The sequence below is a fragment of the Helianthus annuus genome, chromosome 9 (genome assembly GCF_002127325.2).
Source record: "Helianthus annuus cultivar XRQ/B chromosome 9, HanXRQr2.0-SUNRISE, whole genome shotgun sequence".
Classification (NCBI taxonomy): domain Eukaryota; kingdom Viridiplantae; phylum Streptophyta; class Magnoliopsida; order Asterales; family Asteraceae; genus Helianthus; species Helianthus annuus.
Window position 1 is genome coordinate 86,729,319 of NC_035441.2, and position 72,089 is coordinate 86,801,407.

A 72,089-nucleotide genomic window follows, 5' to 3' on the forward strand; every position below is an offset into this window, starting at 1 on the left:
GCGTGATCTTGAACTGAAGGACAATGGATCATATTATTTCATGGACTGTTTGTGAGTCCTAAGTCAAGACAATCTCCGCACCTTGCTAATGGATGAAGTTCACAAGTCTCGCAGTTCTATTCATCCTGGTGCAGATAAAATATATAAGGATCTTCGAACCCAGTATTGGTGGTCGGGTATGAAGAAAGACATTGCCTTGTACGTACGTATCCAAATGCCTTACTTGTCTTAAGGTTAAGGCCGAACATCAACATCCATCTGGATTATTGGAGCAACTAGAGATACCAGTTTGGAAATGGGAAAACATTGCTATGGATCTTATTACCAAACTGCCACGCACTAAGAAAGGTCATGATGCCATTTGGGTAATTTTTGATCGTCTTACAAAGTCAGCACACTTCTTGCCGATCCGTGAGGATCTATCTACTGACAAACTTGCCAAAATCTATGTGGATGAGATCGTATCCTGACATGGTGTTCCTTTGAACATTATATCTGACAGAGATGCTCGATTTTCGTCTCACTTTTGGAGAACTATGCAATCTGCAATGGGAACCCAACTTAATCTGAGCACAGCTTATCATCCACAATCAGATGGTCAATCTGAAAGAACAATCTAGACACTGGAGGATATGCTTAGAGCTTGTGTGATCGATTTTGGTGGTAGTTGGGATTCGTATCTACCGTTGATTGAATTCTCCTACAACAATAGTTATCACTCCAGCATCAACATAGCTCCTTTCGAAGCTTTATACGGTCGAAAATGTCATTCACCAGTCTGCTGGAAAGAGATCGGTGAAGCTCAGCTTACTGGACCTGAGCTCATTCTAGAGACTACAGATAAAGTTAAGAAAGTTTGCGATAACCTTCAGACAGCTAGAAGCCGTCAAAAGAGTTACGCGGATAGACGACGAAAGCCCTTGGAATTTCAAGTCGGTGATCGTGTTCTACTCAAGGTTTCACCTTGGAAAGGTGTGGTTAGATTTGGAAAGAAAGGAAAACTTGCACCTAGATATGTTGGACCATTCAAGTCGTCGAAAGAATCGGAAAGGTAGCCTACAGACTTGAGTTACCTCCTGAACTTGGAAATGTTCATCCAACCTTCCACGTGTCCAATCTTAAAAATTGTTTAGCTGATGAGAAACTCCGTATACCACTTGATGAAATTCATGTTGATGACACGATGCACTTCGTCGAGAAGCCTGTGGAAATCATGGACCGTGAAGTCAAGAAACTCAAACGTGTCACACCCCGGCCGCGTATAACATGCAACCGCGGCGGAAACGCCGGGGAGTGTTGGGACAGAATTAATTGTTTCACAACTATGGCATACAAAGTTACGTTTTATTTATCAAACACGAGTGTTACATCGTTTCAAAACAGGAAATAAAGTGTTTATAACATATCAAGCTAAGTCTATCTTTGTTTTATGTCTCTAAGGCACAGGTCCGCCCTAGTGTCACAATCATCATCCTAAGCGATAGCTCCTGAAAACACATGTGAAAGTAGGTACGTCAGCATAAAAATGCCTGTGAGATACATAGGTTTTGTGAAAATGGGATTCACCACTTGAGTTTAAAGAAAATGTTTAATAACAGTCAGTCATGAACCTTGTAATTTGTTTTGTTTTGTAAATCGTACGAAAAACGATAAGATCAGATGATATGTATAAATGAAGTGTAAGGTTAAATGAATAATCTAGTAAAAATGAGTTTGTATAAGATAAGTTGTTTGTAAAAATAATGTCTTGTGAAGAATATGTTATTTGTGTAAAACGTAATATGTCTAAACTGAAATGATTTAGATAACGCTAAGATATGTAATATTATACAAGCATTTATATATAGGAAGTACCAGCGGCGTATCCACCATGTTTGTACCATATTACATACGCCACGTTACTCAGACCATTTACCCAAACCAACCACCATGTAAATTGTTCATGTATAAACCAACTGTCAAGTGTTATTGTGTAAACCATATCGAAATGTCCATGTTCAATGTAAACCACCAAGTATGTATATCAATGTCAAAATGTTTATGTTTAATGTAGATCATGTAATGTGTACCCAAAATATATCTTGTATGGTAAGTGCGATATATCAACTAAACCATATGTAAAATGCACAAAACAAGGTATTGAAGTAAAACATGGTTTAAATCAACGTTATGTTTTGTGGAACAAAGCATGCTATACTGATACAAACATTTATGCGGTATTGTGAAAATGCATACATCCAAGCCTTGAGACTGTGGCGATAAACCCTTAAACAAATTAAAGGTTTATCTAAGTTATGTATATCGAATTCGGTCATTCCTTTCAATCCAAACAAACCCAGGATTTCAGCAATGGGAGTTGTCAATTCCTATGGTACCACTACCTACTAACGAATGGCGTAGCTAATGTTAATGAATGTATTGTTCCATGTTAAACAAACCAAATGTCATACCAAAATGAAGGCATGTAATGTAAACAATTGTACTAAGTATGCACACAATGGGCATAAATAGCATGAAATGTAATGTGAAACAATGTACTAAGCACGCACACAATGGGCATACATAGCATGAAATGTAATGTAAAACAATGCACTAAGTACGCATACAATAGGCATACATAGCATGAAATGTAATGTAAAACAATGTACTAAGTACGCACACAATGGGCATACATAGCATGAAATGTAATGTAAAACAATGTACTAAGTACGCACACAATGGGCATACATAGCATGAAATGTAATGAAATCATGTACTATAATGTACTAACGAACATAGAAGGTATATGATGTGAAAACATGGAAAGCATGAAAGTAACAAGTAGGCACATGTGTCTCACCCCAAAACAGTTTAGAAAACAGTAAAAGATGGGGTTCAATGTACTCACCTGAGATTGCTTTGAAGTTCTTGTATAACACCTAAATAAAGCTAGAGATCACGGATATCAAACGGCACCTAATAGGTAGCTATGTTAATATACCGGACCTAAATCGGAGGATCGGATAGTATGCGGGTTCGTAAACCAAACGAGTATGGAGACTCGTGTAATATGGTTTAACAAAACCTACATACTAAAATGAAACCTAACCTAAGTGCTTACGACCCATTACGACCCGTTTAGGTAGCTTATGTTACCTTAACGCATCGTTCGCGTAGAACGCGTTTGGAACGCCTAACATCATGGCCATAAGGTATAACCTCGGAAGGTTATAGCTATGGTCACCTAGTGTGTTTGGTCGGATCCTAATGATCGACCAAATGGGTCGGGTTCGAAAGTATAAGCGATTGTTTAGATCGCTTACCTTACGACCTAATATAAGCACTAAACTAAAAGTGACGAGCTAAGCATGTTAGAACATGCTTAACTAAGTTTAGAAAACAGGTTTGGTATCAAAACAAACGGTTTTGATACTCACGAGTAGTTTGGTTACAAAATACGCAAGAATGCGCATTTTGGCCAAAACTACGACTCGTCACTGAACCTAGATAACGTGGTAATCAGTAGGTATAGTCACTACGGACTATAACCATCGTGATCACGCTCACGTTATGAAGTTCCAATGAACTTCGTGTTGACCATAGGCTGGTCAACGCAGAAAGTCAAACAAAACGTTGACTTTCGGACTCGAAAAGCTAATAAAAGAACGAAAGAACACTTACGAAGGGTCCCCGAAAGCTAAACTTGATCCAGGAGCTCAGGTATGAAGTAATAGCATCAACTTAGAGCTCTTTGATCAGTTTTGTGGGTTTTTAACCAAAAGGGGGGGAGTATTTATAGGAAAAGCAAAACCGTTAGGATCGTTTCTTAAATATCGTGCCACGATCTCATGCGTACACTTGTCAAAATGTTGTGGTGGCTCATAATGACCCTTATCTCCAGAGATTGTGAAAGGGCATTGCCCTTTGGAGTGTTTGAAAGGCCAACTTCAGCCAAAAAAACAAGTTTCTGCATCTGCAGGGGCCACGCGGCCCGCGTCAGCATACAGGCAAAACTCAGGCGGGCCGCCTGGCCTTGTCTGATCTGCACAACTTTCAGCAAATGACAGTTTTAGTCCCTGTTGCATATTTAAGCCATTTCCAACACTTCTAACGCCCGTAAAGCCAACTTTAAGGCCCTAAAATGATGCCTAAACATTGTGGACATGAAACATGCTCAAAAATATGTCGGATGTTGGTTCGTTTGGCCGTACGATCGCGATGTTCGGTTAATTACGACGGAATGCGCATAAGTGCGAAAAATGGTCCAAATTGCGCGATGAATGGATTTTTCTCATGCCAAACACTAAGGCATAATATTAGGATGCTTACATAAATTTTTGGATGTCCGGATGTATTCAGAACGTAAGTTATGCGCGAAAGTGCAAACTTGTGCACTTTTTGACACTTTTAGACCCTGAATGATCCAAAAGTTTGTTTTAGCATACCAAACCCCTCAAAGCCTATTTCTAAGCTATGTAAAGGATATTTATGGTATGTTTAACTTATGGACATGTTCCAGAATGTTTGTTACAGTTCAAATTGGCATACTTTCGCAGTTTGTCAAGTTTAGTCCCTGTAAGTGAATTAACTTGTTTTTGCCATACCAAAGCCTTCAAAACTTATTTCCAAGTTATGTAAAGGTTATTTAAGGTATGTTGAGTATATGTTGATGTTCCGGAGTATTTGTCGCATTAAACTGAGTACGTTTACGCACCAGTTTGCGTATAATTCTCAAGAAAGTGATGTAGAGTTTAAAATCGAACAAAAGTCAAAACATGAAAAATGTAAAACACAACGAAACAAACATTGGGATCAAATAACATTGTTTTATTGATAACTGAACTGTTCATAATGATTTCGAGCACAAATGTTACAGTCTCCCCTACTTGTGGAAATTTCGTCCCGAAATTTATTTAGAGGAAACTCGTGGAAAAAGATGCGGATATTTTGCCTTCATTTGATCTTCGATCACACAAGCTCTAAGCATATCCTCCAGTGTCTGGATTGTTCTTTCAGATTGGCCATCCGTTTGTGGATGATAAGCTGTGCTCAGATTAAGTTGGGACCCCATAGCAGATTGCATGGTTCTCTAAAAATGAGAAGTGAAACGAGCATCTCTGTCAGAAATGATGTTCAAAGGAACACCATGTCGAGCTACAATTTTATCCACGTAGATTTGAGCAAGTTTGTCAGCCGAAAAATCCTCATGGATTGGCAAGAAATGCGCTGACTTGGTAAGACGATCAACAACTACCCAGATGGCATCGTGACCTTTCTTTGTGCGCGGGAGTTTAGTAATGAGATCCATAGTAATGTTTTCCCATTTCCAAACTGGGATCTCTAGTTGTTCCAATAAACCGGAAGGACGCTGATGTTCAGCCTTAACCTTAAGACAAGTAAGGCATTTTGATACATATAAGGCGACGTCTTTCTTCATACCAGGCCACCAATACTGAATACGAAGATCCTTATACATCTTATCTAAGCCAGGATGAATAGAATAACGAGACTTATGAGCTTCATCCATAAGCAAGGTACGAAGGTTATCTTGGCTCGGGACCCACAAACGGTCCATGAAGTAATACGATCCATTGTCCTTCAGTTCAAGAGCAGGTGTTATGTGATAAGGAAATTCCTTATCCATCAAACCTTGCGAAACACAAGATTGTTGAGCCTGAGAAATACGTGCTTGGATATCGGTTGAGCTTGAATAACAGATTGGACACGAACACAATGAAGCTTAGTACGTTCCTTGTGACTCAATGCATCGGCTACGACATTCGCCTTACCAGGATGGTAGCGAATTTCGCAGTCATAGTAGTTTAGAAGCTCCACCCAGTGTCGTTGCCTCATGTTGAGTTCTTTCTGATTGAAGATATGTTGAAGACTTTTGTGGTCTGTGAAAACCACACATTTTGTACCGTACAAGTAGTGTCTCCAAATCTTAAGAGCGAAGACAACTGCAACCAACTCAAGATCATGAGTGGTGTAGTTCTTCTCATGTATCTTCAACTGCCTTGATGCGTATGCTATGACTTTGTTTCTTTGCATCAGGACGCAGCCAAGGCCTAGTTTGGATGCATCGCAATAAACGACGAAATCATCATTGCCCTCGGGCAAAGTTAGGACAGGCGCGTCACAAAGTTTTTGTTTCAAAGTCAGAAACGCTTCCTCTTGCTTGAATCCCAATCAAAGGGTTTGTTCTTCCGAGTTAGAGCAGTTAGAGGAACTGTAATCTTTGAGAAATTTTCTATGAAGCGGTGGTAATAACCCGCCAGACCAAGAAAAGAACGAACTTCAGTACGAGTAGTAGGCGTATCCCAATCCTTGATCGCACTGATCTTGGAGGGATCTACATGAATACCTCGTTCGTTGACAATATGTCCTAAGAATTGAACTTCTTTAAGCCAGAATTCACACTTGGAGAATTTGGTGAAAAGTTGCTCTTTCTTTAGGAGTTCCAATGTAAGACGAAGATGTTGCTCATGATCAGCTCGCGTCTTAGAATAAATCAAGATGTCATCAATGAAAACGATGATGAACTTATCCAAATAAGGCTTGCAGACCCTATTCATCAAGTCCATGAAAACAGCAGGAGCATTAGTCAAACCGAATGGCATGACTGTGAACTCGTAATGCCCATAACGAGTACGGAACGCTGTCTTGGGAATATCTTCTTCATGATGATATCCAGATCGCAGATCAATCTTTGAAAAATAAGAAGCGCCTTGCAATTGATCAAAGAGATCATCGATGCGAGGTAGGGGATATCGATTCTTGATGGTAAGCTTGTTAAGCTCACGATAATCGATACACATCCTAAAAGATCCATCCTTCTTTTTGACAAAAAGAACGGGAGCACCCCAAGGTGAAAAGCTAGGACGGATAAAACCTTTGTCAGAGAGTTCCTGTAGCTGCTTAGACAACTCTTGCATCTCAGACGGTGCAAGACGATATGGAGCTCTAGCAATGGGATTTGCACCAGGTACGAGGTCAATACGGAACTCGACTTGGCGTGCTGGAGGTAGACCAGGTAACTCTTCAGGGAAAACTTCAGAATAATCCCGAACGACAGGAATATCTGAAATAGACTTATCCTTGCCTTTATCTGCTGTAACATGTGCAAAGAAAGCCACATAGTTCTTCCGCAGATACTTCCGTGCCTTAAAACAAGACATGAGTTTGAGACCACCGGCAGGCTTCTCACCACGAACCTATAGGATCTCGCCTGTCGACAGCGGCACATGAACAATCTACTCAGAACAAACTATCTCTGCGCGATGCTTAGATAACCAATCCATACCCACAATAACGTCGAAGCTTCCAAGTTGCATAGGCGTGAGGTCAATAGGAAAAAGATGGTTGTTAAGGTTCAACTGGTAGTTGCGGAGAACAGAATCAAGAACAATTGGTTCACCACTAGCCACTTCTACTATCAATGGTTTACCTAGTTTCATTCTAGACACGCGAAGCATTGGCTCAAAAGACGATGACACAAAACTCTTGTCGGCACCCGAATCAAAAAGAACAGATGCAAGCTGATTATTAATAAAGAACGTATCGTTCACCACTTCATTGTCTGCTTGTGCCTCTTGAGCATTCATGTTGAAGACTCGCCCTCGAGCCTGAGCCTGATTCTGGTTTGCATTCTGATTCTGGTTGGCTAGTCTTGGGCACCGGTTTCTGTAATGGGTCAGATCCCCACAGTTATAACAAGCACCTGGTGGGTAGTGTGGTCGTGCAGCTTGACCCTGTTGCTGAGCAGGAGGCTGAGCAACTTGTTGAGCCGGGTTCTGAACTGCGTGATTTTGAGCAAACCGACAAACATCGGCAAGATGACCTGACTTCCCACAGTTAGTACAGAAACGGCACTGATGTTGCGGCTGATGGTGACTGTTGCATCTATTGCACAAAGGTGCACTTCCTGAATAGGGCTTCTTTGCTGGAGGCTGTGCGGGTTGGTTGGGAGCCGCCTGGTTAGCTTGGGCAGTGACAGCATAGTTTTGGGAAGCCTTACGCTTCTTTGCCCTTTTTGATGAACCAGAATCCTTTCCATTCTTGTTTTGACCTTTCTTGCTGTCTTCCTTGTCAAACGACTGTTTCTTGCCCTTATCACCCTTCCTGTGTAATTTATTCTTCCGAATCTGCGACTCAGTCAATGTCGCTGATAACTCGATTGCCTGACGGAGTGTGGTAGGGTTGCCACCAGTAATAATGTCTTGTACCGAGTCAGGCAGGCCGTTGATGTAGCTTTCGATAGCCTTGTCGAGTGGGGCAACCATGGTCGGGCAAAGCAGACTCAACTCCTCAAACCTATCAGTATATGCCCTATGCTCGCCACTATCTTGTTTCAAATCATCAAACTCTTTCTCCAACGCTCGTTGCTCATGACGAGGACAAAACTCCCTCATCATAAGAGCTCTGAGTTCAGCCCATGTCTGTGCTAGAGCAACTTCTGCACCACGGTCTCTCATTACCCCATTCCACCATGTAAGAGCCCTCTTCTGAAACACGCTCGAAGAAAACTCGACCTTGCGATTATCCGGACACTGAACGTGGCGAAAAGTATTCTCAATGCTCTCGAACCATTGACCAGTTGCTCCCTCAGAACCACTAAACTTGAGTGGTTTAGCCGAGTTAAAATTCTTGAAATTGCATGGAGCATTGTTGTTGTTGTTGGCTTGGTTCCATTGAGCAAAGAGATTTGGGAATTGAGCAGCCATCTGCTGTGCAATAATTTCTGCCAGCTCGGTAGTAGCTATCTGGTTTTCGCGTCGAGGAGGCATTCTAAAAGAGGAGAAACATGAAAGGAAACGAGTGAGATGATTGGATGAAGAGAATGAGATGAAGCAAAATCAACAAAAGCAAAGATGGTGGTTACGCATCGCAAAGCAAACAAGCGACACGCAATGTCTAGTCAAAGTAAATGGGTCAAAAATAATGTATCGCGAAGACATGTTCGCCTATAAGTGAATACTCACCCCAAGAGTTCCCAGGTAAGAGTGACTGGTCCGATTATGTGGATTTGTACGAACACTCTAGCCTTAGACAGAAAACTCAGGGTACAGGCATTCACTCTTCCAGTTTGCACGTGTTCACACTATTAAAACCCAAAAATCTTGACGAGACTTTTGGAAGTTCAAAGGGGTTCAAAACCTTATAATAGAGGGTTCAAAACCTAGTAATCAATCATCCTAGAACAGATGATAAATTTTCAAAGCGGATTCGGAATCGAAGTTCCCGTTGTGGTTATCACCTAAGGATAGGTGAAGTGCATGTTTTAAAATCTAAACACAAGACAACTTGTGTTAGGGTCCTAGAAAGTTATAGTCTAGGTCAAAGCATTACTAATAACCTAATTCCCTATAACCATTGGCTCTGATACCAACTCTTCTGTGACACCCCGGCCACGTATAACATGCAACCGCGGCGGAAACGCCGGGGAGTGTTGGGACAGAATTAATTGTTTCACAACTATGGCATACAAAGTTACGTTTTATTTATCAAACACGAGTGTTACATCGTTTCAAAACAGGAAATAAAGTGTTTATAACATATTCAAGCTAAGTCTATCTTCGTTTTATGTCTCTAAGGCACAGGTCCGCCCTAGTGTCACAATCATCATCCTAAGCGATAGCTCCTGAAAACACATGTGAAAGTAGGTACGTCAGCATAAAAATGCCTGTGAGATACATAGGTTTTGTGAAAATGGGATTCACCACTTGAGTTTAAAGAAAATGTTTAATAACAGTCAGTCATGAACCTTGTAATTTGTTTTGTTTTGTAAATCGTACGAAAAACGATAAGATCAGATGATATGTATAAATGAAGTGTAAGGTTAAATGAATAACCTAGTAAAAATGAGTTTGTATAAGATAAGTTGTTTGTAAAAATAATGTCTTGTGAAGAATATGTTATTTGTGTAAAACGTAATATGTCTAAACTGAAATGATTTAGATAACGCTAAGATATGTGATATTATACAAGCATTTATATATAGGAAGTACCAGCGGCGTATCCACCATGTTTATACCATATTACATACGCCACGTTACTCAGACCATTTACCCAAACCAACCACCATGTAAATTGTTCATGTATAAACCAACTGTCAAGTGTTATTGTGTAAACCATATCGAAATGTCCATGTTCAATGTAAACCACCAAGTATGTATATCAATGTTAAAATGTTTATGTTTAATGTAGATCATGTAATGTGTACCCAAAATATATCTTGTATGGTAAGTGAGATATATCAACTAAACCATATGTAAAATGCACAAAACAAGGTACTGAAGTAAAACATGGTTTAAATCAACGTTATGTTTTGTGGAACAATGCATGCTATACTGATACAAACATTTATGCGGTATTGTGAAAATGCATACATCCAAGCCTTGAGACTGTGGCGATAAACCCTTAAACAAATTAAAGGTTTATCTAAGTTATGTATATCGAATTCGGTCATTCCTTCCAATCCAAACAAACCCAGGATTTCAGGAACGGGAGTTGTCAATTCCTATGGTACCACTACCTACTAACGAATGGCGTAGCTAATGTTAATGAATGTATTGTTCCATGTTAAACAAACCAAATGTCATACCAAAATGAAGGCATGTGATGTAAACAATTGTACTAAGTATGCACACAATGGGCATAAATAGCATGAAATGTAATGTGAAACAATGTACTAAGCACGCACACAATGGGCATACATAGCATGAAATGTAATGTAAAACAATGTACTAAGTACGCACACAATGGGCATACATAGCATGAAATGTAATGTAAAACAATGTACTAAGTACGCACACAATGGGCATACATAGCATGAAATGTAATGTAAAACAATTGTTAGTGCACTACGTCTATTGACTTCGTCTTGTATCATGTAATAGATTAGGATAGGTTAGAATATTTTGTGCACGAGGTTCGAGAAATGAAATGTGATGAATTAGCATTGAGGTCCGAACCACTCTCATCATAACAGGTTCCCTTTTAGGACAGGTCATATAAGCGAACCAGAAATACTATAAATAGGTGCATGGTTAGTTCATTTGGCACGGACCTGATGGTGTAACGAAGTGCTGCCAAATTGCTTCCAGGTTGTAAACATTGTCAGAATTAATACAAGAAGCATTATATTTAGTTTGAGCGTCTGATTCATCGATTCCGCCTTTGAATTAGATAAACGACTCTTCTGATCGACTCATTCAGGGTCAACGACGATCCAACAAGTGGTATCAGAGCTCAGGAGGAAGAGTTCAGCTCAAATTTGATCCGTTTTCTGTCTTCTACACCTTCTTTTTCGAATTCGACAAGTTTCCACGGTTAAAATCGGACGAAATTTTCACAGGACATGTATTAGTGGACAATAACAAACCCTTGAAAGTTTCGAGTTAAAATTCGGATTAAATTTGGTCAAAATAACTTTCGAATACAGGTCCGCTCGATCGAAACATGTCAGGTCCGCTTTTGTGACTCTGGTCCGCTCCAAAACAGCCTAGGTCCGCTCGAAAACACGTTGATTCGGGCCAGTGGTCCGCTCGAATGTACTAGGTTTGCTCGTTCGGTTCGCGTTTGTGTCACTAGATCCGCTCGAAAAGTGACAGGTCCGCTTGAATGTACAATCCTGGTCCGCTCGTATGAACAATCCTGGTCCGCTCGTATAAACAATTTTGGTCCGCTCGAATGACACTTTTTGGTCCGCTCGAATGATACTTTTTGGTCCGCTCGAATGACACTTTATGGTTCGCTCGAATGACATTTTATGATCCATTCTTGGTTTGCTCGAACAACATCATCTAGTTTGTTTATTTGGTCCAATCGAGATTCGCTTATTCGGTCAGAGTTATTGGTCCGCTTATTTGACCAATCTGTTTTCGCTCATTCGATCAATCTGATTTTCGCCCAAGTGTCAAGATTATTTCACGACAATCGAGTGTTAGCACATTTTAAATTATTTGATATTGTTTGAACTGATTAAGTTTGTTTGTTTTGCTTCCAGGTTATTGACTTTCAGGTGATAAAAAATGTTGAACAACGGTGAAGAATTCTACAATACATTCTACAATGCGTTCACTTCCGAATCGTCAGATAGAAGATCTGAGTTGAAAGAATATTCAAAAGAGATTTCGGATAATCTGAAGTTCGAAAACATGTACGGAAGCCAACAGAAGCCACCAAAGTTGATGAAAGTCGAAGATTATAATTGGTGGAAAAACAGGTTTGAAGGGTGGGTGAAAGCTTTCGCTCCTGAGAGCTGGTTAAAGTTAGTAACTGAATATCAAGCACCAGAGAAAGCAGGAGGAGAGTTAATCGAGGAGAAAGATTTTTCAGAAAAAGATGTAAAGAATGTTGTTGCTGAATATAGAATGATAACGTTGATCAAACAGTCAGTGAGAGAGGATATTATTTCATTGCTTGAACAAGAAAAAACGTCAAAGAAATTGTGGGAAGCATTGGAGAGAAAGTGTGTTGGGAGTAACGAGATTGTCAAAAACAAGAAGAAATTGTTGCGTAAAGAGTTTGAAGTGTTCAATTGCATGAAAAATGAATCTGTTTGTAAGATGTTAGAGAGATTTGGACATCTGAAAATGGAGTTGGTTAGATATAACATTGACTATTCTGAAGAATTGATGGTGGATAAATTGTTTGATGCATTGCCCAATGATCAAGATTGGCAATATTTTGCTCTTATGCTGAAGAATACAATTAAGCCAGATGATCTAAAAGTTGACTTGCTGATTGAAAGGCTTGAAAGCCATGAATTGGAGTTAAAGAGATCTAAAGTCAACAGTCCAGCATATCAGCAGAATGTGGAGATTTATTACAGAGGAAATACACCAAATGCTGGTTCTCCAAAAACAGCATTTTCTGCAGAAAGTTCGAACTCAGTCAACAATGAAAGTCTTCACAGTGGTTTTGACAGTGGTTCTTCTTCAAACACTTCAGATCAATCTATTTCAAAGAATGTATTCCAGTGTAATATCGCGGTTGATTTGAAGAATGGGCAGAACTTCAGCGAAGAATCGGCAAAACAACAGATGGTTTTCTTAGCATCTGTACTGGAATCGTATGAAGGCCTCGTCGCAGGGAAGATTGGAAATACCAATTTGACAAAAGAAGAGTATGTTCAAATAGACCCCGAGGAGATGGAACTGATGGATATCAGATGGTGCATGGCCAGTGCAGTTCGTCGAGCACAGCGGTTCACGGAGATTACGGGGAGGAAGTCAATTGGAGGGCCATCTACCAAACTGGGTTTTGATAAATCCAAAGTGACATGTTTCAAATGCAAACAAAAAGGTCACTTCAAGCGCGAGTGCAGAAATTCGTATGTTGCTGATGATTCTGAAAACCCGTTCAATGAAGATTATTACAAGAAAGCTATTTACCATCAAAATAAGTCTGAACCACCAAGGTTGAAACAGCAGGAAGAAAAATCAAGGGCTCTTGCAGTCATTTATGATGATGAAGGTTATGACTGGAGCAAAGAAGTTCTTCCAGAACAAGATGCTGTTGGTTATGCATTCGTTGCAAAAGATGATCATGATACGTGGTGGAGAAGAGATAGTGCAAGATGGGAGATTGGCAAGCTGTATGAACCATTTCAAGAAGCACAGAGAGCCAAGAGATGGAATGAAGAGTTGGAGTGTTACTTGGACCCACAGGGTAATCCAGTGGTAGATCCGTCAAAAGTTGATTTTGATGTTGTAACCAATGTGTTTCCAAGTGAGCGAACTTTCAACACGAAAAGGCTTTCTGATAAAAGCTTTCTGCCAGAGTTGATGAACAAGTTGAGAGAAGTTTTTGAAGCAAGTCTACCGAAGGTAGTAGAGATGAAGAAGAGTAAAGAAGAAGAGTTGAAGAAGATGATTGAAGAGGTAAAGACTGTTGCAAAGCTTGCTGGTGAAGAGAATCAAAAAGCCGAGGAAGAACAGAAGCCGAAAGAGATGGAAGAAAAAGTTGAGAAGATACAGGAGACAAAGGCAGCTGAGCACGCTGAGGTGTCAATCACTGAGGTAATAAAATCCTCTGAATTATCAAATGTTGAATTGGTTGTAGAAAAGGAAAACAAGTGCAGGAATTGCCTTGAAAAGTGCAAAGCCTGTACTGAAAAAGAAGAAATAATAAAAACAAAAGATAATGAAATGAATAAACTTGAAAATGCTTTAAAATTGAAATGTAAAGAAAGGATTGACACAGAGCAAAGTTTAAAATTAAAAGTTGAGAAATTAACTCAGAAATGTCATGATTTTGAAAAAGAAAATAAGGTTTTGAAAGAAAAATGTGACACAAAATGTGTTGATTGCATTGAGAAAGAATCTAAGTTTCTAGAGTTACAAAAACAGTATGATTCTTTAAAATGGTCAAGTCAGAGAGTACAAGAAGCTTATGATACTTTGAAGAGCCAAGTCAAAAGTTTTGATCAAAGATTGTCTGAAACTTTAACAACCAAAGAAATGTATGAAAGACAGTTTAAAGAAAAGCAAATTGAATTAAACAAGCGTGTTGATGAAATTGCTAATCTTAAACAAGTCGTGGCTGAAAAAGAAAAGATTGTTACAAAACTTCAAAGTTATCATAACTCTTCGTACATTCTTGAACGCATTTTCAATATCACACCAGATGACAAAGATACTAATGATTGTAAAAAGGGTATTGGTTTAGAATATCATCAGGTACCACCACCATTGAGAGAAAATTATACTTTTTATGATGAGGAAAAGGTGGCAAAGGGTTTGAACATAGCTGACCAATTACCTGAAAGTATCGATGTGACTTACACCAAATCTGATGATGCTGATGATTCAGAGGTGGTATGTCACACCCCCAAATTCCGCACGCGGAGTACTATCGCTTGGAGGCGTGACATGACCAGGATCAAGCCATCAATCATATCAAACATAGCATTTAATAATAAAAGTAGATAATGTAATTCATCACGACATGATTGATGTTCAAAACCAAACTTTGTTTAAGTAGCGGAAGCATGTAAATAAACCCAACATAGTTCATAGTTTGAAATGTCATAAATGTTTAATAAGCATTCACGAATCCTTGTCCACAACGACCTGCTCCTTCCTTGTGCAAGCTCCGTAAGTACCTAAGGTCCTGCAAGGCATGCAGCAGAGAGTCAACAACTAGTTGAGCGAGTTCACAGTTAATAGTTCAGTAATAGTATAGTGTGAGTAGTAAGTTCATTCGTTATAGCATATATCGTATTGCCATCGCGGCCTCCCAGGCAGGTATGCGAAGATATTAGGGGATGTTCCTCCCAAGTATTCTAGACTAGGTTTATTTGTATCGCGGCCTACCAGGCAGGTGTGCGAAGATTAGTAAAATTCAGTTCGCGGCCTTCCTAAGGCAGGTGTGCGAAGACAGTCATAATATCGCGGCCAACCCTTGGCAGGTGTGCGAAGATCAGTTCAGTAAGTGTTACTAGTCTAGTCGTGTCATATCGTCCGGTTCTATCAGCTGAGTATGTACAATAATTCAACAAATCCCATTCCCACCCGGGAACCCCATGCCTTGGCTGTGTGAACTCACCTTGGGTTTGCTCGGTATGCTAAGTATGTTCTTGCAATTAATCAATCACGTCCTAAAGTACGCATGTATACATAATCAGTTTATGTCCAAGTTGTGCACGTATAGGTAATCATACAAGTACCAGCATGTATTCGTTATCACATAAGTTATGTACAACACTTAACAGCAGTTAAATAATCCAGTTATCATTTGATAGAGTTAAACCATGTTACTGTGCAAGGTATATAAATTGGCGAATCACACTTGTTGGCGAAACACATGTTTGACGAAACACATGTTTCGTCAACTACCCTTTGGCGAATCAAATATTCTATTTCGTCAAGACAGTCTTCGACGAGACACCCTTTCATTTCGTCAAACCCAGATTCGTCAAGCAGTGTATTTCGTCGACAACTATCAGTTACGTTGACCCGATTACGTTGTTCAGCAGTTACACAATCATTTGCAGAAACCCTAATCATCTACAGCCGTAACATCATCATCACACAGAATCATTATCATACAGAATCAGGCAAAATCTTTCGTTAACATCAATTGATCTTTACTATACATCAACTAGTCTACACACTCAATTTACGGTTTTTAACACATAAATCAATCTATCAGGATTCAATAATCCAATCAAGGCTACAACATCCTAAACCCTAAACATTTGCAGATTTAGCACCATGCCACCATATAATTCGAGTAGTGTTTACGGTTTTCAATATCATGCATTGTGATCATCATCAACAATCATCAAGGGATTCAACATAAGGTCTAGCATCAACAGATCATACTTTTTGATTAACAGTTTATAAGGATATCAAACTAACGATCATGTAAGAATTAAACACTAACCGCAATAGATGAGAGCAAGAACGGGATTGATCTAGGGCCTCAAGGTCGCCGTTACACAGAGGGTGTTCTAGGGTTTTCTGTTTGCTAAAGTGACGAATGAACAGAGAGTCCGGCATAATATTACGTAGCATAATGGGCCCTTACTGGGCTTTCGGCGAGATTGGGCTCGGCGAATCTAATCTGTTTCGTCGAGATTAGATTTGGCGAAACAGGCTTGTTTCGTTGAGTATGTTCATTGGCGAATCACACTCTGATTCGTCGAGATGTTTGTTGGTGAAACACTCTAAGTGTTTTACAATAATCCATGTTATATTCTTATAACAATAAGTCACATATGTGCACAATCATAACACGTTTCAATCAAACATAGCATGTATGATTACCAGTCAAACAACTACACAGTCAAAGTTAACGTGCATTAAATACAAAAATGAAAGGTCGAAAGGTCGAGTTGTCACATTATCCCCAACTTAAAAGAAATTTCGTCCCGAAATTTGGTACGTACTCACTGAGGAAGCTAGATAGGTTGCATCGTTCACTGGTTTTCCCGGGGTGTCACATCCTCCCCCCGTTGATCTGGAATTTCGTCCCGAAATTCCGTGGTAGTAGCTTCAGCCTCAGCAGTGGTTGTATTGGTTCCGAATAACTGGGGATACTTTTCTGTCATCTGGTCTTCGCGTTCCCAGGTGTACTCTGGGCCACGACGGGAGTTCCAACGAACTCGAACAAGAGGGATTCTCTTGTTTTTGAGGACCTTAACATCCCGGTCCGTGATTTCAACTGGCTCCTCGACGAACTGCAACCGCTCGTCGATAGTGAGTTCCTTAAAAGGAACTATGAGGGTCTCATCTGACAGGCACTTCTTCAGATTCGACACGTGAAAAACATTGTGAACTGCACCGAGTTCAGCTGGTAGGTTTAACTTGTAGGCCACTTTGCCTATTTTCTCAATGATCTCGAACGGTCCGACATACCGCGGATTTAGTTTGCCCCGTTTGCCAAAACGTACCACACCCTTCCAGGGTGAGACTTTAAGTAAAACCCGGTCCCCGACCTGAAATTCCAATGTCTTTCTACGCTTGTCCGCGTAGGCTTTCTGACGGTCGCGTGCTGCCGCCATGCGTTGTCGTATCTGTGCAATCTTTTATGTGGCGTCTACTACAATCTCTGGACCCGTGATCTGACTATCCCCTACCTCTGCCCAACAGAGAGGTGACCGGCATTTACGCCCGTACAATGCCTCGAATGGAGTGGCTTGAATGCTGGTGTGATAGCTGTTATTGTATGAAAACTCCACCAAAGGGAGATGCTTTTCCCAGCCGTTGCCGAAATCAATAACACATGCCCGAAGCATGTCTTCAAGAGTTTGAATCGTTCGCTCAGACTGCCCATCCGTCTGAGGGTGATACGCTGTGCTCATGTCTAACCGTGAGCCGAAAGATTTGTGCATCGCTTGCCATAGCCCTGACGTGAATTGTGCATCCCGATCCGAAATGATGGAGGTGGGCACCCCGTGCCTCGAAACAACTTCTTTAAGATAGATGTCTGCGAGAGTGGAGAACTTATCTGTTTCCTTAATAGCCAGGAAGTGTGCAGACTTGGTGAGTCGATCCACGATCACCCATATAGTATCATTCCCACGCTGGGATCTGGGTAAGCCTGTAACAAAATCCATGGAAATTTCTTCCCATTTCCATTGCGGTATCTTAGGTTGTTGAAGTAGACCCGCTGGTTTCTGGTATTCAACATTGACTCTCGCACAGGTCAAACACTTGCCGACGTAAGTAGCGATGTGGGCCTTCATACTAGGTCACCAGTATGTAGTTCTGATGTCGTGGTACATTTTATCCGACCCTGGATGTACCGAGTAGCGAGACTTGTGTGCTTCGTCCATTACCAGCTCGCGTAAACCACCAAAAAGTGGGACCCAAATATGCCCCGTTACATAGTAGGCGCCGTCTTCCTTTTGTTCCATTCGTTGCCTTGAGCCGCGTAAGGCTTCAGCCTTGATGTTTTCGGGTTTCAATGCTTCGATCTGAGCAGTTCGTATCTGTGCAGGAAGACTGGACTGAATAGTAAGCTGTAAAGCTCGTACGCGCCTAGGTAAAGTGTCTTTCCGACTGAGAGCGTCAGCCACCATATTGGCTTTGCCTGGATGATACTTGATGGCGCATTCGTAATCGTTCAGTAGTTCAACCCATCTTCGTTAACGCATGTTCAGATCCTTTTGCTTAAGGATATGCTCGAGACTCCTGTGATCGGTGTAAATCGTGCACCTGGTACCGTACAGGTAGTGTCGCCATATCTTAAGCGCGAAAACAACAGCTCCCAGCTCTAAATCGTGCGTCGTAGTTCCGTTCGTGAACCTTGAGTTGACGAGAAGCGTAGGCAATAACTTTATCCCGCTGCATCAATACACAACCAAGCCCCTGTATCGATGCGTCATAATAAACCACAAAATCATCCGTGCCCTCTGGCAGTGAGAGAATAGGCGCGCTGCAAAGCCTGTCCTTTAGGTACTGAAAAGCGGTTTCCTGGGGACCTCCCCATCGGTAGGTGACACCCTTCTGTGTCAGTAGTGTAAGTGGCTGTGCGATCTTGGAGAAGTCTTTGATAAATCGCCTGTAGTAACCCGCCAAACCCAAGAATTTGCGTATTTCTGTTGGTGTACGCGGTGCAGGCCAATTCCTGATCGAATCTACCTTGGATGGATCAACATGAATCCCATCCTTGTTCACCACATGGCCTAGAAAGTGGACTTCACGAAGCCAGAAGTCGCATTTTGAAAACTTGGCGTACAGTTGCTCCTTTCGCAGAAGTTCCAAAATCAATCGTAGGTGATGTTCGTGCTCCTCTTGACTCTTGGAGTAAATCAGAATGTCGTCGATGAAGACAATCACAAACTTGTCTAAGTAAGGCTTGCACACCCTGTTCATCAGATCCATAAATACGGCAGGCGCATTCGTTAACCCGAATGGCATAACAAGAAACTCGTAGTGACCGTAGCGAGTTCTGAATGCGGTTTTAGAGACGTCCTCATCCCGGACTCTCAGCTGATGATAGCCTGACCTCAAGTCTATCTTGGAGTAGTAACTCGACCCCTGCAACTGGTCGAATAAGTCGTCTATACGCGGAAGAGGATAACGGTTCTTCACCGTCACCTTGTTCAGTTCACGGTATTCGATGCACATCCTGAAAGTGCCATCCTTCTTTTTCACAAAAAGTACTGGAGCTCCCCAAGGCGAAGAGCTTGGACGAATAAAGCCCTTTTCCAAGAGCTCTTGTAACTGCTTTGACAATTCTTCCAGTTCGGTTGGAGCTAAACGATACGGTGCGCGGGCTATTGGTGCTGCTCCAGGAGCTAACTCAATCTGAAATTCGACTTGGCGGTGAGGCAGTAAACCGGGTAAATCTTCAGGAAACACCTGAGGAAAGTCACGTACAACTGGAATATCTTCCAACTTCTTTTCCTTTGCTGATGCATCAGTGACAAGTGCCAAAATTGCAGTGTGCCCCTTTCGTAAACATTTCTGCGCCTTTAAGAAAGAGATGATGCCAACCACAGCACCACTCTTGTCGCCTTGAACTTCGAGAGGTTCTTGACTAGAACGAGGAATACGAATGATCTTTTCCTTGCATAAAATTTCCGCGTGATGCTGGGATAACCAATCCATACTGATGACAACGTCGAAGCTACCCAAAACTATGGGTATAAGATCAATCGAGAAAGTCTGACCAGCTAGAACGATGCTACAACCCTTGATTACGTGTGCGGCTTCTACACTTTTACCGTTTGCTAACTCTACGACATGCTTGGTGTTTAGGGGTGTTGGCGTACGTTTTAACAATTTACTCATTTTCAAAGACATATAGCTTGTATCAGCACCCGAATCAAATAAGACAGTAACATAAATATCGTCGAGAAGAAACTTACCCATAACCACATTGGGATCATTCACTGCGTCACCCCGACCTAGCACAAAAGCACGACCCCGAGCTTCGTTGCCATTGTTGTTGTTGTTTCCCCCGTTATTGTTGTTGTTCCCGTTGCCCTTATTGTTGTTGTTGCGATTCTGGTTCTGGTTCAGTTGAGGGCAATCACGTTTGTAGTGACCTTCAGCCCCACACTGGAAACATCCCCGGTTCCCACGCTGTGGCTGCTGCTGCTGGTTCTGTGGAGCTGGCGGTGGGAGTTGCTGGTTCTGATTTGCTGGCCGTGAGCTTCTACAATCCTTAGCCTCATGACCCGGCTTGAGGCATCTTTGACAACGTTCCCTGCGACATCTTCCACTGTGGTGTTTGTTGCACCTACTACACCATGGGTGGGTTCCCCGATACCCACTCTGCCCCTGACTACCCGATGACTGCTGATTTGGACTCTGGTAATCATTTGTCTTGCGCTGCTGTGCTTGAGACTGAACAGATACTGATCCCTTACTGGAATCCCCCTCCCATTTTCTCTTGTTGTCACTGGGAGTAGCAGATGTAGTGACAGCAGTAGTAGTAGCACTGATGCGTTTTGGCAGCTTGTTCTGATCCACTGCCTGATCGGTGAGTCGGTGGGCAAGACGCTGAATGTCTTGGATATTGTTGAGGTTAGCCGACGTCACGTGGCTCTGAATCTCTGGCGCAAGCCCCTTGAGGTACAACTCAATGCGCTTGACTGGAGGGTCCACCATCGTTGGACATAAGATGGCCAGTTCATTTGATCGTTTCGTGTAAGCCTCAATCTCTGACCCCGTCATCTTCAAGTGGTATAGCTCATTCTCCAACTTGTGAATGTCGTCTCGTGTGCAGTACTCACGTTTAATCAATTCCTTGAAATCCTCCCAAGGTGTGGCGTTAGCAGCTGCCAACCCTAGGATCTGTACTTGCGCGTTCCACCAGGTGAGCGCAATCCCTTCCAACGTGCCAGTGGCATACTTGACCCTGCGAGCCTCAGGGCATTCGCACATTTCATACACTGACTCTAGCTTCTCAAACCAATGGAGGAGTCCCACTGCCCCCTCGGTGCCACTGAAAGTACTTGGACGACAGTCCATGAAGTTCTTGAAGGTGCAGACAGGTTGCTGTGCGTGTTGACCTATTGTGTACGAATAGGACAAAGTTAAATACGAGAGTTAATGTAGGATCTAAAGGTCCTAGTGTGAGTCTATACTGCAGGGTATACTACCTGCTTGAGCAGCTGCAAGTGCCGCAGCAACTTGAGCTTGAACGAGAGCCTCTAGTTGGGCTTGAGTCATGTTAATTCGTCCAGACATGATCTTCATAGCAAATGCAACATGAGTTAGAGAGGTTTGCGAATAGAGCGATGACAGAAGAGTGTAAGCACATAGGGGTTCTCATGTAACGACGTATGGTAAGCAATGTAATCTAGCATACTACTAGCAAGGTTCTAAGCAGTTCTAGCAAGCAGGTAATAAACATAGCATGTATGATTACCAGTCAATCAGTCAAACAACTACACAGTCAAAGTTAACGTGCATTAAATACAAAAATGAAAGGTCGAAAGGTCGAGTTGTCACATGGTATGTAAGGTGGGTGATAGTGTTTTGAAAGGTAAGTCTGAATCACAGGATGAAGATGAAGGAAATCTTTATGATGGTTATCTGAAAGACACAAAATCCGAGAAGAATTTGAATGATGATTCAAAAGGATTGGTTTATACCATGATTGGATCTGACAAACTATTCTTAGATGTTGTTTTCCCGATTCAGAATGTGATTTCAGAGAAAATTGACAAAGTTTTCAAGATGGTTGAAATTGAGAAGTCTGAAATGTTGAAGTTTGGTGGTAAAGGTTTCAAAGGGTCTTATAACAAACCTGGTTCTAAGAAGAAAAACATGAAGTCTGGTTTGGGGTATAAGAAGAAACATAATCGAAACAGAACTGAAAGGTCCAATTTTCAGACAAAAATGACTTTTGTTCAAGGAAAAAGCTTTACCGAAGAAGAAAAACTCAAAATTGGAAAACAATCTAATGTAGAGTTTGAGGTCATGAAAGAGAAACAACAACAGCCAAAAGATGTGTCAAAGAAAGTTTGTTTTAAATGCGATCAAATTGGACATGTTGCACGAAAGTGTCAAAATCCAAAGTCTGTTGATGTTGAAAAACAGAAATCTGGGAATGAGAAACCAAGTTCAACCAGATTTGATTCGAGACAAACTTGGAAGTTTAACACAAACAAGTTTGCTTCAAATCAAAATTGGAAATCAAACCCGAACAAGTTTGATTCTAGACAGACCTGGAACTCTCACACACCCAGATTGAGAATGACTCAGAGTCAGAGAACATCGGTTGGTGTGACAAAATCTCAAGAGATTTGGAAACCTAAAAATGTTGTTCAGACTCAAAAGGTTCAGAAAGATACAAATTTTTACAAAAGAGGTACTCTGGAAGGTCAAGTGTGGTCGGTTAAGAAACGTGTTGATTTGATAAAAGATGAGAAACATAAACAAATTTGGAAGCCAAAAACTGAAACAATAAGTTCAACTTTTGAGATGAAAACGTCTGAGGATTCAGTTTTGGTTGCCTATGATGCAAATTTTCCACTGCTCAAGGCTGAAAACTTTAAAATTCAGGTTGCTAGAATCAAGGTTACACCTAAGGCTGCTGAGGCCTGGGTGGACACCATGTTTGATTAAGCGGTTGGAATTGTCGGAGCTTCCTTTATCGCGAAGCATGAATCGGCATCTATCTTTATTGATTGAAATTTTTATGTCAAATTGTTTAAGTATTTGATAAAGTTTGAATGTGCAGGTACTAAATGATGATGAAGATTGTGAGAATGTTGCACAGGAAGAGGTTGAAGATCCCTGGTTTTGGTCAGACAGGGAGTTTGTTTGTTGTTTTGTATAAATTTGATTTGTGTTTGATGATATGATTGCTGTTTGTTTGTTGGTTGTTTGTTTGTTTGGCTGATGATTGTGATGTTTGATGTTAGTTTACTTTGAATAAGTGGTGATGGACTACGCCGAAACCCTCACGGCTGAACAAGCATGATTACTGTCACAGGTTGAAGAACGGTTTTCTAACTGTCAAAATCAATGGGTTGTAAATCATGGGGGTATGTTATATTTTCTGCAAAACAGAGCATGAGATGCAGAAAATGGATGGCGAGACAAAGCTATCAGTATCGGTTTGTCAAATTTCTTTCATGATTTTGCATTTTAGGGGGAGATATATTTGTCAGAAAATACAAAAACATTAGAAAATTTGAAAAAGCCACAAACATGATAAAATTCAAAAATTTGAGTTTTGCGTAAAAAGAGGAAATGATAGTACATCAGTAGACAGTTACAGTATGCTAAAGAATTGTAATGATTAAATAGCGTTAAACAGTCTCACTGATGATATGTCAATAGGTTTTTATACACTTAGTAAACTTTTTCGGGATATAAACCTAAAATTCAAACTTGCTTATTTCGTGGGGAACACTACTTGGATATATAGGTAACCCTTGAGATCTCGTTTGAAAGGTCCCATATTCTGAGATACTAGGTCTTTATACTCAGTGATATCTGGGGTATTATTCCGGGACTTCTGCTGTATGGAAGTACTGACCTAGTCCCCGAATAATACTTTCTGCAAAATGCTTGAAACACAGCATCGCCATCAGCAAGCTGATGAAACAATAAAATTGATAGTCGTTGCTGTTGTAATTAAAAGATCCTCTAAAGGGGACACACCAAAAGTCGAACCGTCATCTCTCTGCTGAACGGAAGTTCTGACCTGAGCTCTCACGGTTTCGCATTTTACCCCTTACAGATATCATCTGTGGTATACTCACCTGTAAGACTGAATATTTGAGATTTGGATACGGGAGTATATTCAAGAGGTGGGACACATGAATGAGTTTAAGTTCTTAAAACATCTAATTCGTATCCTGAATCAGTTGAAATTTGTATGAAAATTTAAGATGGATCAGTATATCAACAATCTAAGTGAATTGTTTAATTCTTAAAGTGAATTTAAGCTCAATGGTACTTGTGACTTGTCAAAAACTGATATGATCCTCTGACGCATACTCAAACAAAAATATTATTTGTAAATATGTTTGTACATATTTCTTTACAGCTTTATATTTTCAGAAAATACAAAAAGATTTTGATTTCTGCTTTATTTTCGACAACCGATGTCTGAGTTGCTGAGTTTCAAAATCTAAGTAAGCTGATTGTGTTTCTGAAAATAAAACAAGTTCATTAATTTGAAACTTGAAATTTCTAGAAAACTTCAAAAACAAATTTGTGATATCTTCAAGGTCATTAAGTTGAACTTGAATGATAATTTGTGGGGGAGTTGGATTCTTTATATTGTCAAAATCTGTTAAGATTGTTGATAGGGGAAGTGATATAGAGAATTGGATAGAGCCAGATTACGGTTTCTGGTTAATGGTTTTTAAAATGTTAAATACTTATCATTTGTATGAGCAATTGCAGGAAAAATCCAGACTACGATCCCGAGAGCAGAGACTAAGGGGGAGTCTAAAGACAAGCTGAAAGTGAGGAAAAGCTTGTAGTTGGAAAGCTAGGTGTTGATCCCTAAAAGTACGAAAGTTTGACGAGAGGGGGAGCCAGCTGACGATGAAGATGATCAAAGAGAAAAATTGAAGGATACTTACATTGTTACAATCTGAACAAGATGGCAAGATGATCAAGACTGAAGAGGTGGTATAACAGAAAATGGTCACTGAAGACTTCGTCAATATCCGAGGGGGAGTCTGTTAGTGCACTACGTCTATTGACTTCGTCTTGTATCATGTAATAGATTAGGATAGGTTAGAATATTTTGTGCACGAGGTTCGAGAAATGAAATGTGATGAATTAGCATTGAGGTCCGCTTTTATGGACATTGTCCATAAAAGCGAACCACTCTCATCATAACAGGTTCGCTTTTAGGACATGTCATATAAGCGAACCAGAAATACTATAAATAGGTGCATGGTTAGTTCATTTGGCACGGACCTGATGGTGTAACGTAGTGCTGCCAAATTGCTTCCAGGTTGTAAACATTGTCAGAATTAATACAAGAAGCATTATATTTAGTTTGAGCGTCTGATTCATCGATTCCGCCTTTGAATTAGATAAACGACTCTTCTGATCGACTCATTCAGGGTCAACGACGATCCAACAACAATGTACTAAGTACGTACACAATGGGCATACATAGCATGAAATGTAATGAAATCATGTACTATAATGTACTAACGAACATAGCAGGTATATGATGTGAAAACATGGAAAGCATGAAAGTAACAAGTAGGCACATGTGTCTCACCCCAAAACAGTTTAGAAAACAGTAAAAGATGGGGTTCAATGTACTCACCTGAGATTGCTTTGAAGTTCTTGTATAACACCCAAATAAAGCTAGAGATCACGGATATCAAACGGCACCTAATAGGTAGCTATGTTAATATACCGGACCTAAATCGGAGGATCGGATAGTATGCGGGTTCGTAAACCAAACAAGTATGGAGACTCGTGTAATATGGTTTAACAAAACCTACATACTAAAATGAAACCTAACCTAAGTGCTTACGACCCATTACGACCCGTTTAGGTAGCTTATGTTACCTTAACGCGTCGTTCGCGTAGAACGCGTTTGGAACGCCTAACATCGTGGCCATAAGGTATAACCTCGGAAGGTTATAGCTATGGTCACCTAATGTGTTTGGTCGGATCCTAATGATTGACCAAATGGGTCGGGTTCGAAAGTATAAGCGATTGTTTAGATCGCTTACCTTACGACCCAATATAAGCACTAAACTAAAAGTGACGAGCTAAGCATGTTAGAACATGCTTAACTAAGTTTAGAAAACAGGTTTGGTATCAAAACAAACGGTTTTCATACTCACGAGTAGTTTGGTTACAAAATACGCAAGAATGCGCATTTTGGCCGAAACTACGACTCGTCACTGAGCCTAGATAACGTGGTAATCAGTAGGTATAGTCACTACGGACTATAACCATCGTGATCACGCTCACGTTATGAAGTTCCAATGAACTTCGTGTTGACCATAGGCTGGTCAACGCAGAAAGTCAAACAAAACGTTGACTTTCGGACTCGAAAAGCGAATAAAAGAACGAAAGAACACTTACGAAGGGTCCCCGAAAGCTAAACTTGATCCAGGAGCTCAGGTATGAAGCAATAGCATCAACTTAGAGCTCTTTGATCAGTTTTGTAGGTTTTTAACCAAAAGGGGGGGTATTTATAGGAAAAGCAAAACCGTTAGGATCGTTTCTTGAATATCGTGCCACGATCTCATGCGTACACTTGTCAAAATGTTGTGGTGGCTCATAATGACCCTTATCTCCAGAGATTGTGAAAGGGCATTGCCCTTTGGAGTGTTTGAAAGGCCAACTTCAGCCAAAAAAACAAGTTTCTGCATCTGTAGGGGCCACGCGGCCCGCATCAGCATACAGGCAAAACTCAGGCGGGCCGCCTGGCCTTGTCTGATCTGCACAACTTTCAGCAAATGACAGTTTTAGTCCCTGTTGCATATTTAAGCCATTTCCAACACTTCTAAGGCCCGTAAAGCCAACTTTAAGGCCCTATAATGATGCCTAAACATTGTGGACATGAAACTTGCTCAAAAATATGTCGGATGTCGGTTCGTTTGGCCGTACGATCGCGATGTTCGGTTAATTACGACGGAATGCGCATAAGTGCGAAAAATGGTCCAAATTACGCGACGAATGGATTTTTCTCATGCCAAACACTAAGGCATAATATTAGGATGCTTACATAAATTTTTGGATGTCCGGATGTATTCAGAACGTAAGTTATGCGCGAAAGTGGAAACTTGTGCACTTTTTGACACTTTTAGCCCCTGAATGATCCAAAAGTTTGTTTTAGCATACCAAACCCCTCAAAGCCTATTTCTAAGCTATGTAAAGGATATTTGTGGTATGTTTAACTTATGGACATGTTCCGAAATGTTTGTTACAGTTCAAATTGGCATACTTTCGCAGTTTGTCAAGTTTAGTCCCTGTAAGTGAATTAACTTGTTTTTGCCATACCAAAGCCTTCAAAACTTATTTCCAAGTTATGTAAAGGTTATTTAAGGTATGTTGAGTATATGTTGATGTTCCGGAGTATTTGTCGCATTAAACTGAGTATGTTTACGCACCAGTTTGCGTATAATTCTCCAGAAAGCGATGTAGAGTTTAAAATTGAAAAAAAGTCAAAACATGAAAATGTAAAACACAACGAAACAAACATTGGGATCAAATAACATTGTTTTATTGATAACTTAACTGTTCATAATGATTTCGAGCACAAATGTTACAAAACGCAAGCGCATACCAATTGTCAAAGTTCTTTGGGAATCTAAACGTGGACCAGAATTTACTTGGGAACGTAAAGATCAGATGAAGGCGAAATATCCATATCTATTCTCACAAGTTTCCTCTAAATAAATTTTGGGACGAAATTTCCTAAAGTAGGGGAGACTGTGACATTTGTGCTTGTAATCATTGTGTAAACTTTGAATAGTTCATTTATCAATAAAACAATGTGATCTGACCCCAATATTTGTTTATTTATGTTTGACATTTTGCACGTTTTGATTTTGTTCAATTTCAAACTCTATATCGCTTTCTGGGGAATTAAACACAAACTGATGCGTAAACTTAATCAGTTTAATGCAACAAACACTCCAGAACATCACTATATGCTTAACATACCTTAAATAACCTTTACATAACTTAGAAATAAGTTTTAAAGGGTTTGGTATGGCAAAAACAAGTTTATTCGATCGCAGGGACTATTTGTGACAAACTACAAAAGTATGCTGATTCGTATAGTAACATACACTCCGGAACATGATCATAAGTTAAACATACCATAAATATCCTTTACATAGCTTAGAAATAGGCTTTGAGGGGTTTGGTGTGCAAAATAAACTTATTGGGTCAATCAGAGACTAAAAGCATCAAAAAGTGCATAAGTTTGCATTTACGCGCATATCTTACGTTCTGAACATATCCGGACATCCAAAAATTTTTGTAATCATTAAAATATTTTATTTTAGTGTTTGAAATGCTAAAATTTCATTCGTCGCGTAATTTGGATCGTTTTTCGCGTCCGTTCGTGTTTCGTCGTAATTAACCGAACAACGAGGCCGTACGACCAAGCGAACCGACATCCAAGATGTTTTCAAGCATATTTCATGTCCCCTATACTTTGACATCATTATTGAGTCTTGAAATTGGGTTAACAGGGCTTAAACGTGTCAAAAATAAAGTTTTAAGCATGCAGGGACCATTTCTACGAAAGTTTGAAACTTCTGCCTGACCACCATCGCGCCACGCGCTAAGACCAGGTACTCCTGGCGCGCCACGCGATAGAGGACCATTTTCAGCACAGCAGTTTCAGCAACCAGCTTGATTTCCAAGGTCTTTTGTGCAACATTTTCAATACCTTGAGCTGGTTTTTGGTTTCCCATTGTATTAGAAACCATGTTCCATAAGTGTATGGCTTAGATCATACCTTGATTTGCTCAAAAACACTTTTGATTCAATTCTGCTCTAAGTTGAAGTTTAACACTTCATACCTGAGTGTTTTGAATCAATTCTTCCTTGCTTGGACCTTTTTTTAAGTCTCCTTCATGCTTGTTTATGCATTTCAAGCATAAAAGTCAAACAATGTTTGACTTTCTGCTTTGACTAGTTTATGGTCAACACAAAGTTTGTTTGAACTTTGCAACATGAGCGTAATCACGATGGTTATAGTCCCTTGTGATAATACCTACTGATTACCACGTTGATTAGTCGAAGTGACGAGTCAAAGTTTTGGTCAAAATACGTGTTTATGCGTATTTTGCAACGAAGCCATTCCCAGGTATCAAAACACTTTGTTTTGATATCAAACTTGTTTTCTAACTTAGTTAAACATGTTTTAACATTTTTAACTCATCACTCTTAGTCTAGTGCTTATGTAGGGTCGTAAGATAAGCGGTCTAAACAATCCCTTAGACTTTCGAACCCGATCCGTTTGGTCGATCATTAGGATCCGACCAAACACATTTTGTGACCATAGTTGTATAGGGAATAACCTTCCGAGGTTATACCTTATGGTCACTTCGTTTAGTTAGTTGTATGATAGGTAGTTTATATGCCTTAGGAAAATGACCAAAATGCCCTTTTTATGCATAATTTCATTTTAAGCATATGTAACCTAAATTTTGACATCTAAACTGATTAGGCAATGTTATTAGACATGTTAAGGCATATAATACTTATCATAGGACTGTTAGGCGGTCCGAACACGTTTTGCGCGAACGACACGTTAAAGTAGCGTAGACTACCTTAACGAGTCGTAACAGGTCATAAGCACTTAGGATAGGTTCCGATTTAGAATGTAGGCTTTGTTAAACTATATCACATGAGTTCCAATACTCATTTGGTTTACGAAACCTCATTTTATCCAATCCTCTGATTTAAGTCCGGTTAATTAACATAGCTACCTATATTAGGTGCCGATTGATTCTGCGATCCTTGTAGCTTTGTTTGGTTGTTATTTCAAGACTACTAAGCATTATCAAGTGAGTACATAGTCCCTTCTTTTACTGTTTTCAAATATTTTGGGGTGATACACATGTGCCTACTTGTTACTTTCGTGCTTTCATGACATATACTTGCTACGTTCATTAGTACATGATTTCAATTATGCTTTGCTATGTATGTTGACTGAGCATGCTAGCACATTGATTTACATGACATTTCTGTTGCATATGTTTAGTCAGCATATGGACAGGTTGATTTACATGACATTTCTACTATGTATGTTTACTTAGCATACTTAGTACATTGTTTTCACATAACATGCTTACATTTTGTATGGCATTTGGCTTGTTTAACGGGACTAAAATACGTTCATTAACATTGATGACGCCACTCGGTAGTATGTAGTGGTAACAAGGACTTAACAACTCCCATTCCTGGAATCCTAGGTTTGTTTGGATGTAAGGAATGACAGAATCTGAAAACAGTTTTGATAAACCTTTGATTTGTTTTAAAGGTTTATCCTACAGTCTCAAGTCTTTAATGTATGCGATAAACTATACCACATAAATGTTTGTATCAGTAAATCATTTATTTTGCAAAACATAACTTTTGACTTAAACTATGATTTATATCAAATACATTGTTTTGTACATTTTACATACGGAGTTGAGTAAATTCTTTTATTCACCGTACATAGCATTGATTTCTAATAACATTTGGTTACACAATGACATTACACATATGGTTTGTGTAGCTACTTTTTACTTGCCATACATAACAGTTGATTATACAAGACATGATTTACATTTAACAATTGGACATTTACTTCACATAAACATTTTAACAATGGTTTAAACAAGACATTTGATGATTATTGATAAGTAGTTTACATAACGAGGCGACGTGTAATATTATAAAAGCATGGTGGATACGCCGCTAGTACTTCCTATATATAAGTGCTTTTATGATATTACATATCATAGCGTTATTTAAGCCACTACAACAAAGACATGATATATTCAATTCAAACGACATATTTTCACATGATATTGTTTTACAAACGACATAACTTATACAAACTCCTTGTTACTTGGTTATTTATTTAACCATACAGTATTCCTTTATATCATCTGACTTTCTTATCTATTTTCGTATAATTTATAAAAGAAAACATTTTTTTTATGGTTCATGACTAATTTTATTAAACAATTCTTTTAACTTATAAGTCATGAATCCTTCATTAACAAAACCTATGTATCTCACAGGCATTTTTATGCTGATGTACCTATTTTCACATGTGTTTTCAGGAGCTGATGCGTAGGGTTGTTCGTGACACACTTAGGCGGACTCGGGCCTTAGTGACAATAAAAGATTTAAGACTAGTTTAATTATGTTATGTTTCCCTGTTTCTAAGACAATGTAATCTTTTTAATTCAAATAACATGAAACTTTAAATACCATGGTTGTGAAACAATAATTCTGTTGTTCCATTCCCCGACGTTTCCGCCGCAGTTTGTTGTTTTACGCGGTCGGGGTGTGACAACTACCTAATTCACCAAATACATGAGGGTATTTGTGGGATACACGCAGGACCTTGCATGGTGGTCGCCAAAATCATGAATGTTGGTTACTACTGGCTCGGCATGCAGTTAGACGTCGTGAAAGAATTGCGCAAATGCGACTCTACTCAGCGACACGCTCCGAAGACACTTCGTCCCAAAAACGAATTGATCTTGGTTTCCACAACTTGGCCCTTTCAGCAATGGGGCATAGACATGGTCGGCCCGTTTCCAGATGCCCTAGGGGCAATTAAGTTCATCATCGTGGCCGTTGATTATTTTAAAAACTGGGTAGAAGCGAAGGCCATTGCTTCAACTTCAGCGATGATAGTGCGAAAATTCATTTGGGAGCACATCATTTTCCGTTTCGATTTACCCCTGCGCATAGTTGCAGACAACGACACAAATTTTGCTTCAGAAGACCTTCAGAACTGGATGAAGGATTTACACATCGAATATACCTTTTCTTCTGCCGTGCATTCTCAACGAAATGGTCAAGTGGAGAGTGTTAACAAAGGTATCGTCGAAGGGATTAAAAGGAGATTGGGCAATAAACGGCAAGGGTGGGTCGATGAGCTCCCAAGCATACTCTAGGCTCATCGCACCATGCATAAAACAAGCAACGATGAGACCCCTTTTAGCCTAGTTTACAACTCTGAGGTGGTCATCACGGCAGAGATCGACCTCCCATCACCGCGCATGACAACGGTCAATGCGATCAATAATGAGGCGGAACGCTGAATCGATTTGGACTTACTCGAAGAACGGCGCGAGAACGTAGCCATCAAAGAGGCAAAATACAAGTCTAAACTAGAGAAGTACTACAATGCGTGAGTGCGCATATGGTTTTTCAATCCAGATGATTATGTTTTCCATGACAGTGAGGCCTCTACTGTCAAACGCCCAGGGATGCTCGTGCCTAAGTGGGAGGGTGATATGCACCAAATGCAACATATAAATTATATCAAATAAGGTGTAAATCAACCCTTTTTAGTATCAATGTTGGAAAAAGTGTGTTTCTTTGTATACTTTTGATTTTCAGGATTAAAAAAGCTTAAATGTACAAAGGAACAAGTTAACGGCAAAAACTAGCATAAATACAAAAGAAGGAAAGTTGATACATCATACCGACCCTTCGAGCTTCATCCCAAGACAAAAAACAACAAATCAGAACAATATGGAAAATGCGATTCTTTCAATATTCCGGCCTTGTGAGACTGTATCCCTGCTGACTCAGACCAATATAATTGAGGGTAGTGTTGCCTCCAAAAGAGGGACATGCCACTATAAATAAGATAATCTCTTAAAAAACCCGAAGTACGGAAATCATCAAAGGATACATAATGTCACACCCTGACCGCGTTAAAACAACGAAACCACGGCGGAAACATCGGGGAGTGGAGCAACAGAATTATTGTTTCACAACCATGGATTCAAAAAGTTTCGTTTTATTGAATATTAACCATTTACATTGTTTTAAAGTTAAACAAACAAGTTAAACATAAACTATCATCATTATTAAATCACTAAGGCCTCGTCCAGTCCTAAGTGAGCATGCATCCTAGCAATCAACATCATTCAACAACACCTGAAACATATGTAAAAACAAAGTCAACAAAGAAATGCTGGCGAGCACATAGGTTTTATGAGAGTGTCGGATTCATGGCTCGTTTACATGTTGTAATACTTCATTAGACTACTAAAGTCAAAAGTTAAAAACCTTTTTTTGAAAAGTGTATAGTATTGCAACCTAATTAACCAACTCAAATCAAGTTGGTTATATTTTATAAAATCTCGTAGCCATGATTCTTAACCCAAAACATTTATTTAAGAAAAGAAAATTGTAAATCATCTCGTTAATAAAACTCGTATGGTTTATATCATTTAGAAAACATCGTTATATGACATCGTTTTAAAATCGTTTGCCCAAGTGAATAAATAATGCCACGAAATGTAATATGATAAAAACACTTATATATAAAAAGTACCAGCGGTGTATCTACCATGCTTTTATCATGTTACACCCGTCCCATTATCTAATCAGAACCCGAAACCAATCATTTGTTCAATTCGTTTAACTCGTTTAAATCATTTCAAATCGGTTAAATCGTTTAAATCATTCTCGTTTTAATTGTGAAAACTACTTTTGGTCGTCTCGCTAATAACATCCAAACCTTCGCAACTCGTCTATCGCCAATCTCGCATTAACAAACCACCAAAGGGTAAGTTAACAATCACAGATTCAGTCGTTACCCACATAACCCCCACATATAACCATGGGTGCAGTCTGATAACGGGATTTGTCAGATCCTATGGTACCATAACCTAATACTGGTCGGTTCGGCTAAAACTAATGAATGTTATTCGTTATGTAATTACGTCCAACAAGTTTGTTCACATTATCGAAATCGTTATTAATTTAATATAAACCATTTTAATCATTTTTGAAACCATCGTTAAAAACATCGAAATCATTTAACACATATGAATCACCCCAAAACAATCGAAAACAGTAAAATAGGGGAACTATGTACTCACATAGTTACCTCAAAACATGTAAAAAGAGGGGATCTATGTACTCACTTGAAGTGCAAAGATATCCTTGACTAATGAACTAGCGAAGCTCGAGTAAACCAAGGAATTCTAGTAGTACCTAGAAATCGGATTGCTAAGATAAATAAATCGACACCTAAATCGGAAGATCAGATAGAATGAGGTCTCGAAAACCAAATGAGTATTATAACTCATGTGATATGGTTTAACAAAGCCTACATTCTAAATCAGAACCTATCCTAAGTGCTTTCGACCCGTTATGACCCATTAAGGTAACTAGTCCTATGAGAAGTCCTATGAGAAGTATTACATGCCTAAACATGTTTAAACATGTTGCATAATCAGTTTAAGTGACAAAAGTTGGGTTACATATGCTTAAAATTCAATTATGCATGAAAAGGGCATTTTGGTCATTTTCCTAAGGCATATAATTTACCTATCATAGAACTAATTAAACTAAGTGACCATAAGGTATAACCTAGGAAGGTTATTGTGACAACTCGTATTTCAGAACCTATCTTTGTGTTAATGTAACGTATGTGGATCCTATGTGATTATGTGAACTTTGATGATTAATGAAATGTTATGTTTGATATGTGTTTATGTGTAACGAACGTATGTATATAAATGAACCGATCACACAACACAACCCGATCGCACAAGCCCTGTTGGGCCGCACAACTTGTACTCGAATCAAAAGGGCAGCCCAAGTTTGGGTTCGGCCCACTCCTCCATGCGCATACACATATCCTTAGGGAGTTTTGTTTCTCATTTGTTGCAAAACAAGAACACACACAAAACCCTAATACCTCTCCCTCTCTCTCTCAAACCTGACGGCAACAACACCCCTTCTCCATCGAGGATTTTGTTGATTCGGATTACCCTTTTTGTTCTACCTTCTAATCGTTAAGTGTTCTTATTATTGGTTATATGATTTGAACGATGTTGTGATTGAAGTGATTCTACATGATCGCCTTAGGATGCTTCGTAATTGATTGTAATGGAGTTTAGAGTTTGTTAGTCGGCTCACATGTGTATGATTAGATCATGATACGAATTAGTAATCGGATAATGATAAAGATGACTAGAACCGAATGTAAGTAAGTCGGTTGTGATGTGTTTGAACTCGGATGATATGTGATGATCCTAGTGTTAGATTTGATTGAATGTTATGATAGGTTGTTTTCATGATTCGGATGTTTAATTAGGGTTCATATGAATTTTGTGATAAAAACCTTGTTTTGATCGATATATGGTTTGGTTAGGAATTGTTGATTGATAAACTGCAAATATCGAAATTATCAATAATAGAGTAACTGATTGCATGATTTAAGGAAATACATAACTGATCGTACAAGACCAGTCGCACAAGTGCAATCACACAAGCTCCTGAATCACACAAGAGCTAAATCGCACAAGGTCCCTCTCGGTCGCTGATGTGCGTGAAGTGTGTTATATTTTAGGTATATATTTTAAGCCCTTTTACAATTTTTAGCCAAGTTTTAAATTTATAAAACACGATATTTACTAACACTAAGCACACATATGGGCAAGTGCACCCATCGTGGACGTAGTATAGTGTTGGTAAGATACCGAGGTCGTCCAAGGACACAAGAGCTTTTAGTACCGGTTTATCCTCAACGTCTAATCAAATCAAAATATTAGAAAAAGGTTTTTAAACTAAAAAAAATAAAACTAACTAAAATGCTGAAAAATAAAATAAAAGTGAAAACAGATAGACAAGATGAATCACTTGGATCTGACTCGTGTGTAGTGTAACCTTTGATTATTTTCGCACTTTTGCACTTGTTTAAGAGATTATCTTAGTTATTGTAGTAGGCCCCACTTTTGAAGGTTATGTTACCCTCAACCCAGTAGTTTGAGTCAGCAAGGATAGAATCCTAAAGGGTCGGATTATTGAAAGATAATTATTTAAGTTATTAATGCATAATGTAGTAGGCCCCTCTTTTGAAGGTGACGTTACCCTCGGCTAAGTAGTCTGAGTTAGCAGGGATACAGTCCTAAGTAGCCGGGTTAAAGTTTTAATAGTAGTTTAACCTATGAGGGGATCAAAGAGTTTGGACCCCCGCCATCCAATACCGTTGGGTATTGAAGGAGGTCCTACTAAATTTGACCCAGGTCCTTTGCAGGATCTATACACTGAACAATGGCAAGACTCTTAACAAACCGTTCCCTTAACCCCCGACCAGGTAGCCAACATACCTCCATATAGACCGTGGAGATATGAATGGTGAAAATCTTTTATTTTATATAGACAGTAAAATAATGCCAAGACACCACGGACAAACGATAAGGAAGAATCACCTTCAACATAAGAAACTAGTAATTAAAGTCATTAATACAAAACCAATTAAAAAGTGCAAAAGAATAAAAATAAAAAGTATTACACTAAACACTTGTCTTCACCAAGTGATGTAAGAGACTTAGGCATACATGGCATTTGATTGTCAAGAACTCTTACGATCAATCTTTGATCAAGACCATACATGTGGGCATAAGGTTTTATAATACAAGGGGACACTAAAAACAATCAAATAGTATTGCAAAACAAGGATCAAAACCAGCTCAAAAGACCAGATTCAATGTTTTTGTCTAATAGTTTGTCGTGAGCCGCGTAGGAAATGGACAAGGCTCATGGGCCCCTCCTAGCAAACTTTGGCAGATTGTCACTTTTGGTCCCTGCAAACCCAACACTTGGTTTTTGATGCATTTTTGACACGTTTAAGCCCCGTTAACCCCATTTCAAGGCTCTAAAATGAAGTTAAAGTATAGGGAACTTAGAATATGCTCAAAAACATCTCATATGTCGGTTCGTTTGGTCGTACGGTTGCGTTATTGGGTTAATTACGATGAAAATCGTAACGGACGCAAAAACGATCCAAATTACGCGACGAATGGTATTTTTGCATTCCAATAACTAAAATAAAATATTTTAATGATTACAAAAATTTTTGGATGTCCGGATATATTCAGAACGTAATATATGCGCGAAAATGCAAACTTATGCACTTTTTGACGCTTTTAGTCCCTATTGATCAAATAAGTTTATTCTCGCATACCAAACCCCTCAAAGCCTATTTCTAAGCTATTTAAAGGATATTTAAGGTATTTTTAACTTACGATCAAGTTCCGAAACATTCGTTATCATACGAATCGGCATACTATCGCAGTTTGACACAAATAGTCCCAACACTCGAATAGACTTGATTTCAACACACCAAACCATCCAAAACTTATTTCTAAGTTATGTAGAGGTTATTTAAGGTATGTTAAGCCTATATCATTATCCCAGAGTGTTTTTCGTGTTAAACTGATTACGTTTACGCACTAGTTTGCCTATAACCTTCCAGAAAGCGATTTAAAGCTTGAAACCGAACTCAAATCAAATCGTAAAATCACCAAACACAAATACACATATAATAACACCAAAACGCATCGTCTTATTAATAATTGATATTGTTTTATATTATTCATCGATTATATAGCATAGTTGTCACAGTCTCCCCTACTTTAGGAAATTTCGTCCCGAAATATTAACTAGAGGAAACTTGTGAAAACAAATGCGGATATTTCGCTTTCATTTGGTCCTCACGTTCCCAAGTAAACTCTAGGCCACGTTTGGACTCCCAGCGAACCTTGACCAATCGAATTCGCTTGTTCTTCATCCGCTTGACATCACGGTCCATTATTTCCACGGGTTTCTCGACAAAGTGCATCGTTTCATCAACTTGAATCTCGTCGAGTGGAATGTGAAGGTCAGCATTGGCTAAACACTTTCGCAAATTGGACACGTGAAAAGTCGGGTGAATATTTCCAAGCTCTAGAGGTAGCTCTAATCGATAGGCAACCTTTCCAATTCTTTCAACAATCTTAAATGGTCCAACATATCAAGGTGCAAGTTTTCCTTTCTTTCCAAATCTCACCACTCCCTTCCAAGGTGACACCTTGAGTAGGACACGGTCTCCGACTTGAAATTCTAAGGGCTTGCGTCACATGTCTGCATAACTCTTTTGACGACTTATGGCTGTCACAAGATTATCGCGAATTTTCTTGATTTTATCTATTGTTTCCAGAATGAGCTCAGGTCAAGTAAGCTGAGCTTCATCGATCTCACTCCAACAGACAGGTGAACGACATTTTCGATCGTATAAAGCTTCAAACGGCGCCATATTGATACTAGCATGATAACTGTTGTTGTAAGAGAACTCGATCAACGGAAGATGAGAATCTCAATTACCACCAAAGTCTATCACGCATGCTCTAAGCATATCCTCCAAAGTTTGAATCGTCCTCTCAGATTGTCCATCTGTTTGGGGATGATAAGCAGTGCTTAGATTTAGTTGGGTTCCCAAAGCAGATTGCATGATCTTCCAAAAATGAGATGAAAATCGAGCATCACGATCAGATATGATATCCAAAGGAACACCATGTCGAGATACAATCTCATCAACATAAATCTTTGCAAGTTTATCAGCAGATAGATCCTCGCGAATCGGAATAAAATGAGCTGACTTCGTTAATCGATCTATAATAACCCAAATAGCATCGTGACCTTTAGATGTACGCGGTAACTTAGTGATGAGATCTATCGCAATGTTCTCCTGCTTCCATACCAGTATCTCTGGTTGTACAAGCAAACGAGAAGGTCGTTGATGTTCAGCCTTGACTTTGAGACAAGTTAGGCATTTCGATACATACAAAGCAATATCCTTCTTCATACCAGGCCACCAGTACTGAGTACGAAGATCCTTGTACATTTTGTCAGCACCAGGATGGATAGAATATCGAGACTTATGAGATTCGTCCATCACTAAAGTGCGAAGATCGTCTTGTTTCGGAATCCACAAATGATCCTTGAAATAGAGTAACGCATCGTCTTTCGTTTCGAGTCTAAGCTCAAGTTGAAGTGGTAGCTCATATTTCAATAGGCCTTCGTTTACACAAGATCGTTGTGCTTGAAGGACACGAGATTGGATATCAGATAGAGTTCAAACAGAATGAAGCTTGACTCGTTCCTTTCGACTAAGCGCATCGGCAACGACATTTGCCTTACTAGGATGGTAGCAAATCTCGTAATCATAATTATTTAAGAGCTCAACCCATCATCGTTGCCTCATGTTCAGCTCCTTCTGATTGAGAATGTGCTGGAGACTTTTATGGTCTGTGAAAACCACACACTTCGTTCCATAGTGGTAGTGTCTCTAGATTTTAAGAGCAAATACCACAGCACCTAACTCAAGATCATGAGTTGTGTAGTTCTTCTCGTGAACTTTCAACTGTCTTGGCATATACGCTATGACTTTACCTCGTTGCATAAGAACACAACCAAGGCCTAGATTCGACGCGCCACAATAGGCAATGAAATCATCGCTTCCATCGGGCAAAGACAAAACAGGAGCATCACATAGCTTCCGTTTCAGCGTTTGGAACGCTTCTTCTTGCTTGGATCCCCACTCAAAAGGCTTATTCTTCTGAGTCAAAGCAGTTAGTGGAACCGCGATCTTCGAGAAGTTCAAAATGAAACATCGATAATAACCAGCAAGACCAAGAAAACAACGAATTTCTGTAGGTGTCGTTGGTGTATTCCAATCTTTAATAGCAGCTATTTTAGAAGGATCCACATGAATACCCTGCTCGTTAACAATATGACCCAGAAACTGAACTTCTTTAAGCCAGAATTCACACTTGGAGAATTTAGCAAAAAGTTGTTCCTTCTTCAGGAGTTCAATTGTCAAACGAAGGTGTTGCTCGTGATCGGATCGAGACTTTGAATAAATGAGAATGTCGTCGATGAACACAATGATGAACTTGTCTAAATAAGGTTTACAAACCCTATTCATTAAGTCCATAAAGATAGCTGGAGCATTAGTCAAACCAAAAGGCATGACAGTGAACTCGTAGGGCCCATATCTCGTGCGGAATGCAGTTTTGGGAATATCTTCTTCGAGTACACGAAGCTGATGATACCCAGAACGCATATCGATCTTGGAGAAACATGAAGCACCTTGCAGCTGATCGAAGAGATCATCAATTCATGGTAGGGGATATCGATTCTTGATGGTAAGCTTGTTAAGCTCACGACAATCGATACACATTCGAAAAGACCCATCTTTCTTTTTCACAAACAGGACAGGAGCGCCCCAAGGTGAATAACTTGGTCGGATGAATCCTTTATCAGATAGCTCTTGAAGTTGTTTAGATAATTCTTGCATCTCAGACGGTGCAAGACGCTAAAGTGCTTTCGCAATCGGGTTGGCATTGGGTATGAGATCAATATGAAATTCGACTTGACGAATTGAAGGCAAACCAGGCAGTTCATCAGGAAACACCTCTGGATAATCTCAAACAATCGGAATATTATGAATACACTTGCTCTTGCCTTTCTGTTCAGTGACATGTGCCAGAAAAGCAACATATCCTTTTCGTAAATAACTTTGAGCTTTCGTACACGACATAAGTTTTAAACCACCAGACGGTTTCTTGCCACGAACTTCTAGAACTTCACCAGACGAAAAAGGAATACGAACAATCTTATCAAAACAAATCACCTCAGCATGATGTTTAGTTAACCAATCCATCCCAACAATAATGTCAAAACTCCCAAGTTGCATCGGTGTGAGGTCAATAGGAAAAAGATGGTTATCGAGGTTCAATTGACAATCGCGAATAACAGAATCGAGTACAAGAGGTATACCAGAAGCAACTTCGACGGATAAGGGTTTCCTCAATTTTGTTCTAGGTGTCACAAGCAAAGGCTCAAAAGATAACGAAACAAAACTTCTATCGGCACTAGAATCAAAAAGAATAGATGCAAGTTGATAGTTAACAAGGAACGTACCATTAACAACCTCGTTGTCAGCTCGCATTTCGTTTGCATTCAGACTCGTCCACGAGCGGGATTCACATTGGCATTCGTATTTGCAAGCCTTGGACAATTGTTGCGGAAATGACCCATTTCACCGCAATTGTAACACGAACCAGGTGGGAATCTAGCAGCATTTCCCTGAACTTGTGTTGGATTCTGCGCAGCTTGATTTTGACCCAAACGACAGATGTTGGCCAGGTGCCCAAGTTTACCACAAGTAGTACACTGTTTACAAGCCCGTTGTGCCACATGATGACCGTTGCACCTTGTACAGTGAGCTGCGGTACCAGAATATTGCTTCTTCGCAGCAGGTTGTGCTGGTGGGTTCTGAGCATTCTTCACAGTAACAGCAAAATTTTGGGAAGCCTTACGCTTCCTCGACCTCTTAGAAGACTCACCCTTCTTCTTTCCCTTACCTTTACCCTTGTCTTGAACGGAATCGGCCGACTGCTTCTTGTCAACCTTGCGGGTCAATTTCCCTTTTCTGACCTAAGACTCGGTCAGAGTAGCAGCCAATTCAATCGTCTGACGCACGGTGGTAGGATTACTACCAATGACAATATCCTGCATAGAATCGGGCAGACCATCGATATATCTCTCAATCGCCTTCTCCAATGGGGTAACCATAGTTGGACACAACAAACTCAACTCTTCATAACGATTCGTATACGCACGGTGTTCTCCCCCATCTTGTTTCAGATCGTCAAATTCTCGCTCTAAAGCTCGAATCTTGTGACGGGGACAGAACTCTTTCATCATGAGAACTCGAAGCTCTTCCCACGTTTGTGCCATGGCCACATTGGCACCCTTATCATGCATCACACCATTCCACCACGTAAGAGCACGCTTCTCGAAAACACTGGATACAAATTCAACCTTACGCTAATTCGGACACTGGACATGTCTAAATGTACTTTCAAGGCTCTCGAATCATTCCAGGAGTGTAGTTTGTGACACCCCAGGAAAAACCAGGAAACCAAAGCAACGTAACTAGCTTCCTCAGTAAACACGAGCTAAATTTCGGGACGAAATTTTCTTAACAAGGGGAGAATGTGACAACCCTCATAATTCCATGTATTCCGTACGATTTATTTATGTTAATTAAAGTGCTTGATGACTGTGCTGAACCACTTGACTGCTTTCTGGTCACTGTGTTATACTTACATGTGCTTGTTAACATACTAGTAGTGTACAGAAAAGTTACTAAATAGTCATGTGTGCTTTCCTAAGTGTTGAGAATTAAAAGTGTTACAAATATATATATATAAAAGACACCTTACCGATTAATTAAGCACTTTAACGGAACAACACCAAACCGAACAACCGGACTTTACCTGAAACATAAAAATATTGCCAAACACATTGTTGTTACTTTTCTGAGCTAGTTAGGGTCCCCGAACACCCTAACACACTTTATATTATATAAAACTTATAACACACTAACTAGACACTTGTTACTTAACTAGATTTCTAACTAAACTTGTAACCAACAGTTGAAACCCAACCCCATACCCCCCCCCCAATAGGCGATGGTCACCAAGGGGTGACCCACCTCTTTGATTTCTTGATTAAACTAATAGATCATGTTGGAAGATGAGAAGCACATTACTCAATGGTTAAAGATGGATGTTGGATTATAAATAAACACAAGAGTTACACATTTCATTTCACAAACTCAAACACTTGCAAGCTCTCCTCCTTCCTTCTCCTTGGGTTCGGCCGCCACCACCACACCACCATACCACCACCTTCAAGTTTCCTTCAAGCATTCCATACATACCCAAAGGTACAAGAGACCCTACAAGTAAGCTTGGTGTGTTCGGAAGCTCAAGGACCGCTCTCGTTTTCTTTTATCCATCACTTTTACGCCTTTGAACTCCCCTAGCCTTGTGCTAGTAGTAAGTGCCTTAGATCTTCATCCTGTTCATATTTTCGATGTTTAATAGCAAAAAGAATGGTGAAATGTTAAGAACTCTAAGGAACATAAACAAGTCTTGAAGTATAAACTAACTAGAGAAGAAGTAGTGTTATATTGATGAAGAAATCATGTTGTTCTTATGTCGTTATGATTCTTGTATGTTGTTTGTGAGTAAAAATGATATGGTTCATCACATAGGCTTGCTAGATCATGTTTAAAGACATGAACTAGCAAGATGTGAAGGTTAAAAATGTTGTGGATGATGAAATCATCCACACATAAGCTATGAACTTGATTACATACATGTTTTCTTGAAAAATAAAGATCGAAACGGGTTGTAAACTTGTAGATCTAAGGATCTATGAGTGGTTTTTCGAAAGAACCAAGTGAAAAGTATAAGTCTTGTTAAAACTTGGAACTTACATAAACGAACCTCATTTTTAGTGGACAAACAAGTGTAGAAACACTTGTGTAATAAGAAAATTTCACAAAGAAATATTTTTAGAAATTATGACTAGAAGTTGTAAATGTTCAAACTCTTTAAAAATGAAGTTTTTAAGGAACTAATCACATTTTTAAAGATAACAAGACTTACTAAGTGTGTTAATAAGTTACTACATGTTTTCATAAATATTCAAGTTCATGAGTTTATGGTTTATGCTCATTTTTGTCAAGTTTGGTAATTAGAGATTGTATATTGTCAGTTGATAATTGTTTGAATGATTTTACAAAAGAAAATGATATGCTTATAAGCATGGACACCTCCATTTACAAAGGAAACTCTGGCGAAATTTTCTAAAAATCCCAACACTTAGAAAATATTTTTCTAACAAGTGTTACAAATATATTTCTAACTTTATTTTCAAAATAAACTTCGCCATGATTTTATTACAAGAATTACCAAGTGTCGGAGGTTGATTTTTGTAAATAAAAACGGGTAAATATATATTTAGAATATATATGGTATACTAAAACTCTTGTGTGAAAACTTGTTTAATTTACCGTTATATTATTTTAGGGTAAAATAATATATAACTTAACCAAGCGCGTTGACGTTTAAATTATGTGATATGTGATAAAAGTAATGGGTAGATAAACCATACGTGTTGTGCATGAGAAATTGATTGTTATTTGTACCTTATTAGGACGTGCTTGATTTCCTGATTATTAGAGTAACTAATCTAACCGAGCAAACTAAGGTGAGTTCACACTTTTCTACAAAGCATGGTAAATTCCCGATGGGAATGGGAATGGGTTCAGGAATAGGGATTCCTCGTCCGTTGGGACGCGTTCAGGAATGTGAATTCCTCGACCTTGGGACGTACTTAGACTTACCAGACTAGAACTCTATCAGTGAAGTCCCTCCCTTTTATATCGACTTAATCGTCGAGGCTATGGCGAGTGGGTCATTAGTTAATAGCGCTATTAGGTTTAACAAACCACACACCGTGCCAGTGGGACGGGTGTGTACTAATGGACTATGGCACGTCGGTGATGATAGACACCGATGCTAGGGCACAAATTATCTTTGTTAGTAGTCGATATGATAAACGAGTCTGGTAGTTTAAATAATTGGGTAGCCCCCACTGCCGGAGTTGTCACACCCCAACCGATGGCAGAATCATCGGGGCATGGCACTGAGCGAAACAGGTTGTCCAGAAGTTTCCACAACAACTATCATTACCATTCAGTTTAAATAATACGTCCCATACCGTATCCCAAACAGTAAAACAAATTATTACAGAATACAACTAGTCAAATACTCTGTTACGACAACTCAAATTCAAATATAAAAATAAATATTGTTTGTTTGCTTCTAAAGACCCCTAGCTTGACCACTACAGACAACTATTTGTTGGGGGGCTCTAGAGCTTTATTCTAGCCTCACTTCCCTAGCAAGTAAACACCTTAAACACCTGTCACATACGTTAAAATAAAGTCAATACATATAATGTAAAGGTGAGCATACAAGTTTGATAATAGCATATAGAGTTCGAAATAGTTTACGCATAACCAGCACGTACACAGAGGAAAACGAAGCATGTTAATTATCGACATGGATCCATCGATACCAATAACTGCGGGTTTACTGCCCGAGGCAGTTCGCAATACATGATTACCACCGTAATCCATGCAAGTAATGGTCCTTAACAACCCCCGTGTGAACGGGTGCTGAGTCCAAACTATAGTACTACGTCGTTAAGGCAGGTAGACAGCATTCCACGTGTAAACATAACAACAAGCATTTATTTAGTCACGTAATACATGCATAACGGTTAGCGTTAAGTAATTGAGTAGTAGGTTCGATTGTGATTTTAGATAAGTAACGTATGTAACACCCAAAAGTGCTAAAGCAAAAAGGGTTTGAGTATACTCACAGCGGTTGATGGATTGAAGGGAGCGCTTGAGAGTAGGGTTAGCCTAAATAGTTCGATAGCATAATGATGAGTAACGCGTAAAATGGAAACAAGTATTCGTGGGTCGAACAGCCTGGTCGATCGGACGGTAGGTTTGATCGAATCGGTTGTTCGTTCGGTTTGACAGTCCGTTCGGACAGCCTATTTGGTCGGCCGGTAGGCTCGATCGGGTGGACTGTTCGAGTCGATTGTTTCTTCCTTTGAGTAGGATGTGTTTGTGTATGATGGCTTGTCCTTTTGAAGTTTTCGTTGTAGTATTTGAGAACACTAAAGTTTCCTTACCTTTCAGGTCGGGCGATCGAACGGCCTGTTCGATCGGCCGGCTTAACCGATCGGTTAGGTACTTCAGTAATGGGTTCTCAGCAAGATGTCACCTGATCGGACGGCATGTTCGATCGGGTGGCACTCCAATACTCCGAACAAGTTGAAAATCGATTAAGTGTTAAAGCATAGTATCTCATGATCCGAAGAGTAATTTTATCAAACAGTCGTTCGATCGAACATCACTTCGTTCAATACCATACTTCATGAAATTGTCAAAGTGTGGGACCATGTGCTAGCCGATCGGCTGGCCTGGTCGATCAGCTGACATGTCCGATCGGTTGGGTTGTTCGTTCGAACAGCCTGTTCGATCGGTCAGCATCCTGACCTGGTCGGCCTGTTCGTCTAACACTTGCCTGTTCTGATTCTTTGACGTTATATCGAGGTAATTCGACAACGAGTTGAACCATGGAATCTTCATTCTTAGTTGTTTCCCCTGCTCGGACAGGAATCACCCAAGTCCGGTCGGTGAACGGTTCGGAACGGTAGTTCAACGTTTAACCCGAAATCGGTGAACCTCGTAGATGGAATCCGAATCTTGAACCATTAGAATGATTAGTGAGTTGGCTCAAGCTCCGTTTCTACCGGTTTGAAGGCATTGAGTGTAAAAGAGTTGAAAGAAAGTTGGAAAATCCTTCTTTCAATCCTCCACACCATGCAAGTGTTCAGATCTGTGATGGATCTTAGTTTGTCTATGTGGAAATCAGCTAGATCCAAGTGATTCTTGGTGGATTGAAGCCAAAACATGGAGTTCTTGAAGAACACCATGATGACATCATCCTAGAACGCTTAGATCTTGATGATTTCACGGTTAAAAATCAAGATTTGAAAGGTACAAAGATGAAGAAGTGTGCATGGATCAAGAAAGTACAAGATCTAGGATGAAATCTTAACGGGATTGAGAGAAATCTGAGAAATAGTGAAGAACACGAGCTGGTCGGTCAGAGAGTTTCCAAAAGTGGAAAGAATGACAATGACAGGGCTATTTATAGGCTTCCCAAAGAGGTAAGGGCTGGCCGATCGGCCAGGCATCCCGATCGGACAGCCTGCTCGATCGGACAGTCCGTCCGACCGGCTGGGCTGTTCGATCGGCTGGAGCCTGATCGATCAACAGCCTGTTTTGGGCGTTTGGTGCGACGATTTCTGATATTTTGATTTCGATTTTAGATGATACGAATATGATAGAGTTCCCTATTCAAATTACTTTTAGTCCCAACTACTATATCTACATACAAGCATCTATATTCCATATTCGATTCCGATTTCGATCGCGATTGAGTTCGATTGAGTTTCGAGTTTCGATTCGATTGATCACCACACATAACATGAAGTAAACACGCACAAGTAACACATAAGGTACACACACTCGTATAACACCAAAGCTGCACAATTCGAGTTTTCAGGTTCGATTGATGATTCGATTATCTTGATTATTGATTGATTGACTTTATCGCATTATTACTTCCTACTATTCACAGTCGTAAAACGTTTCATGTCGATTAAACATTCGATTGCTTCGATTCATTTGATTAACAACACTTACTCCACATAATACAATTAAAACAATCACAAATAGACTAATTACAGTCAAAGAAGTCAAACTTGACTTTGACTTTGACTTTGACATTCGAAAACATGGGGTGTTACAACCTCCCCTTGTTTAGGGAATTTCGTCCCGAAATTAGGCTGAAAGTTGTACAGCACCGTGAATCATCTTGGAGCACTTTATCTCTCTAGACTGTCATGTGAACAACTGCGGGTACTTCGTCTTCATGTCGCTTTCGAGTTCCCAAGTGAACTCTGTGCCTCGTTTGCCTTCCCATCGGACTTTCACGATAGGGATGCACGAGCATCTGAGTTGCTTGGTTTGGCGATCCATGATTTCGACAGGCTTCTCCATGAAGTGCAGCATTTCGTTTCGTTGACTTGAAGGTCGTCAAGAGGTACAATCAGATCATGGTCAGCTAGGCATTTCCGGAGGTTTGACACATGGAAAGTCGGGTGGACGTTACTAAGTTCTTCCGGTAGTTCGAGTCTGTAGGCGACTTTTCCGATCCTTTCCAGAATCTTAAAAGGTCCAACATATCGAGGCGCTAGTTTCCCTTTCTTGCCGAATCTGACCACACCCTTCCATGGTGATACCTTTCAACGTCAAATTCAAGGGGTTTGCGTCTTCTATCGGCGTAACTTTTCTGTCTATTCCGGGCTTTCGACAAGTTATCTTGAATTTGGAGGATTTTGTCAGTCGTTTCTTGTAGAAACTCGGGACCGGTTAATTGCGAGTGACCGATCTCGTGCCACACAATAGGTGATCGACATCTTCTTCCATATAAAGCCTCGAATGGTGCCATTTGGATGCTGGCATGATAATTGTTGTTGTACGAGAATTCGACTAACGGCAGGTACTTGTTCCAACTACCACCGAAGTCGTTGACACACGCACGGAGCATGTCTTCAAGAGTACGGATCGTTCGTTCAGTCTGTCCATCGGTTTGAGGATGGAATGCGGTACTTAGATTAAGCGACGTACCAAGAGCCGCCTGAAACGTTTCCCACAAACGCGAAGTAAACCGAGCGTCACGGTCTGAAATGATGTCCCGAGGCGTACCATGATTACAAATGATGTCGTCGGTGTAGATTCGGGCTAGTCGTTCTACCTTGTAGTCTTCCCGTATTGGCAAAAAGTGGGCTGATTTGGTCAGACGATCAACTATAACCCAAATACTGTCATGACCTGATGGCGTGGGCGGAAGTTTGGTTATGAAATCCATAGCTATACTCTCCCACTTCCATATAGGGATTGGTGGTTGTTCGATTAGGCCAGAAGGTCGTTGATGTTCAGCCTTAACTCTTGCACAAGTCAGGCAACTTCCAACATAAAGAGCGGTATCCCGTTTCATGCCCGGCCACCAGTACTTGTAGCGAAGGTCCTGGTACATTTTATCGGCAACGGGATGAATAGAATATCAGGATTTGTGGGCTCCGTCCATTATAATCTTTCGCAAATCGGTCCGCTTAGGGATCCAAATTCGGTCTAGATAATAGAAGATCCCATTCACTTTGCTTACAAGTTGAGCTCCATCGTGATAAATCCTCTCTTTCTTCAAAGTGCGTTCATTAAAGCAAGCATGTTGGGCTTCTTGGATGAGGGTTTCGAGGTCGTGCTGGGCTTGGGTATTGTGAATACTGAGCAAATAACTCCGTCTGCTGAGCGCGTCGGCAACAACATTTGCCTTGCCTGGGTGGTAATGAATCTCGCAGTCGTAATCGCTAAGAAGTTCTACCCATCGGCGTTGACGCATGTTAAGTTCTTTCTGATTAAAGATGTGTTGTAAACTCCTGTGATCGGTGAAGATCGTACACTTGGTACCATACAGGTAGTGTCGCCAAATCTTCAATGCAAAAACAACTGTGCCTAACTCGAGATCATGGGTTGTATAGTTCTTCTCGTGGATTTTGAGCTGACGAGATGCGTAAGCTATAACCTTGTCCCGTTGCATAAGAACACAACCGAGACCAAGGCTGGAAGCATCACAATAGACAATGAAGTCGTTGTTTCCGTCGGGCAATGTGAGAACAGGAGCATTGCAAAGCATATGCTTGAGGGTTTGAAAGGCAGACTCTTGTTCAGTTCCCCAAACAAAAGGCTTGTCTTTATGAGTAAGGGCGGTAAGCGGCACGACGATTTTAGAGAATCCTTTGATAAATCGTCGATAATAGCCCGCTAGTCTAAGAAAAGAACGAACTTCAGACGGGTTCTTAGGCGTAATCCAGCTCTTAACTGCTTCAATCTTCGCGGGATCGACATGAATTCCTTGACTATTAATGATGTGACTCAGAAACTGAACCTCCTCCAGCCAGAATTCACACTTGGAGAACTTGGCATAGAGTTGATTTCTCTGGAGTAGCTCGAGAACCAAACGTAGATGTTGCACGTGTTCGGCGTTCGACTTAGAATAGATCAAGACATCGTCGATGAACACAATCACAAAACGGTCTAGAAATGGCTTACACACGCGATTCATCAGATCCATGAAAACCGCGGGTGCGTTAGTTAAACCAAAAGGCATAACAACGAACTCATAGTGGCCGTATCGAGTGCGAAAAGCGGTTTTAGGTATGTCTCCCTCTTGAATGCGCAATTGATGATAGCCTGAACGTAGATCGATCTTCGAGAAACACTTAGCACCTTGCAGCTGATCAAACAAGTCATCGATTCAAGGTAGGGGATAACGGTTCTTGATGGTTAACTTATTCAACTCCCGATAGTCGATGCACATCCTGAACGACCCATCCTTCTTTTTAACAAAAAGGACTGGCGCGCCCCAAGGAGAGGTGCTCGGGCGAATAAAGCCTTTTTCAAGTAACTCCTGGAGTTGGTTCGAGAGTTCCCTCATTTCTGACGGCGCGAGTCGATAAGGGGCTTTGGCTACAAGGTTAGCTCCAGGAATGAGGTCGATACGAAAGTCGATATCACGACTTGGCGGTAGTCCAGGAAGAAAATCAGGGAACACCTGAGGAAATTCACGGACCACTGGAACGTCTTTGACTTCGGCCTTCTTTTTCTTTTCCTTCTCCGCTACTACAATGTTGGCCAAGAAAGCCATGTATTCCTTGCAGAGATACTTGCTAGCTTGGATACATGACATGAGCATGAGACCTTTCGAAGCTATTTCACCGTACACACATAATAGATCACCATTCGCGAGCGAGAATCGAATCATTTTATCAAAGCACACAACTTCAGCATGGTTTTCACGAAGAAAGTCCATGCCTACTATGACGTCGAAACTTCTGAGCTGCATCAGAATAAGGTCGATTTGGAAGATGTGATTGTTGAGCTCGAGGGTACAATCATGGAGAACAGAGTTAACGGCGACAGTTCTTCCAGTAGCGACTTTGACTTCAAATGACGAGGAGAGATAAGAGCGCTTACGACTAAGGAGCTTCTCGAATTCAAACGACACAAAGCAGTTATCGGCTCCAGTATCAAACAAACATGATGCATAAATACCATTCACAAGGAACGTACCATTAACCACGTTATTGTCAGCCTGGGCTTGACGAGCGTTGATGTTGAAGGTTCTAACACGGGCTGCTTGTTGCTGCGGTTGTTGTTGGGGCTCTTGCTTCACAACCCTGTTCGGGCAAATGTTTGCAAAGTGGTTAGGGTCACCACATGCGAAACAGACTCGAGCATTGACCGTGGGCGCTTGAGCTGCGTGTTGGCCTTGCAGGGCTGGGAGTAGAGCTTGATGAGCAGTGGCAGGAGCTGCGGTGTTACGGGGACCATAGCGACAGTTCGCAGTGAAATGACCGTAGAGGTTACAGTGAGCGCAGAAACGACAGGCGAGTCCCACCTGATGATGATATGAGCATGTCGGGCAGAGTGGGTGGGGACCTGTGTAAGCACGCTTTGCTGGCGGTGCATTGGTCACTGGAGCTGGTCGGTGATGCAACTACTGCTGAGACTGTACGGCTTGCAGAGGGGCAGCAGTAGTTGTGACAGCACAATTCTTGTTGCTGGAGCTGCTGTTGTTGTGCTTCTTCCTTCGACGTGATGACTTGGATGGTTGAGCAGTGGAGTCGGTGGTTGCTGCAGTTGTAGCTTGATGCAAAGACTTGGAGGGCTTATCCCATACACCAGATTTTACTTGCTTGTCATTGATCTCGGCGACAAGCAAGTAAGTCTCCTCAATTGATGATGTCTTGGCGGCGTGAATAAAGTTGGCAACACAATCAGGTAGAGCTCGAATGTACTTCTTGATGGCCATGTCTGGCGTCTTGACTCGATCGGGACAGATAATGCTAAGCTGTTTGAAGCGAGCAGTCAAGGCAGCATTGTCTCCGTCCTTCTGCTTGATGTTCCAAAACTCATCCTCCAGCTTTTGGCGTTCATGGGGAGGGCAGAATCCGTCCATCATGATGGCCTTCAGCTCTTTCCAAGTCAGCTCATATGCTGCATCATTCCCGCGTTTGTTTCGTTCGGCCGTCCACCAGTCTAGAGCTCAGGACTGGAAGATGCCGGTCGCATTTAGGGTACGGAGATTTTCAGGACAGCCGCTTTGGCGCAGAGTGACTTCAACCAAATCAAACCATTGAAACATGGCGGTAGGGCCATCTTCTCTGGTGAATTCTTTTGGTCCACATGCCTTAAACTGTTTGAAGCTGAAAACAGTCTTGTTAGCATCTTTAGGAGCTTCAATTCTCGACTCCTCAGACGATTTGCTGACGTTTTCATAAACATCGCTCACAGCTTTGGCCACTTGCTTGGCGATGATAGTAGCAAGACGACGGTCTCGCTTTTCTTGGCGGGTAAGAGGGGTTCGATGTCCAGATGACGACATAGTCTGCAACAGACATCGTCGTAGGTCTTAGACACAACAATTTGAATCTCACCCCACACGTCTACTACTTACTAAAGCTCAGGAACACGATAAGCACGAATCACATAAACACATAGGCACCAAAATCACATAGTCACAGAAGCATATAAGCATGTAGGTCACAGAATCACAGAAGCACTTAAGCACATACGCATTTAATCACAGAGGCAGTCAGAATACAGAAACCTATCATTTAAAGCTCGCGTGTCGTTCGTATGTATCGGTCGTGTATAGCATATCGGGTAGCAACGTATAGTCGTATAGTATAGCATAATGTCGTCTAAAATTGCAGCGACTTGTTAGCGTCTTGAGATAGGATAGCAATACAAGTCGTGTGTGTCGATCGAAGTGATAGCAAGAATCGAAAAATTCCCAAGAAACTTAAGCACGTAAACAAGTAAATACACATAAAACATGTAAAATCAGCGAATTACCAGAGTCGGCAGTTGCGGGCTTGGAATCGAAACACACAAAATTGAGAAGTAGATTGTCTGCGGCTATTAGACATCGACTACCCGAAGCGATTCGACTATTCTCAATGGACTTGTCGTCACATTTCGACTTTCAGGATTGTGTTTATGCCTCAATTCTTGGGCATTCCGCACGTATTCCCTAAGTCAGAATAAAATAAAATAAAATCAGAACAAGCTGTCAAGGTTAGGGTTTCACCCCTAGCTTAGCAACTTCTTCCTTGTTTTAGCAAAATTTGAGGAGATTATTCATCAAAATATGGATTTCACTCCTGATTTGGTATAATTCTCCTCGTTCATCATTGAAAGTAATGAGGAAATCATTGATAAATTGATAAAATCAGCATTGACCAAACAATTTGGTCGAGAGTTTGCGGTTTTCACACCTAATCCCGACTAAATCGCTTGACTTTATTTGGAAATTCGAGTGCAGTGATAGCGAGAAATAGCTGGGTATAGCACATAAGCTTGGTCTGTTGGTTCCTAACTATAGTCTAGGTCTCTAAGACAGTGACCCGGACTAGGTCGTGTCTAGCCTAATTCCCTATAGTTATGGCTCTGACACCAATCTGTCACACCCCAACCGATGGCGGAATCATCGGGGCATGGCACTGAGCGAAACAGATTGTCCAAAAGTTTCCACAACAACTATCATTACCATTCAGTTTAAATAATACGTCCCATACCGTATCCCAAACAGTAAAACAAATTATTACAGAATACAACTAGTCAAATACTCTGTTCCGACAACTCAGATTCAAATATAAAAATAAATATTGTTTGTTTGCTTCTAAAGACCCCTAGCTTGACCACTACAGACAACTAATTGTTGGGGGGCTCTAGAGCTTTATTCTAGCCTCGCTTCCCTAGCAAGTAAACACCTTAAACACCTATCACATACGTTAAAATAAAGTCAATACATATAATGTAAAGGTGAGCATACAAATTTGTTAATAGCATATAGAGTTCGAAATAGTTTACGCATAACCAGCACGTACACAGAGGAAAACAAAGCATGTTAATTATCGACATGGATCCATCGATACCAATGACTGTGAGTTTACTGCCCGAGGCAGTTCGCAATACATGATTACCACCGTAATCCATGCAAGTAATGGTCCTTAACAACCCCCGTGTGAACGGGTGCTGAGTCCAAACTATAGTACTACGTCGTTAAGGCAGGTAGACAGCATTCCACGTGTAAACATAACAACAAGCATTCATTTAGTCATGTAATACATGCAAAATGGTTAGCGTTAAGTAATTGAGTAGTGTGTTCGATTGTGATTTTAGATAAGTAACGTATGCAACACCCAAAAGTGCTAAAGCAAAAAGGGTTCGAGTATACTCACAGCGGTTGATGGATTGAAGGGAGCGCTTGAGAGTAGGGTTAGCCTGAATAGTTCAATAGCATAATGATGAGTAACGCGTAAAACGGAAACAAGTATTGGTGGGTCGAACAGCCTGGTCGATCGGACGGTAGGTTCGATCGAATGGGTTGTTCGTTCGGTTTGACAGTCTGTTCAGACAGCCTGTTCGGTCGGCTGGTAGGCTCGATCGGGTGGACTGTTCGAGTGGATTGTTTCTTCTTTTGGTAGGATGTGTTTGTGTATGATGGCTTGTCCTTTTGAAGTTTTCGTTGTAGTATTTGAGAACACTAAAGTGTCCTTACCTTTCAGGTCGGGCGATCGAACGGCATGTTCGATCGGCCGGCTTAACCGATCGGTTAGGTACTTCAGCAATGGGTCCTCAGCAAGATGTCACCTGATCGGACGGCATGTTCGATCGGGTGGCACTCCAATACGCCGAACGAGTTGAAAATCGATTAAGTGATAAAGCATAGTATCTCATGATCCGGAGAGTAATGTTATCAAACAGTCGTTCGATCGAACATCACTTCGTTCAATACCATACTTCATGAAATTGTCAAAGTGTGGGACCATGTGCTAGCCGATCGGCTGGCCTGGTCGATCGGCTGACATGTCCGATCGGTTGGGCTGTTCATTCTAACAGCCTGTTCGATCGGTCAGCATCCTGACCTGGTCGGCATGTTCGTCTAACACTTAGCTGTTCTGATTGTTTGACGTTATATCGAGGTAATTCGACAACGAGTTGAACCATGGAATATTCATTCTTACTTGTTTCCCATGCTCGGACAGGAATCACCCAAGTCCGGCCGGTGAACGGTTTGGAACGGTAGTTCAACGTTTAACCCGAAATCGGTGAACCTGGTAGATATGGAGTTCTTGGTGGATTGAAGTGATTCTTGGTGGATTGAAGCCAAAACATGGAGTTCTTGAAGAACACTATGATGACATCATCCTAGAACGCTTAGATCTTGATAATTTCACGGTAAAAAAACAAGATTTGAAAGGTAGAAAGGTGAAGAAGTGTGCATGGATCAAGAAAGTACAAGATCTAGGATGAAATCTTATCGGGATTGAGAGAAATTTGAGAAATAGTGAAGAACACGAGCCGGTCGGTCAGAGAGTTTCCAAAAGTGGAAAGAATGACAATGAAAGGGCTATTTATAGGCTTCCCAAAGAGGTAAGGGCTGGCCAATTGGCCAGGCATCCCGATCGGATATCCTGCTCGATCGGACAGTCCGTCCGACCGGCTGAGCTGTTCGATCGGCTGGAGCCTGATCGATCAACAGCCTGTTTTGGGCGTTTGGTGCGACGATTTCTGATATTTCGATTTCGATTGAAGATGATACGAATACAATAGAGTTCCCTATTCAAATTACTTTTAGTCCCAACTACTATATCTACATACAAGCATCTATATTCCGTATTCGATTCCGATTTCGATCGCGATTGAGTTTCGAGTTTTGGATTCGATTGATCACCACACATAACATGATGTAAACACGCACAAGTAACACATAAGGTATCCACACGTATAACACCAAAGCTGCACAATTCGAGTTTTCGGGTTCGATTGGTGATTCGATTATCTTGATTATTGATTGATTGACTTTATCGCATTGTTACTTCCTACTATTCACAGTCGTAAAACAAACATTCGATTACTTCGATTCCTTTGATTAACAACACTTACTCCACATAATACAATTAAAACAATCACAAATAGACTAATTACAATCAAAGAAGTCAAACTTGACTTTGACTTTGACTTTGACTTTGACATTCGAAAACACGGGGTGTTACAGGAGTGTCGGGCTGGATAGCCAGGGAAGGTGGACATGGGATGGTTAACTACTGAACGTTTTCGAACTATGGGGTAACCCCCACGGCTGGATAGCTGATTAAGGTTAAACGACGTTTTTGGAAACAACTCTAAAATGGACAACCAACCGTGAACTCACTCAACTTTGTTGTTGACTCGTTGTTACATGATTTACAGGTCGCTAGATGCTATGGGGCTTGCACATGGAGGTGGTCGTTGTGGGATGCGATCTGTTATGTCCCGTACTCAATAAATAAACTTTATGAACTTATGAAACTTATGTTTTGGGTCATTAAACTTATGGACTACGAACTTATGTTTTGGTTTAACGTCTTATGCTTCCGCTGTTTAAATTGAACTTGGTTAACTTCGTTTTGGTCACCAATTGTATTGTGTTTGGTTCTATTTTCTTAAATACGTTGTTCAATATGATTGGTGGCTCGATCCAGGTCATGTCATGCCTCCAAGCGGTGATACTTCGCATGGTGGAATTTGGGGGTGTGACAGATTGGTATCAGAGCCATTGGTTATAGTGAACTTGGTTTTAAAAGGGGGAAAAGCTTTTTGATAAAACCAGACTATAACCAGTACAGTGCTCAACGATCCACAACGACGCTTCGCTCCATGTGCAAGACTCGACACCATAGGTGGTATGATTTATGTTATATTGACGGTTAGATAGTTCACACTGTGCATTAATTAACGTGATAATTGCTATTTGAACCTTGTGTGCTTACTCTCTGCTATCGTCCCACACTTACGCACTTTCACGACACTTTTCTCACTTACGTTGCTTCGTTGTGAAGATCATGAATGGACGTGGAGGACGTATCAACCTCACTCAAGCCCAGTTGACGGCTTTGATCAATGAACGAGTTGCTGAGGCACTCGCAGCTGTTCCTTCAGGAGGTACAACCTGCCATATCAACCCATCTTAGAACGTTTAGATCCTACCCTCGTGAACCCACTCTTGTGCTTAACCTTTTCTTTTATTCTCGCGCAACAGGTCAACATGCTCAGCCTCCTGTGTGCACGTTCAAAACCTTCATGGATTGCCGACCTAGTACTTTCAGCGGCGCAGAAGGAGCTGTAGGTCTTCTTCATTGGTTCGAGAAACTCGAATCTGTCTTCGAAATGTGTGAATGCCCTGAAGATCGTAGGGTGAAATATGCTACGGGAACTCTCGAAGGTGCTGCACTAACTTGGTGGAAAGCACAGGTTCAACTGCTTGGGTTAGCGGTTGCTAATGCCACCCCATGGAATGACTTCAAGGAACTGATCAAGGAAGAGTACTGCAGTCGTGACGACATCCACAAGCTGGAGGTGGAATTTTTCAATTTGAAGATGACGGGGTCTGATATCGAGGCATACACGAAGAGGTCAAACGAGCTGGCTATCTTGTGTCCTACAATGGTGGACCCTCCCATCAAACGTATTGAGCTGTACCTCAAGGGTCTTGTACCAGAGATTCAGAGTCACGTAGCCTCAGCTAATCTTGGCACCATTCAGCAAATCATCAAGTTGGCTCATCGTCTCACTGATCAGGCAGCTGAGCAGAATAGGCTGCCCAAGCGTATTAGCGCTACTACTACTGATGCTCCTAGTGATAAGAAGTGAAAATGGGATGGAAATTCGAGCAAAGGTTCTACTTCTGTTCAGTCTCAGTCTTAGCAATGAAGGACTGAAAACTATAAGAGCCCCATTTCGCAGCCTTCAGGAAGTCAAGGGCAGGGTGGATACAAGGAGAATCACCCCAAATGTAATCGATGTAACTTGCACCACAGCGGGCCATGTGGTAAAGGCAACTGTCATCGGTGCAACAAGCTTGGTCACATTGCAAAGGATTGCAGGAGTCAGCATCCAACGAATCAGAATCGGCAGCATCAGCAAGCCCCACCAAATCAATGCCAGCAGCAGCAACAACAAGGTAACAACAAAGGGTGCTTTCAATGTGGTGTTGAGGGCCATTTCAAGAAAGACTGCCCCCAGCTAAATTAGAACCAGAACAACAATCAGGGGAATGGAAATGGCAATGGGGGAAACAACAATGGTAATGGGGCAAGGGGTCGTACATTCGTGATTGGTCAGGGTGATGCAAGGAACGATCCCAACGTTGTGATGGGTAAGTTTCTTCCGGATGACTTCTTTGTTACTGTTTTGTTTGATTCGGGTGCCGATACTAGCTACGTTTCCTTAAAGGTTAGTCAAATGCTTAAGCGCACTCCAACCCTTTTGAACACCAAACACACGGTAGAAATAGCAAACGGTAAAAGTCTTGAAGCCACACACATAGTTAAGGACTGTAACCTAGTCCTAGCTGGTCAGACCTTCCCTATCGACCTCATTCCTATCGTTCTGGGTAGTTTTGACGTTGTCATTGGGATGGATTGGTTATCTCAACACCAAGCGGATATTATTTTCAAGGAGAAAATCGTCCGTATCCCTCGTTCTGGTAAAGAACCCCTCGTGATTCGTGGCGACAAGAGTGGTGTTGTTGTAGGCATCATCTCTTTTCTTAAGGCCCAGAAGTATTTGCGAAAGGGCCACACCGCTATTCTAGCCCTCGTTTTTTATTCATCCGTGGAAGAAAGGAAGATAGAAGACATACCTATTGTACGCGACTTTCCTGAGGTATTTCCTGAGGAATTACCTGGTCTTCCGCCTCATCGTCAAGTTGAATTTCAAATCGAGCTAGCTCCTGGAGCAGCGCCCATAGCTCGAGCACCTTATCTTCTAGCTCCATCAGAACTTGAAGAACTGTCTACGCAAGTACATGAACTCTTGGAAAAGGGTTTCATACGTCCTAGCTCTTCGCCATGGGGAGCTCCAGTGTTATTCGTAAAGAAGAATGACGGTACCTTCAGAATGTGTATTGACTACCGTGAACTCAACAAGGTGACCGTGAAGAATCGTTATCCTCTTCCACGCATTGATGACTTGTTCGACCAGTTTCAAGGGTCGAGTTATTACTCTAAGATCGATTTGAGATCGGGATACCATCAGCTGAGAGTCCGAGAGGAGGATGTCTCCAAAACAGCGTTCAGAACTCGTTACGGCCATTACGAGTTTATGGTTATGCCTTTCGGATTAACGAATGCACCTGCAGTCTTCATGGATCTCATGAACCGAGTGTGCAAACCTTACCTGGATAAATTTGTCATAGTCTTCATCGACGACATCCTGATCTATTCTAAGAGTTAGGAGGAACACGAGCAACACCTGAGGCTTATTCTGGAACTTCTTCGAAAAGAGCAGTTGTATGCCAAATTTTCGAAATGTGACTTCTGAGAAGTCCATTTTCTAGGCCATGTGGTTAACAAGGATGGGATTCACGTAGATCCATCCAAGGTTGACTCGATCAAGAACTGGCCTGCACCCCGTACACCAACAGAAATCCGCCAATTCTTGGGTTTGGCAGGATATTACAGAACGTTTATCAAAGATTTCTCCAAGATTGCGCAACATCTCACTTCACTTACTCGGAAGGGTGTCACCTATCGTTGGGGTGACGCACAGGAGTTCGCATTTCAGCACTTAAAAGATAGACTTTGTAGCGCGCCTATCCTCTCACTGCCCGAAGGCACAGATGATTTCGTGGTTTATTGCGACGCTTCCATTCAAGGACTTGGTTGCGTGTGGATGCAACGTGACAAGGTCATTGCCTACGCATCGCGTAAACTTAAGGTTCACGAAAGGAACTACACTACACACGACCTGGAATTGGGAGCAGTTGTTTTCGCACTTAAGATATGGAGACATTACCTGTATGGTACCAAGTGCACCATTTACACCGATCACAGGAGTCTCGAGCATATCTTCAAGCAAAAGGAATTAAACATGCGACAACGCCGATGGGTCGAACTCTTGAACGATTATGAATGTGCGATCAAGTATCATCCGGGCAAAGCCAATGTTGTGGTCGACGCCCTCAGAAAGGATACTATACCTAAGCGTGTACGTGCGTTACAGCTTACCATCCAATCCAACCTCCCCGCTCAGATTTGCGATGCTCAGGTTGAAGCATTGAAAGCAGAGAACATCAGGGCTGAGTCCTTACAAGTATCGAGGCAGCGGCTAGAACGAAAGGAAAACGACGCCTACTATGTTAACGGACGCATCTGGGTTCCACTTTATGGAGACTTACGCGAGCTTGTGATGGATGAAGCACATAAGTCACGTTATTCAGTACATCCTGGTTCGGATAAGATGTACCACGACCTAAAGACTACATACTGGTGGCCAGGTATGAAAGCCAGCATAGCAACCTACGTCAGTAAATGCTTGACTTGTGCTAGGGTCAAGGTCGAATACCAGAAACCATCACGCCCACTTCAAAAACCAGAGATCCCGAAATGGAAATGGAAGCAAATTTCCATGGATTTCGTTACTGGCCTGCCCAGATCTCAACGAGGAAACGATACCATTTGGGTGATCGTGGATCGACTGACCAAGTCTGCACATTTTCTGGCTATCAAGGAAACGGATAAGTTTTCTACCCTAGCAGACATTTACCTAAAGGAAGTGGTATCAAGGCACGGAGTGCCAACCTCCATCATTTCTGATCATGACGCGCGTTTTACCTCTGAACTGTGGCAGGTTATGCACAAGTCTTTTGGCTCACGTTTAGATATGAGCACCGCTTATCATCCGCAGACGGATGGGCAGTCTGAACGCACCATCTAAACCCTTGAAGACATGCATAGGGCATGTGTAATCGACTTTGGTAACGGCTGGGAAAAGCATCTCCCGTTAGTGGAGTTTTCATATAACGACAGTTACCACACCAACATCCAGGCCGCTCCATTCGAAGCATTGTATGGACGGAAGTGCCGATCACCTCTTTGTTGGTCAGAAGTTGGCGACAGTCAAATCACTAGTCCAGAACTTGTAGTAGATACAACCGAGAAGATTGCTCAGATACGACAACGCATGGCGGCAGCTCGTGACCGTCAGAAAAGCTATGCTGATAAGTGAAGAAAGCCACTCGAGTTCCAGGTTGGAGATCGAGTGTTACTCAAAGTCTCACCTTGGAAAGGTGTAGTTCATTTTGGCAAACGAGACAAACTCAATCCGCATTATGTCGGACCATTCGAAATCATTGAGAAGATTGGCAAGGTGGCCTACAGGTTGAATCACCTGAAGAACTCAGCGGAGTTCACGATGTTTTCCATGTGTCGAATCTGAAGAAGTGTCTGTCAGGTGAGACGCTCATAGTTCCCTTAAAGGAACTCACTATCGACGACCAGCTGCAATTCGTCGAGGAACCAGTAGAGATTACTGAACGAGATGTTAAGATTCTCAAGCATACCAGGATACCTCTTGTTCGAATTCGTTGGGATTCCCGTCGTGGCCCAGAGTATACCTGGGAACAAGAATACCAAATGAAAGTCAAGTATCACCAGCTATTTAAGGAAAGTGCAACCACTACTGAGGCTGAAGCTACTGCAGAATTTCGGGACGAAATTCCAAACCAACGGGGGGTGATGTGACACCCCAGGAAAAACCAGGAAACCAATGTGACAACTCGAATTTCTGACTTTCACTTTCGCATTAAATGCGCGTTGACTTTGACTGCCTAGCTGTTTGAATTATGGACTTGTAATTGTACTCGTTGTGTTTTAATGAGACATATCGTCATTTTGCCTATATGTGATTACTTGCTATAATAGAAAATAATATTGGAATTATTATTAGAATTATTATTAAACACTTAGTCTAGATCGAAACATAGTTCGAAGGATTCGAAGGACTCGAAGGACCACGAAACATATCCTTCGAGCACGAAACATATCCTTCGACATCATTCGGCCCGAAGGATCACGAAACATATCCTTCGATATGTTTCGGCCCAGTCTTTCAAATGGGCCTTGGCCCACTGCCGATTTAATATAAGTTGGATTAGAAACTTTACGTAAGAACATTTTTGATCGGCAAAACCCTAGAGCTTTCGGTTCCCTTGTGTGTGTGACGGCATATAGCAGACCTACACTCTGTTCAAAGGATTTCATTACGTAATCCAGATTTCCGGTTAGTATGTGATGCTTTATGTGTATATGATCTCGTGATTTTTCCAGTTGTCTTGCAATATGTTTGTATGTTAACCAGACACGTATGTTAATCGAATATGAATGTTAATCGGATATAGATGCTAATCGGATATATTGTGATGATGTTGATTATGGTAAACGAAAACGAAACAAGTGAACACGGTTTGGTTAGTTTAAACGCAAAGATCTAAACCTGCTATCAATTAGGATCTTTGGTATTCTGTTCGGATTATTAATCAATATTATAGATCGATTGTAGTGAGGAATCGTGCTTGTATGATACTCGTTATGTAGATGTACTGTTAAGATTTGGTACTTGTTGTGATTTGTTTGGACATGCATGATAGATGATGATTGTTATGATGATGACGGCTGTAGATGATTAGGGTTTCTGTTTCTGTATTTGGCTGCATGATATCCGTAACTGATGGTGATCAAACGTAACTGTTAATTGTCGAAAGATGTTGCTACTCGAAACATAGTTGTTGTCGAAGGATGCTTGTTAGTCGAACCATAACTTTGACCGAAAGATACTAGTTTGACCGAACCATTATTGGACCGAAAGATAGTTGGACCGACAGATAGTTGGACCGAAAGATAGTTGGACCGAAAGATAGGTTGGCCGAAAGATGACATAGGATTCGGAACATAACATTGGTCCGAAGGGTAATTGTGATAATTGTTTCCGAAAGATAATTGTGATTACTGTTGTCGAAAGATAGTGACTGGATTCGAAGGATGTTAGGGATTATGAACATACTTTGACTGATTGATTATATGCTGGATTTAATTGGCATGCCATGCTTAGAGATGAATGTTAGCATCTGTATTCGTGCAAGGTGAAATAATACGTGTGTGCTGTTATGCAACTGACTGTTATGTGAACATTAAACTGCATGCGTACAATTGCGAACATGAACTGATTTGTTATACGTGCATACACTAGGACGTGATTAATTACTTGTGAGTGCATAACTTAGCATACCGAGCAAACCAAGGTGAGTTCACACTCCTACTAAGGCATGGGATTCCCGGGTCGTGGGAATGGGTTAAAGGTTATTATTGAAAGGAACGTACATATGCTTTACTAGACTATCACCTATCATGTCCTCGGATGTCAGGACGGTTACGTAGGTTGGGATAACACCTACGGGTTCACATGCCATTCTATCCTCGGTTACGAAGGATACGCACGTAAAACCTACGTGTACGCATTACTTACTTCTATCCTCAGGTTACGAAGGATACGTGCGTAAAACCTACGCACACTTTATACACACTTCTGTTCTCGGACGAAGAACAGGGATAATAATACGAATAGTCTAGTGGTCACTTAACATGGGAAGCCCCCACCAGCATAACTTACTATCGGCCCTGTAGAGCCACCTGTTACTTACTGTTACACATTTACTTACTGTGAACTCGCTCAACTAGTTTGTTGATCATACTGTTACATGCCTTGCAGATCGTTAGGTACTGGGAGCTTGCATTGGAGAAGCGGGTCGTTGTGGACGAGGATCGTGTTTCTTATGTTGAACTGTTACAACGCTTAAACTATTTACTACTGTTGGTTTCTTTACTATGCTTCCGCTACACTTTAAAACGTTGATATGTTTTGAACACCTTTTGTATTGAATGGATGGTTTTCTTTTATCTTACTTAATATTAAATGCATGTTCAATATGATTGGTGGCTTGATCCGGGTCAGTCACGCTCCCAAGCGGTGATACTCCGCAGGTGGATTTTGGGGGTGTGACAGATTGGTATCAGAGCCATCGGTTATAGAGAACTTGGTTTTAATATGGGAAAACGTTTTTTATTAAAACCAGACTATAACCAGAACAGTGCTCTCAACGATCCACAACGACGCTTCGCTCCACGTGCAAGACTCAACTTCCTAGGTAATAAGGTTTATGTTTATTGCCTACATGCTAGAATTAGCATAGGACTTTGCTCGTAGTATGCTTACATTACTTGCTCACAACTTGACATTGCATGAGAATACTTATGTGCTTACACTCTTCTGTCATCGCACTATTCGCGAACCTTTCTCACTAATGTTGCCTTTGATGTGAAGATCAATGGCCGCACGAATTAACATGACACAAGCCCAGCTAGAGGCACTCGTTGCTGCGGCGGTTGCAGCCGCACAAGCAGGTAGTATACCCTGCAGTATAGACCCTAGGATCTTTAGATCCTACATTAATTCCTGTACTTAACTTTGCCCTATTCGTACACAAGCAGGTCAACCCGCTCAGCAACAACCTGGGTGCACTTTCAAGAACTTTATGGACTGTCGCCCAAGCTCTTTCAGCGGCACGGAGGGAGCGGTTGGACTCCTCCACTGGTTCGAGAAGCTAGAATCAGTATTTGAGATGTGCGAGTGCCCTGAGGCTCGCAAGGTCAAGTTTGCCACCGGTACTTTAGAAGGAATCGCGCTAACCTGGTGGAACGCGCAGGTGCAGATTCTTGGGTTGGCAGCTGCTAACGCCACCCCATGGAACGATTTTAAGGAACTCATTAAACGTGAGTATTGCACGCGTGAAGATATTCACAAGCTAGAAGATGAGCTGTATAATCTGAAGATGGTTGGTTCGGAAATTGAAGCTTACACCAAGAGGTCAAATGAGTTGGCTGTGCTGTGCCCAACTATGGTAGATCCTCCATACAAGCGAATTGAGTTGTATCTCAAGGGGCTCGCGCCAGAGATCCAGAGCCACGTAACGTCGGCTAACCTCAACAACATCCAAGAAATTCAGCGCCTCGCTCATCGCATCACAGATCAGGCAGTAGACCAGGGCAAACTGCCAAAGCGTATCAGTGCTACCGCTACCGCTACTGCTACTACTACACTTGCCACTCCCAGCGAAAGTAAGAGAAAATGGGAGGGGGATTCTAGCAAGGGATCAGCTTCGGTACAGTCACAGTCTCAGCAACGAAAGACGGATAGTTACCAAAGTCCCAGTCAGCACTCATCGAGCAGCCACAGACAGGGAGGGTATCGAGGAAACCTTCCAAAGTGTAACAACTGCAACAGGCATCACAGCGGCCAGTGCAATAAGGGCCGTTGTCAAAGGTGTTTAAAGATGGGTCACGAGGCCAAAGATTGTAGAAGCGCTCGCCCTGCAAATCAGAATCAGCAGTCTCAGCAACCAGCTCCACAGAATCAGCAGAATCAGCAACAGGGCAACAGGGGGTGTTATAAGTGTGGGGCTGAAGGTCACTTCAAACGCGATTGCCCACAGTTGAACCAGAACCGCAACAACAACCATCAGGGCAACGGGAACCATAACAACAATAATGGGGGCAACAACAACAACAACAACAACGGCAATGAAGCTCGTGGTCGAGCATTTGTGTTGGGTCGAGGAGATGCAGTGAATGATCCTAACGTAGTTATGGGTAAGTTCCTTCTCGACGATATTTACGTTACTGTCTTATTTGATTCGGGTGCTGATACAAGTTATATGTCCATGAAAATGAGTAACTTATTAAAACGTACACCAACACCTCTAGACACTAAACACGTCGTAGAACTAGCAAATGGTAAAAGTGTAGAAGCCGCTCATGTAGTCAAGGGTTGTAGCATTGTTCTAGCGGGTCAGACTTTCACGATTGATCTCATACCCATAGTCTTGGGTAGCTTCGACGTCGTCATCGGCATGGATTGGTTATCTCAACATCACGCAGAGATCTTATGCAAGGAAAAGGTTATTCGTATTCCTCGCTCCAGTCAAGAACCTCTCGAAGTTCAGGGCGACAAGAGTGGTGCTGTGGTTGGCATCATCTCTTACTTGAAGGCGCAGAAATGTTTACGAAAGGGGCATACTGCCATTCTGGCCCTCGTTACTGATGCATCAGCAAAGGAAAAGAAGCTGGAGGATATCCCAGTTGTACGTGACTTCCCTCAGGTGTTTCCTGAAGATTTACCAGGCCTACCGCCTCATCGTCAAGTCGAGTTTCAGATCGAATTGGCACCTGGAGCAGCGCCAATAGCCCGCGCACCATATCGTTTAGCTCCAACCGAACTGGAAGAACTGTCGAAACAGCTGCAAGAGCTCTTGGAAAAGGGCTTTATTCGTCCAAGCTCTTCGCCTTGGGGAGCTCCAGTGTTATTTGTGAAGAAGAAAGACGGTACGTTCAGGATGTGCATCGACTACCGTGAACTCAACAAGGTGACGGTGAAGAACCGTTATCCTCTTCCACGCATAGATGACTTATTCGACCAGTTGCAAGGGTCGTGTTACTATTCCAAGATCGATTTGAGGTCAGGGTATCATCAGCTGAGAGTCCGGGATGAGGACGTCTCCAAAACTGCTTTCAGAACTCGTTATGGTCACTACGAGTTTCTGGTCATGCCATTCGGGCTTACAAACGCACCTGCAGTCTTCATGGATCTCATGAACAGGGTGTGCAAACCGTATCTCGACAAGTTCGTCATCGTTTTCATCGACGACATTTTGATTTACTCCAAGAGTCAGGAGGAGCATGAGCAGCATCTACGTATTATCTTGGAACTTCTTCGAAAAGAGCAACTGTACGCAAAGTTTTCAAAATGCGACTTCTGGCTTCGTGAAGTCCACTTCTTAGGCCATGTGGTAAACAAGGATGGAATTCATGTCGATCCATCCAAGGTTGATTCGATCAGAAACTGGCCAGCACCACGTACACCGACAGAAATACGCCAATTCTTGGGTTTGGCAGGTTACTACAGGCGATTTATTAAAGACTTCTCCAAGATCGCGCAACCACTCACTATGCTTACACAGAAAGGTGTCGTTTACAGATGGGGTAATACACAGGAGACCGCTTTTCAGTACTTAAAGGATAGGCTTTGCAGCGCGCCTATTCTCTCACTGCCCGAGGGCACGGATGACTTCGTGGTTTATTGTGACGCATCGATACAAGGGCTTGGTTGTGTATTGATGCAACGGGATAAAGTGATCGCATACGCCTCTCGGCAACTCAAGGTTCATGAACGGAACTACACGACGCACGATTTAGAGCTGGGAGCTGTTGTTTTCGCGCTTAAGATATGGCGACACTACCTGTACGGTACCCGGTGCACGATTTACACCGATCACAGGAGTCTCGAGCATATTCTTAAGCAAAAGGATTTGAATATGCGTCAACGAAGATGGGTTGAACTTCTGAACGACTACGAATGCGCCATCAAGTATCATCCAGGCAAGGCCAATGTTGTGGCTGATGCCCTCAGTCGGAAAGACACTCTACCTAAGCGCGTGCGAGCGCTACAGCTTACCATTCAGTCCAGTCTTCCTGCACAGATACGAGCAGCTCAGTTAGAAGCACTGAAACTTGACAACGTCAAAGCCGAAGCCTTACGCGGTTCAAGGCAACGCATGGAACAAAAGGAAGACGGTGCTTACTATGTAACGGGGCGTATTTGGGTCCCACTTTATGGCGGCTTACGCGAACTTGTGATGGATGAAGCGCACAAGTCTCGCTACTCGGTACATCCAGGGGCAGATAAAATGTACCACGATATCAAAACAACATATTGGTGGCCTAGTATGAAGGCTCACATCGCCACCTACGTTGGAAAATGCTTAACCTGTGCGAGAGTCAAGGTTGAATATCAGAAACCAGCAGGCCTACTGCAGCAGCCCAAGATACCGCAGTGGAAATGGGAAGAAATTTCCATGGATTTCGTTACGGGCTTACCTAGATCCCAGCGTGGGAATGACACTATTTGGGTAATCGTTGATCGACTCACAAAGTCTGCTCACTTCTTGGCTATCAAAGAAACGGATAAGTTTTCTACCCTAGCAGACGTTTACCTTAAAGAAGTTGTTTCGAGGCATGGAGTACCCACTTCTATTATTTCGGATCGCGATGCACGATTCACGTCAGAGCTTTGGCAAGCGATGCACAAATCTTTCGGCTCACGATTAGACATGAGCACAGCATATCATCCTCAGACGGATGGGCAGTCTGAGCGAACTATTCAAACTCTAGAAGACATGCTTCGAGCGTGTGTTATCGATTTCGGCAACGGCTGGGAAAAGCACCTCCCTTTGGTGGAGTTCTCGTACAATAACAGTTACCATACCAGCATTCAAGCCGCTCCATTCGAGGCATTGTACGGACGTAAATGCCGGTCACCTCTCTGTTGGGCAGAGGTGGGGGATAGTCAGATTACGGGTCCAGATATTGTAGTGGACGCCACAGAAAAGATTGCACAGATACGACAACGCATGGCGGCAGCACGCGACCGTCAGAAAGCCTACGCGGACAAGCGTAGAAAGCCATTGGAATTTGAGGTCGGGGACCGGGTTTTATTGAAAGTTTCACCCTGGAAGGGTGTGGTACGTTTTGGTAAACGGGGCAAACTCAATCCGCGGTACGTCGGACCGTTCGAGATCATTGAGAAGATTGGCAAGGTAGCCTACAGATTAAACCTACCTCCTGAACTCGGTGCAGTTCACAATGTATTTCACGTGTCCAATCTGAAGAAATGCCTATCAGATGAGACCCTCATAATTCCTTTTAAGGAACTCACTATCGACGAGCGGTTGCAGTTCGTCGAGGAACCAGTTGAAATCACGGACCGGGATGTTAAGGTCCTCAAGCACAAGAGAATCCCTCTTGTTCGAGTTCGTTGGAACTCCCAGCGTGGCCCAGAGTATACCTGGGAACGCGAAGATCAGATGAAAGAAAAGTATCCCCAGTTATTCGAAACCAATGCATCCACTTCTGAGGCTGAAGCTACTACTACTGAATTTCGGGACGAAATTCCAAATCAACGGGGGGATGATGTGACACCCCAGGAAAACCAGTGAACGATGTAACTTACCTAGCTTCCTCAGTGAGTGCGTACCAAATTTCGGGACGAAATTTCTTTTAAGTTGGGGATAATGTGACAACTCGAATTTCTGACTTTCACTTTCGCATTAAATGCGCGTTGACTTTGACTGCCTAGCTGTTTGAATTATGGACTTGTAATTGTACTCGTTGTGTTTTAATGAGACATATCGTCATTTTGCCTATATGTGATTACTTGCTATAATAGAAAATAATATTGGAATTATTATTAGAATTATTATTAAACACTTAGTCTAGATCGAAACATAGTTCGAAGGATTCGAAGGACTCGAAGGACCACGAAACATATCCTTCGAGCACGAAACATATCCTTCGACATCATTCGGCCCGAAGGATCACGAAACATATCCTTCGATATGTTTCGGCCCAGTCTTTCAAATGGGCCTTGGCCCACTGCCGATTTAATATAAGTTGGATTAGAAACTTTACGTAAGAACATTTTTGATCGGCAAAACCCTAGAGCTTTCGGTTCCCTTGTGTGTGTGACGGCATATAGCAGACCTACACTCTGTTCAAAGGATTTCATTACGTAATCCAGATTTCCGGTTAGTATGTGATGCTTTATGTGTATATGATCTCGTGATTTTTCCAGTTGTCTTGCAATATGTTTGTATGTTAACCAGACACGTATGTTAATCGAATATGAATGTTAATCGGATATAGATGCTAATCGGATATATTGTGATGATGTTGATTATGGTAAACGAAAACGAAACAAGTGAACACGGTTTGGTTAGTTTAAACGCAAAGATCTAAACCTGCTATCAATTAGGATCTTTGGTATTCTGTTCGGATTATTAATCAATATTATAGATCGATTGTAGTGAGGAATCGTGCTTGTATGATACTCGTTATGTAGATGTACTGTTAAGATTTGGTACTTGTTGTGATTTGTTTGGACATGCATGATAGATGATGATTGTTATGATGATGACGGCTGTAGATGATTAGGGTTTCTGTTTCTGTATTTGGCTGCATGATATCCGTAACTGATGGTGATCAAACGTAACTGTTAATTGTCGAAAGATGTTGCTACTCGAAACATAGTTGTTGTCGAAGGATGCTTGTTAGTCGAACCATAACTTTGACCGAAAGATACTAGTTTGACCGAACCATTATTGGACCGAAAGATAGTTGGACCGACAGATAGTTGGACCGAAAGATAGTTGGACCGAAAGATAGGTTGGCCGAAAGATGACATAGGATTCGGAACATAACATTGGTCCGAAGGGTAATTGTGATAATTGTTTCCGAAAGATAATTGTGATTACTGTTGTCGAAAGATAGTGACTGGATTCGAAGGATGTTAGGGATTATGAACATACTTTGACTGATTGATTATATGCTGGATTTAATTGGCATGCCATGCTTAGAGATGAATGTTAGCATCTGTATTCGTGCAAGGTGAAATAATACGTGTGTGCTGTTATGCAACTGACTGTTATGTGAACATTAAACTGCATGCGTACAATTGCGAACATGAACTGATTTGTTATACGTGCATACACTAGGACGTGATTAATTACTTGTGAGTGCATAACTTAGCATACCGAGCAAACCAAGGTGAGTTCACACTCCTACTAAGGCATGGGATTCCCGGGTCGTGGGAATGGGTTAAAGGTTATTATTGAAAGGAACGTACATATGCTTTACTAGACTATCACCTATCATGTCCTCGGATGTCAGGACGGTTACGTAGGTTGGGATAACACCTACGGGTTCACATGCCATTCTATCCTCGGTTACGAAGGATACGCACGTAAAACCTACGTGTACGCATTACTTACTTCTATCCTCAGGTTACGAAGGATACGTGCGTAAAACCTACGCACACTTTATACACACTTCTGTTCTCGGACGAAGAACAGGGATAATAATACGAATAGTCTAGTGGTCACTTAACATGGGAAGCCCCCACCAGCATAACTTACTATCGGCCCTGTAGAGCCACCTGTTACTTACTGTTACACATTTACTTACTGTGAACTCGCTCAACTAGTTTGTTGATCATACTGTTACATGCCTTGCAGATCGTTAGGTACTAGGAGCTTGCATTGGAGAAGCGGGTCGTTGTGGACGAGGATCGTGTTTCTTATGTTGAACTGTTACAACGCTTAAACTATTTACTACTGTTGGTTTCTTTACTATGCTTCCGCTACACTTTAAAACGTTGATATGTTTTGAACACCTTTTGTATTGAATGGATGGTTTTCTTTTATCTTACTTAATATTAAATGCATGTTCAATATGATTGGTGGCTTGATCCGGGTCAGTCACGCTCCCAAGCGGTGATACTCCGCAGGTGGATTTTGGGGGTGTGACAACCAACGCAACGTAACTAGCTTCCTCAGTAACCACGAGCTAAATTTTGGGATGAAATTTTCTTAACAAGGGGAGAATGTGACAACCCTCATAATTCCATGTATTTCGTACAATTTATTTATGTTAATTAAAGTGCTTGATGACTGTGCTGAACTACTTGACTGCTTTCTGGTCACTGTGTTATACTTACATGTGCTTGTTAACATACTAGTAGTGTACAGAAAAGTTACTAAATAGTCCTGTGTGCTTTCCTAAGTGTTGAGAATTAAAAGTGTTACAAAAAAATATATATAAAAGACACCTTACGGATTAATTAAGCACTTTAACGGAACAACACCCAACCGAACAACCGGACTTTACTCGAAACATAAAAATATTGCTAAACACATTGTTGTTACTTTTCTGAGCTAGTTAGGGTCCCCGAACACCCTAACACACTTTATATTATATAACACTTATAACACACTAACTAGACACTTGTTACTTAACTAGATTTCTAACTAAACTTGTAACCAACAATTGAAACCCAACCCCATTACCCCCCCCCCATTAAGCGACGGTCACCAAGGGGTGACCCACCTCTTTGATTTCCTGATTGAACTAATAGATCATGTTGGAAGATGAGAAGCACTTGGATTATAAATAAACACAAGAGTTACACATATCATTTCACAAACTCAAACACTTGCAAGTTCTCCTCCTTCCTTCTCCTTGGGTTCGGCCGCCACCACCACACCACCATACCACCACCTTCAAGTTTCCTTCAAGCATTCCATACATACCCAAAAGTGCAAGAGACCCTACAAGTAAGCTTGGTGTGTTCGGAAGCTCAAGGACCGCTCTCGTTTTCTTTTATCCATCACTTTTATGCCATTGAACTCCCCTAGCCTTGTGCTAGTAGTAAGTGCCTTAGATCTTCATCTTGTTCATATTTTCGATGGTTAATAGCAAAAAGAATGGTGAAATGTTAAGAACTCTAAGGAACATAAACAAGACTTGAAGTATAAACTAACTAGAGAAGAAGTAGCGTTATATTGATGAAGAAATCATGTTGTTCTTATGTCGTTATGATTGTTGTATGTTGTTTGTTAGTAAAAATGATATGGTTCATCACATAGGCTTGCTAGATCATGTTTAAAGACATGAACTAGCAAGATGTGAAGGTTAAAAATGTTGTGGATGATGAAATCATCCACACATAAGCTATGAACTTGATTACATACATGTTTTCTTGAAAAATAAAGATCAAAACGGGTTGTAAACTTGTCGATCTAAGGATCTATGAGTGGTTTTTTGAAA